Below are 72,089 nucleotides of genomic sequence, written 5' to 3'. Positions count from 1 at the left end.
ACCTGCAATGGTCCCTCATAAGTCTATAGAAAAAACATAAGGCTTTTCATTATTAAAAACCTTATGTCTACAAGCATTGTCAAGTTGTTCACTATGTAAAATTATAGGCCTGTTGCCTTTGTCACCACATGTACAAAAACAGAAAAGTCAAAAGTTCAGGCTGACTATGATGGTCGCGGGTTGGATACGTGGGTCGGGTTAGTTCCACTAAAAAGTTACCTTCTCAAGTCTGCACAAACAATTCCGTTTGTGTTGGTGGGAGCAGCAAGAAGGTCATTGTCAGGCGAGGAGCAGAAGGGCGTCACGGCTGGTCGCTGTTGTAGGGCAAAGAGCTGGTCTTTGCTGGAGGTTCAGGTGGGAGGTCGACGTAGAATGCCAGTGTGAAGAGCAAGTATCACTGGAGCTCCAAGTAGTAGTCATGGACAGTCGCTGTTGCCATGGACATCAGATCCTGCTAAAGTTTCACGTTGCGGTCACCGCGGGAGGTTGATCATAAACTCAAAGCGGTAACTTTGTGGTTGCAAGGAGCCCAAGGCATCAGTATCTTCACTTTTTCTTCTAGAGGTGTACGTGTGGTTGCCAGCCAAGTGTCCAGTGCCTGGGGGAGCACCTCTTGGGGATAGGGAGCAGCAGAGCTCAGGCAGGTTCAGTTGGTGCTGGTCAGCTGGGCAGTTGCAGGGAGGACTATGGAAGTTTTTGTTGTGTCCCTGTAACTCAAACAGGAGGTCAACCATTTGACTCTTGTGTAATGTCTCATGAATTAGGGATGACGGGACGGCTTTGGTCCCTGATGGACTCTGTAGAACAATAGAACAGTGATGCAAGTGATTGGGTGTGGCTAATAAAAGTGCATGACACAGAACGTTCAGATAACGGTTTACACAGTGCAGAAGAAAGACATGTATTACATAGCTACGTGTATGGTGTGATCATTTCTATGTACCCGAGATGGTGAGGACGCTACAACTGGTAATGAGTAGGGTATTCCCTAAACCCCACAACCCAAAGAACAAGAGTACTCTCCCAGAGAGTTGGCCCAGGTCCAGCAAACTGCTCGTACGTGCGGCGCACACTTCAGTCAAAGAGAACATCAACGGTCAGCATATGAGGAGTAAAAGCCACAGTGAAGCTATCGAAGGAGACAAAAACTTCTCAGAGAACTTTGCTTTTCCTTGACCCGAAACCTGCTGTTAAAGCCATGAAAAGGTACTGTGCCACAATACAACACAGAGCCATAAGTTATACAGAACATTAAAGCTAAAGGCAGCAACAGCCAGGTATAGTGAAGCAGCAGGGGCCGGTGCAGGTAAGCGTGGTGGGGTGGGGCTGAGCGGGGAGGATGTTGACAGACGACGGAATAAGTCAAATTAAATAAATCCTATTCTGTCGTCTGTCGACATCCCCCGCCCCCCACCGTGCTTACCTGCACTGGCCGTTGCTGCAGAGAAGCGCAACAAGCAGCGGCAGTCAAGTGTGAGAAATTGCTAGCAACAAAAATAGCCAAACACAGAAAAGTGCCAAAGACAGTGACACCCAGGTGCAAGGAAGTACTAACAGGAAAGTAGCCAGATACTAAGAACACTAAAGGCGGTGGAAACTAGGTACCATGCAGGAAACTGTGACTGGTGGTGACCACATGCAAAAGACAAAACAAGTACACACTGTAAAAGATGAAGCAGGTGCTGCGCTTCCAGTGATGGGGCCCTTATTGGCATAAGGTGCAGAGTCAAGCGCATGTCAAATGCTGCCTGAGCAGCATAGACCCTCTACGTCAGTAAGGGTCACCACTGGTTATGATGCTGCTGCATTCCTAAAACCACCACTTCCATTTGATACAGACAAGAAACCAAATAAGCGGGCAAGATTGACTGCCTGGATTAAAATGTTTCATATTTCATTGATGCACTTAAGAAGTAGATAACAAAAAGATAATCAAATACCCAGAGAATCTTGCAGGTGAAGGAGTAAAGGAAGTGATAAAGAAAATACCACAAGCTGAAGAAGTCTCTTACCCACAAATCAATGAGGTGCTCAATATCAAGTTCAATCCAATGCAAAATGTTGATTACCAAAGATATATTTTCAGTCAAGAAAGACTTGCTATGCTTATCAAACATGCTGATTCAATTAGTTTAACGATTAAGGAGCTATTCGGCTAAGAGTCATGTATCGTTGCCTTTCTGATTCCTTCAGACAATGACTGCTGAGAGAAACACTGAGCCTAGAGCAAGCCCTTTTGGCTGCCAGAGCTGAGGAACGTGCCGACAGGCTGTTGATATTGAGGCTGGAGGAACCCAAAGTCGGTCATGAATGTGAAAAGCAAGCAAAGACACAAAGCTGAGGGACACAAAGTGATGTCTCCAAAGAAGAAGAAATTGCGCTTCAGATGCAGATTTTCCTTTCCACATGATGGTAAATGTCCCGCCATTGGTCAAGTATGCAAAGGCTTGGGAAAGAGAACCATTTTGTGGCAGTCTATAAAGCGAAGGGATAACTAAGTGCATAATGTTGTGAAGACAAAATGGCCATAAGAACATCTACACACACCCACAAAGGCCAACAGGCAACATCACCTGAGGTAAATAGACACTAAAGGAAGTTGATCGTCATCTAAAGCTTGATCCAAAAGTTCTTCTGTATCACTGTCAAGCGACACTGATGAAGATGGATGTGCGATGTTGATGTTTACCTCAGAAAAACGTGTTTATGTCGGACAGGCTGCATGCAAAGAAAAATGCGAGTCAAAGAAAAGTTGACAAGTAAAATCCCAAAAGTTATTCAAACACTGCCTAAAATTACATTGGAGGTGAATGGGTGCTCGATATATTGTATTATCGACAGTTGTGCTTCGATAAACATTATGCCTGATAGAAATATTATGAAATGTCTCCCGAGCCATGTTTCATGCCGTTGAAGTCTAAAGTATACACATGGTCTGCATAAATGCCATTAAAAAGCCAAGATTTATTTCTAGCAACCATGAAAACGACAAGAAAACACAAGTACAAGCACCAATTTATGTACTGCAAGGTATGTTATCAAGTGCCGGTTTACTTAGTTTCAATACTGCTGCTGATACGAGACTGATATCTGTGAACTACGACATGAATACACATCACAAGATAGCGAATCAGTTTCCATCATTATTTCATGGTTTAGGAAAGCTGAGAACAATGAAAGTGCAATTGCATATAAATGAGGATGTCTGTCCTATTGCTCAGAGACACCGGTGAATTACATTTCATTTACAGGAAGCTGTTGAAAGAGACCTTGAGTTTATCCAGAAGCACAACATTCTTGAGCGGTCAACTGATCCTATGCCATGGGCTTCACCCATAGTGGTAGTGCCCAAAACGTACAGTGGAAGTGCTGTGCTCATGTGCGTTGATATGCGCCAAGCTAACAAGGCGATTGAATGAGAATGACATCCAGGTCCACACATTGCCGATATGATCGCACAGCTGAATGGTACCAACGTCTTTTCTCGACTTGATCTGAACAAAAGGTATCATCAATTAGAATTGGAAGAATATTGCAGGTACATCTCTGCCTTTTCTACACATGTTGGTTTGTTTAGATATAAAAGATTAAGTTTAGGAGTGTCATCAGCTGCGGAACTCTTTCAAGACTTCATTAGACGCATAATACAACGTGTCATGAATGCTTTCAATTACAGTGACAATATACTAGTCTTTGGGGCCACACAAAAAGAACATAATAAAGCTCTGGCACAAGTGTGCCATCTACTTACTGATGTGGGTCTCACTCTAAATGCAGAGAAGTGTGAGTTCCACAAAACTCAAATTCTTTGGCCATATTTTCTCTGATGGGGGAATGACTCTAGATCCAGCTAAAGTACAGTGTTACTGTCCCCACAATATGTAACTATGCTGTGCTCTTTTCTTGGCATGGCCAGCTACTGCTCTAGATACATATGGGATGTTGCCACTGTAAGTGTCCCATTGAGGGACCTAACAAAATGAAATTTTTTATTTTAATGGTCACGCGAATGCGAACAGAGTTTCAAGAAAATCAAGAATGCAATTGAGACACACTGAAATGGCCTACTTTTTCCAAAGCTACATACTGAAATTATTGTTGATGCCAGTCTGGTAGGTTTGGGTGCGATCTTTGCGCAGCATAGTGGACATTCAAATGATTAAAAGCATATTGTGGCTTATGCCACCATACGTTTGTCAAAAACTGAACATGCCTATTCACAACCCAAAAAAGAAATCCTAGCTGTAGTTTGGGCTTGTGAATATTTCCATGTGTTCCTGTATGAAAAACATTTTACCCTGGTCACTGACCATCAAGCGTTCATCACTGTATTTGGGAATCCTCAAGCCAAGATGCCTGCTCACATCGAGAAAAGGAGGTTATGACTGCAGGAATATGACTACACTATTGGGCACCAGCCGGGGAAAGCATAACCCTGCTAAATACTTTTCTCAAGTGCCAACACAGATTCATGGTATCACTTCCACTGCAGCTGAGACCTATGTCAATTTTGTTGCAAAGTCAAGCACATCTGCAGCTATATCAGTCACAAGCATAGATAAAGACATGCTAATACTCAAAGACATTATTATCCATCAATCCTGGAAACAACACATTTGACCTCTTAATAATGGCATGGAATATCAGAAGTTCAAGAACGTCAAAGATGAACTTTCTGTTACACAAGAAAGAATTGTCTTGCGGGGTTTGAGAATTGTTGTACTGGAATGTTTGAGACAGCAAGTCATCGAAGTGGCACATGAAGAACATTGTGGAATTGTTACCACCAAACGAGCTCTCCGGGACCAGGTGTGGTTTTCTCATCTTGATGAAAGTGTTGAAAGGGAATTGAAGACCTGTCACTTGTGCAATTGCTTAACTCCCAAAACGACTCAACATCCATTGATCATGTCTGATCTTCCAAAACAATTTGGGAGAGAATCGCTATTGATTTCTTAGGACCCCTTGACAATGGACATCATGTGTTGGTTGTCATTGATGATTCTTAACCTTGATGGAAGACCTCTCGCCGACTACTCAAGAGAAAGTTATCAAGAGGCTAGATAGAATTTTTGCAACATGAGGTGTTACTTCAAATCTGAAGTCTGACAATGGCCCACCTTTTAACAGTTGAGAATACAAAGATGTTCTTACTCATCCAAACATAAAGCATCAGAAAAGCACACCTCTCTGGCCACAAGCAAATGGTGTTGTGGAGCGTTTTATGAGTACTCTCAAGAAGACTGTTCAGCGTGCTGCGCTAGAGAAGCTTGAACTCAAGTCAGCTCTTCGTTCAGCTCTTCATACCTTCAAGTTGACTCCCCATTCAACTACAGGTGAAAATCCTGCTACATTGATGTTTGGTAGAGCTATGCAAACCAAATTGCCGCAGTTGACCATTGAGAGGGAAATTAATGACAATGAGCTTGGTCGAGCTGATTTCCGTCACAAACGCAAAATGTAGATTTATGTGGACAGACGCCTAAGTGCTTGGGACACTGCTTTCCAGAAGGGAGATCGAGTAATCATGCAGCAAAGATGCAAGTGCAAGTGTGATGCTCCATTTGATGATGACCCAATGCACATTGTGAATACTAAGGGACACATGGTGACTGCTGCCCGTCCTGGAAAGCTCATTAGTATTACACGAGATTCGTCGCATTTCAGGCATTTTGCCTACCCGCTCACCATCTCTAGATTTCAGAAGTGACACTTCTCCAACTAGGAGTTCTAAGAGTCCACAGAGTGTATCTGTGCCTGTGTCACCTGTGCCAGCAATGGACACATCTCCAGAATCTCCGCAGCCTCACATGGCATGATTTGGATGATTGGTTTGAGCGCCACAATGACTTATTGAAGAGTTGTTACGTATATATTGTATTGTTTGTGTTAGACCTGGCACCATTGGCGTGAGTCTCCCTTCCTTTTTTCGCTGTGTCTCCTCTGTTTTTTCTGGTTATAGATGCTCTGGGCGCTGTGCCGCTGCCATTCAGTGCCACAGCGCGAATGCTCCCTTTGTAAAGATGACATATGAATTGGTACATCCATGATTGGCTTATTCAGTTTACCTGTTAGTCCCTAGTAGCGTGGCCGGTGTGTGCCCAGGGCTGGTAAACCGAATGCTGCTGGTGGGCCTGCAGTACTGGTTTGTGCCACCCACAAAAGCAGCTTGTAAAGTGTGTCTCAGACCTGCCACTGCAGTGTCTGCGTGCAGTCCAGAACTGCCATCTTGGCTGTGAAGTGCACCCGCTTCCCAGCCCCTAAACCTTCCCTTGGCATCATGTAAGCCCCCCTTATGATAGGGCGCATTGTATGTGTAAGGTAGGACATGCCCTGTTGTATGTAGCATGTCCTAGTAGTGAATTACACCCAATTTCGTTTTTCACTACTGTAAGGCTACCTGTTCTCCATAGGCCAGAATGGGAGGTCTGGGCTATTACATCCTATAGTCCTAACTGACCCACAGAACACGGTAGAAAAACGAATCTAGTATGCCTGAGCTCAGAATATTAAAATACATCTTTTAGTGAAGGTTATTTTTATATTCTGGGTTTGAAACTACCACTTTTAGAGTATAGGTACTTTCTTGCCTAAGCCTTCCAGTTGCTCTGCTATTATGTGTATTGGCTGTCTGGTTTTGGAGGGACAGGGCAGGCTGAGTCAGACCTGGGTTGAATAGAGCGACCTGCCTAGGTGTGAGGGGAGGGGTAGCTCCTGCACTTGAATAGGGCTGTGCCTGGCAAGGTGAAAGCTGGCTCCACCTCCCACTGTGCGTCTGGGGCAGACCCCCTCTTTCTGAAAGGAAGGATGCAGCCTGATCAACAAAGTGCTCCAGGGCTGGGCAAAACTGGTTCTGGCTGGGTTCAGAGGCTTGGGACCCCTAAGAACAAAGACTTTGGGGGTATAAATATTTGTGCACAAACCCCTACAACTGGTATTGCTCCTGGATAACAAGAAGAACCTCTGTCCGTGTGGCTACAAGAATCTGCAGGAGAAGGACTGTCCTTGTGCTTGTGTGCTGTTTCTGGGACTGGCCTGCAGCTGTTACTACTGGACTTCAAGAAGAGGAAAGGAACTTTGATTGGACTTTTTTTTCTTTTGCTACAGCAACTACCCAAGGGCTAGGATAGAGCTAGCCTCCTGCTGGAGTCTCAGGCACATCAGACTCCACCATCAGCCTCCTGTTTCCTCCCAGCGAGGATTACTATCTGCAGGTGAGGCTCCTGTGTGTTCCAGGACCTCTATTTCTACTGTTGAGAAGAGAGCGCTGAAAATCGTCGCTAACCTCCGTTAGCGAGCCGCTGCAGCTGGGGGGCGTGAGAAAAATCGCCGCTCCGCTGTCGCCGAGCGCTCGTTAACCCCGAAGATCGTCGCAGCACCTGTCTGCGGGCCTGAAAACGCCCGCTATCCGAAGATCATCGCAGCACCTGTCTGCGGGCCTGAAACCGCCCGCTATCTGAAATCATCGCAACAGGATCATCTCAGCGCGGACGCCGAGCGTTCGCCATTTTCCCCGCATCAAATCCGGATCGTCGCTTCCTCGCGGAGCGCCATCTTTGTCAACGCAGCAAGATCGCACACGCAACAGGCTCGGTGCATCATCCTCCCTTCGCGGCAAGGATTTCATCGCATCACCGGCTTAGCGTGAGGAAGTTTGTCGCTTTGTCCTGCCCGCAACCCAGCGCATCATCCTCCCTTGCGGTAAGGATTCAACGCATCGCTGGTTAGCGTGAGGAAGTTGAACGCTACAACGCCTTAGCGACATTTTTGTTGCTTTGCCCCAGGAACCAGATACTTTGTGAGTAAAAGGGTCGCAGAGACCACTGCCGTGAACTAAATCACATTTTGTGCATCCTGAACTATTTTTCCTTGCAGCATTTCTAAAGTAATTATATTTTTATAGTATTGTGGATTTTTACAGTTATTAGTCTTGTGATTAAGTCTATATAAAAATACCTATTTTTCATAACTACTTGAGTGGTGTCCATTTGTAGTGTTCCTCATTATATTACTGTGTATGGTCTTAAATGCTTCACACACTGCCTCTGAGATAAGCCTAGCTGCTCGTGCTACGTTACCACAGGGTTGAGCAGGGGTTGTCAAAGGGTGTAGGCTGCTTACTCTGACTTAGGAAGAAGGTTCCCTACTTGGACAGTGGCCAGCCATTGCCAACTAGAGACCCCCATTTCTAACATTGGTGGTCAGCGGTGAGGATCTGGACTTGCATTTATGATTGCATACAGTAATTATAGTGTACACTACTAGTGAGTGCAGACCATAACATAACCACGTACGTTGTTGAGATTTTTTGATTCTATTTTTTCTCGATATTGCCAGTTATTATTACAATGGCCAAGCCCAGATCCAATGCCTCTGAGGATCTCTCCTGGGAAGAAGAGAAATTAGACACCTACAATGCCAAGCAGCTCAAATATTTTTGCAAACGCTTCACAGTCCCTATCACAGGTCTCACTAAAAGGGAAGAGTATTACAAGGCGCTGAAGGCCTGGTTAGAAGCCAGGGATGCCCCAAAGAATGTAGAAGAGCCCGTGGAGGGAGGAGAGGATGCAGGAGAGCGGCAGGACGAAATTGTAGATTTGGTAGGGGATAAAGCAGTTTCCAGCCCGGGCACTAGTGTGTCCTCAAGGGGCCTGACTCCAGAAGAGATGGAGGACAGGGAGAGAGATAGGCGGCATAATATGGAGATGGCTAAGCTTAAATTGGATGGTCAGAGAGACCTAGAGAATAAGAAGTTGGAAGTTGAGATAATGAAGATGAAATTTGAACATGAGAGAATTTTGAGGGAGTTGGAGATTAAGGCCAAGAGTATTGAGATCTCCCCCTCTGGTGGCAGCATACCGGTAGTGCATAATGAGATTAGAGTGTATATACCTAAAGAGGTTATTAAGGATTTTCATAAAAGTGAGGATATTGGGCAATGGTTTGCTGCTTATGAATTAGCTATGGTGTCCCACCGGGTCCCTGAGAAGGATTGGGGAGCGGGGTTGTGGGGACGCTTTGTGAGTGAGGGGAGGGATACCTTGTTGGACCTACCCCCAGAAAGTAGAATGATTTATGCCCACATGAAGGAAGCTTTGATTACCCGCTATGGTTTGACCCCTGAAATGTACAGGCAGAGATTTCGAACTTGCAAGAAGATAAAGGGTACCACGTGGGTAGAATATGTGTCTTTTTTTGGCAGAGCAATGGAGCGCTGGGTAAAAGGCAGCAAAGTAGAAACTTTTGAGCAACTGTATGACTTGATTGCATGGGAGCATTTTTCTAGTAACTGTTTTCCTGAGCTACGCCAGCATCTGATAGATTGCAAGCTGACTAACCCTATGAAGCTTGCTGAGGAGGCGGACCGCTGGGTGAGCACCCGGGTTCGCAAGGGTCCAGTGGGAGACTTCGCCAAAGGTGGGCAGGGTCCCCAGCAGAGAGGTGGGGGGGACAGGGGTAAACCAAGGGAGTTCCACCGAGGGCCCCAAGATAATTCCCAAGGGAACCAGGCAGTGGTATCCCAGCCTCCCCCAGATAAGAAGCCTGTGCCTCCAACAGGTAATCCTGTTCCAAGGAGGCCCCCTACTTGTTTTAAGTGTGGCCAGGTGGGCCACAGATACTTTGACCCCCAGTGTCCCCAAAAGGATACTCCTGCACCACCCCGTGCACCGCCCCGCCAGCTTGCTAGTGTAGCCCTGGGGGAGGAGGAGATGGGTGCCCCCGGTGGGTGGGACCCCGTAGAGTTGACCCTTGTCTCACTAGGAGACTTTGAAATGGTTCCTAAGCCTGCACTGCCTGATAACACTAAAAAATACAGGCAGTGGGTAACCATCAATGGCCATAGAGTGGAGGCTCTGAGGGACACAGGAGCCAGTGTAACTGCTGTCAGCTCCCGGTTGGTGTCCAAAGAGCAGGTTGTGCCCCATGCATTCTACCCAGTAGTGTCTGCAGACAACACAGAGAGCCACTGTGAGGTGGCTCAGGTTCCCTTTGAGTGGGGGGGGGGGGTCTCAGGAACTCTTCAGGTAGCTGTGAGGCCCGCCATGCCTGTGGACTGTCTGTTGGGCAATGATTTGCAGAACTCCCCGTGGGCTACGGTGGAGAAGAGAGCTCACTTGCAAATGTTGGGACTGCCTGAGTGGGCATGTGCTACCACTCGGTCCATGGCAGCCAAAGAGAGTATTGAGAAAGACCTGGAGCCTGAGAATATGGCCCAGGTCCCTGCCTTAGAGGGAGGGGGCAGGGGGCGCGGGAAACCGGCCCCCTTGGTTCCCACGGCCCAGGAGGGAGCAGACCCTGAGGGGGATGCCCTGGAGCCTACCGGGGAGCAGAGTACCGACCTGGGGGACCTGCCTGAGCTGACCCAGTGGCAGCAGGAAGGGGGGCCCACCAGGGAGGAGTTTTGTGAACAGCAGAGAACTTGCCCCTCTCTTGAGGGTATGCGGCAACAGGCTGCAGCCCAGGCAGCAGGTGATGTGTCCGGTTCACATCTGATTTATTGGGAGAACAGTCTCCTGTATAGCGAGCCTAAGGTTGCTGAACCGGGGTCAGCCCGTGTGCTGGTGGTACCCGAGTGCTTCAGAACCTTCCTACTGGGGTTGGCTCATGACATCCCATTGGCAGGACATCTGGGGCAGACTAAGACCTTTGAAAGGCTGGTCACCCACTTTTATTGGCCCCAGATGCGCAAGAGTTCAGATACGTATTGTAGGACCTGTGAGACTTGCCAGGCAAGTGGGAAGAGTGGGGGGAAGATCAAAGCCCCACTCCAACCCTTCCCAGTTGTTAGCACCCCATTCGAGCGAGTGGGCATCGACATTGTGGGGCCTCTGGACCCCAAGACAGCCATGGGCAACAGGTACATCCTGGTCTTGGTGGACCATGCCACCCGGTACCCTGAAGCCATCCCGCTCAGGACAGTGACGGCCCCCGTGGTGGGACGTGCACTGATGGGGATCTTCTCCCGTGTGGGGTTCCCCAGAGAGGTGGTGAGCGACAGGGGGACCAACTTCATCTCCCAGTATATGAAGTCCCTGTGGAAGGAGTGTGGGGTGACTTACAAGTTCACCACTCCTTACCACCCCCAGGGTAACGGTCTGGTTGAGAGATTCAACCGGACCTTGAAGGGCATGATCATGGGCCTAGAAGAGCCCCTGAGGCGTAAGTGGGACGTCCTCTTGCCATGCCTGTTGTTTGCATACCGTGAAGTGCCACAGAAGTCCTTAGGGTTCAGTCCCTTTGAACTGCTCTATGGCCATCCGGTAAGAGGACCTCTGAGTTTGATCAAGGAAGGCTGGGAGCAATCTCCCAGGAAACCTCCCCAGGATGTATTTAGCTACATCCTGGCCTTCAGGAACCAAACTCGGCGTTTCAGAAAAATTGCTGAGGCAAATCTGGAAGCCAGCCAGGAGGAGATGAAACGTTGGCACGACTAGAATGCCACTCTGGTCGAATTTCAACCTGGTCAGAAGGTTTGGGTACTGGCCCCAGTGGAGCCTTGTGCGCTCCAAGATAAGTGGACCGGTCCCTTTGAGGTGGTGGAGCGCAAAAGTCAAGTTACTTATTTGGTGGACTTTAAATCTCCCAGGAACCCCCTGCGGGTCCTGCATGTGAATCGCCTGAAGCCCCACTTTGAGAGGTCTGAAGTGGGCATGCTCCTTGCCACAGATGCAGGGACGGAGGAGGAAAGTGAGCCTCTTCCTGACCTCCTGTGTGCAGGAGAAAAGGATGGGTCAGTGGAGGGTGTGGTCCTCTCCACCACACTGACCCCTGAGCAACAGTTAGATTGCCGCCAGCTGTTGGGGCAATTCCCTGATTTATTTTCCCTGGTGCCTGGTGTCACTGACTGGTGCGTCCATGAGGTGGACACCGGGGACAGTCCTCCTGTCAAGCACAAGGCTTACCGAGTGACTGACCGGGTAAGGGCCTACATCAAGGAGGAGGTCTCCAAAATGTTTGCTCTAGGGGTGATTGAGTCCTCTAGCAGCCCCTGGTCCAGCCCCGTGGTCTTGGTACCAAAAGCTGCAGCGCCTGGTGACACTCCAGAACTTAGGTTCTGTGTGGACTATCGAGGTCTCAATTCGGTCACGAGGACCGACGTGCACCCCATCCCCAGAGCTGATGAGCTCATAGATCGGTTAGGGGCTGCCCGGTACCTCAGCACGTTTGATCTAACGTCTGGGTACTGGCAGATCGCCTTAACTGATGGGGCAAAGGAGAGGTCAGCATTCTCCACCCCAGATGGGCACTACCAGTTCCGTGTGATGCCCTTTGGAATGAAGAATGCCCCTGCCACCTTCCAGAGGTTGGTCAATCAGGTGTTGGCTGGGCTGGAGGATTTCAGTGCCGCCTACCTGGATGACATTGCAGTATTCAGTTCCTCGTGGGAGGACCACTTACACCACCTCTGGGAAGAGTTGATGGCGCTGCGCGGAGCAGGCCTCACAATCAAGGCCAGTAAGTGCCAGATTGGGCAGGGTTCGGTGGTGTACTTAGGACACCAGGTAGGGAGTGGCCAGGTGGCACCTCTACAGCCCAAGATTGAAACCATCCTGGCGTGGGAGCCCCCAAGGACCCAGACCCAGGTGAGGGCCTTCTTAGGACTCACGGGTTATTACAGGAGGTTTGTCAAGGGGTATGGCAGCATCGTTGCCCCCTTGACTGAGCTGACTTCCAAGAAGCAGCCCAAGATTGTGAACTGGACTGACACCTGTCAGAAAGCTTTTGATGCCCTCAAAACTGCCATGTGTACAGCGCCCGTGCTCCTGGCGCCCAACTTTGCTAAGGAATTTATTGTCCAGACAGACGCTTCAGAGCATGGGGTGGGGGCTGTTCTGTCACAGATGAATGAGGAGGGACTAGACCAACCCGTAGCCTTCATCAGTAGGAGGTTACTTCCACGGGAACAGAAGTGGAGTGCAATTGAGCGTGAGGCATTTGCTGTGGTCTGGGCACTGAAGAAGCTGAGACCATACCTTTTTGGGACTCACTTCCGGGTTCAGACAGACCACAGGCCCCTCAGATGGTTGATGCAGATGAGGGGTGAGAATCCCAAGTTGTTAAGGTGGTCCATTTCCCTACAGGGTATGGACTTTACGGTGGAACATCGCCCTGGTACAGAACACGCCAATGCTGATGGTCTGTCCAGATTTTTCCGCCTTAGTGAAGAGAACTTCCAAGGGGATGGGTAGTTGTCCCCACATTTCAGCTGGAGGGGACGCGTGTTAGACCTGGCACCATTGGCGTGAGTCTCCCTTCCTTTTTTCGCTGTGTCTCCTCTGATTTTTCTGGTTATAGATGCTCTGGGCGCTGTGCCGCTGCCATTCAGTGCCACAGCGCGAATGCTCCCTTTGTAAAGATGACATATGAATTGGTACATCCATGATTGGCTTATTCAGTTTACCTGTTAGTCCCTAGTAGCGTGGCCGGTGTGTGCCCAGGGCTGGTAAACCGAATGCTGCTGGTGGGCCTGCAGCACTGGTTTGTGCCACCCACAAAAGCAGCTTGTAAAGTGTGTCTCAGACCTGCCACTGCAGTGTCTGCGTGCAGTCCAGAACTGCCATCTTGGCTGTGAAGTGCACCCGCTTCCCAGCCCCTAAACCTTCCCTTGGCATCATGTAAGCCCCCCTTATGATAGGGCGCATTGTATGTGTAAGGTAGGACATGCCCTGTTGTATGTAGCATGTCCTAGTAGTGAATTACACCCAATTTCGTTTTTCACTACTGTAAGGCTACCTGTTCTCCATAGGCCAGAATGGGAGGTCTGGGCTATTACATCCTATAGTCCTAACTGACCCACAGAACACGGTAGAAAAACGAATCTGGTATGCCTGAGCTCAGAATATTAAAATACATCTTTTAGTGAAGGTTATTTTTATATTCTGGGTTTGAAACTACCACTTTTAGAGTATAGGTACTTTCTTGCCTAAGCCTTCCAGTTGCTCTGCTATTATGTGTATTGGCTGTCTGGTTTTGGAGGGACAGGGCAGGCTGAGTCAGACCTGGGTTGAATAGAGCGACCTGCCTAGGTGTGAGGGGAGGGGTAGCTCCCGCACTTGAATAGGGCTGTGCCTGGCAAGGTGAAAGCTGGCTCCACCTCCCACTGTGCGTCTGAGGCAGACCCCCTCTTTCTGAAAGGAAGGATGCAGCCTGATCAACAAAGTGCTCCAGGGCTGGGCAAAACTGGTTCTGGCTGGGTTCAGAGGCTTGGGACCCCTAAGAACAAAGACTTTGGGGGTATAAATATTTGTGCACAAACCCCTACAACTGGTATTGCTCCTGGATAACAAGAAGAACCTCTGTCCGTGTGGCTACAAGAATCTGCAGGAGAAGGGCTGTCCTTGTGCTTGTGTGCTGTTTCTGGGACTGGCCTGCAGCTGTTACTACTGGACTTCAAGAAGAGGAAAGGAACTTTGATTGGACTTTTATTTCTTTTGCTACAGCAACTACCCAAGGGCTAGGAGAGAGCTAGCCTCCTGCTGGAGTCTCAGGCACATCAGACTCCACCATCAGCCTCCTGTTTCCTCCCAGCGAGGATTACTATCTGCAGGTGAGGCTCCTGTGTGTTCCAGGACCTCTATTTCTACTGTTGAGAAGAGAGCGCTGAAAATCGTTGCTAACCTCCGTTAGCGAGCCGCTGCAGCTGGTGAGCGTGAGAAAAATCGCCGCTCCGCTGTCGCCGAGCGCTCGCTAACCCCGAAGATCGTCGCAGCACCTGTCTGCGGGCCTGAAAACGCCCGCTATCCGAAGATCGTCGCAGCACCTGTCTGTGGGCCTGAAACCGCCCGCTATCTGAAATCATCGCAACAGGATCATCGCAGCGCGGACGCCGAGCGTTCGCCATTTTCCCCGCATCAAATCCGGATCGTCGCTTCCTCGCGGAGCGCCATCTTTGTCAACGCAGCAAGATCGCACACGCACCAGGCTCGGTGCATCATCCTCCCTTCGCGGCAAGGATTTCATCGCATCACCGGCTTAGCGTGAGGAAGTTTGTCGCTTTGTCCTGCCCGCAAGCAAGCGCATCATCCTCCCTTGCGGTAAGGATTCAACGCATCGCTGGTTAGCGTGAGGAAGTTGAACGCTACAACGCCTTAGCGACATTTTTGTTGCTTTGCCCCAGGAACCAGATACTTTGGGCCTTATGTAGGTGGGCTGGCATTTACCACTTCATAAATACCGAATCATACCGATTCGGTATTTATGAAGTGGTAAATGCAATGTAGGTAATGAGTCGGTAAATATTACCGAATCGGAAAAATTTGGTAATTACCGAATCGGTATTTACCGATTCGGTAATGAGGCATACCTTCCCATTGATGGGAAGGTATGCCTCATTACCGAATCGGTAAATACCGATTCGGTAATGGGGGAGCACATGCAAGGGTGGCAGGGTGTCACATTGACACCCTGTTGCACCCCTGATTCGGCCATGTGTGCACATGTGGCGCACATACATGCCCTAAGGGCATGTATATCTGCCACATTGCACACTTAAACGTGCACAAAAATGCTTTTTTTCACCTAATCGTCATTTACCACCAACCTTTAGTTGGTGGTAAATAACGAATCCCCACACCCACCACACACTCCCCCTACATCTCATTTCATGATTCGGTATTTACCGAATCGGTAAATTTACCGAATCGGTAATATTACCGATTCGGTAATTTTACCGATTCGGTAAATACCGAATCATGAAATTCTCCCCCTACATCTCAAAAGCCAAAATACCGGTCGGTAACAGTATAATTACCGAAAATCGGCCGTTACCAACCGGTATTTGGCTTCCTACATGAGGCCCTTTGTGAGTAAAAGGGTCGCAGAGACCACTGCCGTGAACTAAATCACATTTTGTGCATCCTGAACTATTTTCCCTTGCAGCATTTCTAAAGTAATTATATTTTTATAGTATTGTGGATTTTTACTGTTATTGGTCTTGTGATTAAGTCTATATAAAAATACCTATTTTTCATAACTACTTGAGTGGTGTCCATTTGTAGTGTTCCTCATTATATTACTGTGTATGGTCATAAATGCTTCACACACTGCCTCTGAGATAAGCCTAGCTGCTCGTGCTACGTAACCACAGGGTTGAGCAGGGGTTGTCAAAGGGTGTAGGCTGCTTACTCTGACTTAGGAAGAAGGGTCCCTACTTGGACAGTGGCCAGCCATTGCCAACTAGAGACCCCCATTTCCAACAGTTTGTACTTTTTATTTAACAAAGGGGGAGATGTAGTGTCTTGTAAGTTAGCCATGGCGGTTCTGCTTTGGTCCTTGACAGACTCCATAGAATAATAGTACAGTGACGTAAATGATTGAGTGTGGTCATAAAAATACATGACACAGAACTTTCAGTTAATGGTTTACGCAGTGCAGAATAAAGACGTGTATTACCGAGCTCTGTGTGTGGCGTGATCATTTATATGTATATATACCCGTGATGGGGAGGACGCTACATCTTGGAGTCGCCTGCACGATTTGTGCAGCTTTGTCTAGGATTTATGTTTATGAGATTTGTAGAACTTTTGATTTTTCCCCCAGCCACTTCATGTAGATTCTCGATCATAACATATGGCTAGGAATCTGCTATTAAAGAACAAGGCTGGGGAAAAAATGAAGAAAGATGCTTTATATGCCTGAAACAATATAAGCCATGTGGCACTGCATTTTCAGATGAGCTATTGGGGTACTGAGGTTGTGTTGTATTGGGGTATGTGCCCCCATGCATTTATGCTTAGCCAGCAGCTGTAGGCTGCCTGCATACATGTTGAGAGAATCAATCCCCTTCGATAGTACAAGATGATAGATATTTCTAGGAATGCTGTGAGTCTTTCCAAATTCCAGTTTCAGTAGCACATCACAAAATGTGGAGGACAGACCAATGCTCCTTGAGCATTCAATGAAAGAAAATAGCAGAGACTTTGCAAGAGAACCAAACATCTTTACTAGCCAATCACGTATTAGTGTTTTGTGGCCAATCCGGCAGTGCCTGCTAGCTAATGATGAGCCACTTTACATCCGAGCCTCAGATGGATGGTTTGTGGCTCCAATCCTGCAGGGAAGGAAGAAGTCGCAGCGGTCTTTTAACCCCCCGTGGGCTGCGTCTCGCGGCGGCTCCTCCTTCGCCCTCTGGATCGCCTCTGACAGCAGCATGGGGCTGACGGTCCCTCGCGCGTCCCTTTCTGATGCTTAAAACACAGCCCGGGTGTGGAGGTTGCATTGCAGCACATTGGCTTCCCCTGCCTGGATTGTGCGTCTCGTCAGCCCGCGGCTCGGCTCTGTGTCTCCTCGGATAAGGGATTCACTATCTGTTTGTCGCCGCGTGCCCGTGGTGTGCTTTTTGGTCCAACCCTTCCTTGTTTGATGGATTCCGACTGAGAAGGTACACAGATTTGGACGTGGTTGCTTGTACTTGTGTTTAAGCGCCCGCTCCTTATTTCTTGCACAATCCCACGCACTTATGTGCCTACAGCAGTTCGCGCCATTCGTTGTTTTATGGCTGAGGGGCAGTTTTGCTGCAAACGTATATGGACTGTTGGTCGAGATTACTGTAATGCATGATGCATTTCGGCTGAATTTATCTATCGAGGTGCGTGTTTTCCTCGTGGTGAGTGTTTTTCCTCGTGGTGTGTGTTTTCTCAGTGTCCCTGGCTTTTACGTTCACACTAGCGCGTCTGACAGAAAACGTCCATCTGTACGAGATAAATGTACAAGAAGCTGCTTATTTTATTATTATTTTTTTCAATGAAGAGCGCAGGCGTTGCCCCGACATTGATTGGACGGGGTATGTACAATAGTGTGAAAGTGGAAAAAGAAATTGAACTAAAACTCAGGATGCATCGTTTACCATGTTGCATGGCAGTAAACGTGTTCCAATGCACTTCTCTGGTTGCGGGCGGCGTGCAGATGCAGCCGCGTTGTGTTTGTTCTTAATTCGCCCACTCACACTGTGGTTGTGCAGTTGGGCATAGGCGAGATGCTAATGACACTGCTGGGGGATTCGCCAGGACTGGCTCGGCTTGCATAATCTTTTCTGGGGGTCACATGGTATGCAGGTTACTGTCGGTCCGTTCCTTGTTGCACCGGTCGCTCACAGAGCTTGACTATTGTTGACAGGACGGTCACCGCGCATGGAGCGGGGTCGTCTCCCTGACACCTGGCGCGGTTGTGTCTGCCTGAGGGTGGTTGGTCGCAGGTCCTGCTAGCTGACGCCCCCCCCCCTTCATGGCCAGGATCTGCGCAGCGGCTGCGGGAGCGCCGGTCCCGAGCAGGGACCTGCCTTTGTGTGGTGGCCGAACGTGCCCCTGTTTATTGATTAAGCGGGAACGGGAGGGTGTATACTTATGGGAACTCAGCAGCATCTGCCTTCCCTCAGCTACAGACCAAAGGACACTGCTGAAATATATGTAGGGTCTTGTAGAGGAAACCCATAGTTGTTATGGCTGTATCTCACGTCCAAGTGTTCTTGATGTACAATGGGATATTTAAACACAACCCTGGAAAACAATTAGCAACGTAAAAATTGAAGGCTTATGTCACTTTCCACCTTAGTTTCGTCACCCCTGAAAATACTATCAATTTCAAGCCATACGCATCATCCCACAGAAGGAACCATTGTATTATTAGCCAGTAAGAGACTCACATTGCTGTGGAAGTTGGCTTTCCACACCATTAAATATATCGTTTAAAAGGAGACTAATTAGAAAATTGCTCGTTTTTTCCAAACCGCTTACAAAATAAATGTGTTTTCTGTAGATTTACCCGCAGGTAAACGGCATCTCGGGTCTTATCGGACTGAGGATTTCCAGTCGAACATAAGGGTACATACATTGAGGGGGCGTGGCTTCCTGTAGAATCCCGCCTAGAATGCGGACGATTTGCATGTTCTGGCGGTGACGAGGCAGGTGCCCACATCAAAAAACCTAGGCAAGCATATTACTAGAGAGCAGGGGTCCGTCTGAGGGGCGCAGCTGTCATGGGTGCAGTGGCACCAGGACCCAGGGCCAGATCAGTGGCATAGCAAGATCAGGTGGTACCTGGTGCGGAAAATTTCTTGTCACCCCCGGCTTGACAAAATGGCTAAAATATGGGTTTAAATACATATTTTTGCCATTTTGTCACCCCCTCAGTGATGAGACCCGGGCTGGCCCGCACCCACCGCACCTCCCCTTCCTACACCACTGGTCCAGATACCCGAGGGGCCCATTGAACTCTGATAATTGCTGCATTTTTTACTACTCCAATAAAAGTAAAAGGAGCCATTTCCCTAGCTTGTACCAGAACTCAGCTACTGCCGTGAGCACACCCTGAGACAAATGGATGCTCAAAGAAGTTTGCCAAGTCCACTCCAAAATAATCCTCTCTATTCTGAAGCTGGCTCATGTCAGGTGTTAGCTGTTCATTTAGCCCAGTTTTAGCTTTGTGTCCTGGTTTCTGTAGTTTTTCCCCATCCTTCCAGTAATATTAGAATCCACAAAAAATGTAGGATAGAATCATGTATTCTCTTGTAAAATTGTATAATTTAAAGGCGATTCCTACATGGAAATTGACAAAGTTATCATGTTTTAAATACCTGTCTGCAAAAATATTGACTCCAGATTATCAATTAGTCTACTACAATATTTGGAAGATAAAAATATATAGATGAATTTAGATTCACTGTCCTTAAATACACATCTGTGTGCCTAGAGGATATATAAAAAGAACTTTAAGTGTGGCAGAGCCTTCCAGGTCTTAGACCAAACCGTGATTAACAAGCATTGGCATAGCCAATAGGTCTCGCCTTTGGGACCTTATAAGTGTTTAGCCATGCAACAGTTGCATAACTAAACACTTATAAGGTCCCAAAAGCGAGACCTATTGGCTATGCCAATGCTTGTTTTAACTGCTGCAATCTATTGAAGCCTCTCGGAGAACATCAAAGCTGCCGTGCGGCCGCGAAAGTGAAAGTAATCGCGGTAAAGCGCGACGCGCGCGCCCGCTCACATGCACTGTAGCTCTAGGCTGGCCTGGTAGCACTTTTTGGAGCCCTCACAAAATGTCTCGCCAGACCAGCGCATGCGCTGGGTCAGGCGAGACCAAAAACTGACATTGAAGCGGGTCCCTATCTTTCTGGCCCTATATTCATGCCTGCTCTTAACTTTATAGGCAAAATACAAATAGATTTCTGAAGAACGACTGTACAAACTGTTAATGTGATCCATGTCAGCATTGCAGTCCCTGTTACATTTTACTACCTGTGATTATGGTGGCAGGATATATGAAGCTGCACCAACTACCAGTGTTTGTTATAGATGATTTAAACAATGCTTCGTATGATATCTAGCGACCAATGCCCACTTCCCGAAACCTGCCACAGACTAAGGTTTCAAATACATCAAGAAAACACACAAGATGAGAGAGGCATCGTTATTGAGAAAAAGTTCATGAGGTTCAAATCCCACAAATAATGGAGGACGGTGATGACAGAAAAGGCCAGTCTTTCAACTAGTTGATTCTGTAGATTATTTTATTCACAATTAAATACACAGCAGCCTATTGCTGTGTATTTAATTGTGAATAAAAGAATCTCTAACGATGCCTCTCTCATCTTGTGTGTTTTCCTGTTACATTTTACCTAATCTTGCTTTCCCTATGAGTGTTTGCGTTTTGTGTGCAGTATTTTACTCTTGTGTGGTGCATACTGTGAATGTAGCCGCGGTGCCTGTGAGTTGAGGTTGTGGGTGAGTGTTTATTAAGGACCATAATGGAGCGCTCTGGAGTTAAGGCTGAAGACATTGCAAGATTCGCACAGTGCCTGTCAGTGGCTCTGAGTATTGGTCAGAATACATGCTCATCCATCTGTGTCCTCTCTGCAGAGTGCACCGAGCAATGGTCAAATGTGCTAATTGTGATATTATGTGGAAGTGTGTGAGGAAAGTACACAGTTATCAAAATATTGACAGGGCAAAAGTAAAAGAAAATGCAGGGGTTGCAGGTAAGTCTGTGTGTCTGTGGGAGCGGTAAAGTGGAGGAGATGAAAGGGAAGTCCATGCAGGAGAAAGGAAAAAAAGGGTGCCTTATATAGAAGATATGTTTTGTTACGGCTATTTATATTGCACACAACTCACCCATGAAGGGGTATCTCGGCCGGTATCCTTCCAACAACAGGCAGCAGTCACAGAAACATTCTCCAAAGCTAAAACAGTTCAGTTTGAAGTAACTTCCTGAAGTTAGGATAATCCAGGAAGACACATATATGAACTGGAAGGGCATCCGAGCCGTATAAGTTGGTAGGTATGCATTTGGAGGATTTCAGATAGATCTGGTGCAAAAAAGGGCATAAATGTTTAATATAGAGACTGCAGGGGAAAGCGGCAAGAATGGATAAACCAACGTGACTGAGATTTCAACAACCACTATCCCTTCACAGAACTTAGGGCCCCATTACGATGGCGGGCACCGTAACGGAAAAAAGGACCAACCGCCAGAGGTGCGGCGGTCCCGCCAGGCCAATTAGGATGCGCCCGCCACACTAGCGGGTGCATCCTCGACTTTAACATTGCGGTGGGCGGTGCTGTAAGCAGCACCCGCCTCAATGTTAAAGTCCATGTTGTGGATTGCCATGCACAACGTGACAGGCACCACGCGGATGAAGGGGGGTACACCCCCCAGTGCAGCCACCCACCCCCACCCCCCCGGGCCCACAATGAGCCCCCAAAGTAATTTCCGCATGCCTTTCCATGGCGGGGAGTCTTCGCCATGGAAAGGTATCCCCACCGCAGGCATCATAATATGGATGGCGGTGCCTGCAAGGCACCGCCACCATATTATGGCCTTTTTCCCCCGGCCGGCAATCGTAACGATTGCCAACCGGCGGAAAAGCGGGGGACAGTCTTTCCGTCTGCCGCGGTACCTCTCGCCATACTAATATGGAGGGGGGTAAAACAGGAACAGATGGTGGGTGGATCACCACCACCGGGCCGGCGGTGGCAAACCACCCACCATACTAATAGGTTCCTTAGTAACGTTTATGTCACAGTCTCATAGTTTCAGATTTGAGATATTTTCAACTCAATTCACAACAAAATTCATTGTTGCTTATTTATCGTATGCAGCTAACAATCATTTGCACTGCCAATAGTTTGGGCTTATTTTATTCAGATCTCCATTGTTCCATACTTATGTGGGTGCAATAATAGAATGCTCATAGAGAGGCACCAAAATACTGGTTGAGTGACAGCATGGGAAGCACAGAAATGTAGTTTACGTGTTTTGTGCCGCAGCCTTAATTACATAGGCCACACTTCTTGGAATGGTTCTTAGTTAGTCTTCCTACACTACGCCCCTTAGAGAGACCCCATTTTCTTCATCCTACCTAAATCAATCTATCTATCTATCTATCTATCTATCTATCTATCTATCTATCTATCTATCTATCTATCTATCTATCTATCTATCTATCTATCTATCTATCTATCTATCTATCTATCTATCTATCTATCTATCTATCTATCTATCTATCTATCTTAAAGTATGATGTAGATCTGGCTTAAGAATAGTAATTCTGAACTGACTTATATACATATACAGAAATATACAAATGTTATATTTTTGCAATTGGCACAGTGGTAAATTATTTGAAAGGTGAAGCAGAGCCCTTTGCAGACAGCAGTTGTGTAGCACCAAGGACATTTCAAATAGTGGGTGGCTGTACATAATAAAATATGGTGTATTTGTTTGTAAGGGAGGCAGCCGGGTTATAGAATCCAGGATATAATGGGAAAATATAATCGGAACAGCATGAAGTAATGCTATTTTTCACTCTAAAATTTGAGACACAGAGACATTTAGCCATTTGGGCAGAATCACACAATGTTGGGTCATGTGCCACAAGAAAGTTTGGAGCCAGAGTCACAGATTTGCTATGATTTTGCATTGGCAATGTACCACCTTTGTGGTGCAGCTCCGTTGCAAAATCCATTTTGGCATTTACTAAGCCACGCAAACCCAATTTGAATGGCTTTACATCGTTAAGTAAATACAAAGTAACACATGGGTGTTCCTGTGCATTCACCCATGTATTTTGGCGTAAACTAAATGTACAAAGACTTGTAAACTGGGGTTTGCACTGAAATGGTGTGTCTACCAGACAGAGGTGCGACGAGGAGAAATATCCTAATGTCTCCTTGTTGATTCCACATTCCATGTGTGAAGCATTCTGCAGCGCACATGGAAAGAGGATACATTCTGCAGCACACATGAGAACACATGGAAAGAGGATACATTCTGCAGCACACATGGAAAGAGGATACATTCTGCAGCACACATGGAAAGAGGATACATTCTACAGCACACATGAGAACACATGGAAAGAGGATACATTCTGCAGCACACATGGAAAGAGGATACATTCTGCAGCACACATGAGAACACATGGAAAGAGGATACATTCTGCAGCACACATGGAAAGAGGATACATTCTGCAGCACACATGAGAACACATGGAAAGAGGATACATTCTGCAGCACACATGGATAGAGGAGTCTTTTTGTGCAGGATAGAATCCCTTCCTGCACAAAAACAATCCTGTCTGTATTGCAGGCACCCCGTAGCATGGCACAAGGGTGCCTGCTTGGCACCAGGAAGCACACAGTACACCTGCACTAGGAGAGAGAAGAGGTGCACCATATCCTAGTAGATAGGGCGAATTTCTGCTCTCTCTAATGCGACTGAAGTGAACTCAAGTGAAATATTAGTAAATTTGCCCCAAGTTTCTGGATTCCAAGTTCAGCAGAGTAGCCATCAGACCACACTGATTCTCGCGGAATGTCTTTCTCTTTCAAAAGCTGTTTCGCGTGATATCAGAAGACAATAGGCAATGGTACACAATGGCTCTAATTCTCAAAAGTATACACAAAAAAGGGTAAACTAATAAATGCGGAGCATACACATCTGTGTACAACGTACCACTTTTGGGTATCCATTCCAGGTACCTTTTTATGGCATCCATGCAAACACTTTTTTCTCAAAGTACACGTTTTTGTATGGTTTTCCAAAACAATTTCAATTAAATCTTCGTTTCATCAACGATGCCCATGTTAAAGGTGGGAAAAGTGTGGCTTGCTGTTTTTCATAACTGCACTTTTCTTTCATTTAAATAATTTTTATGTGTATCTGGCTCTTTCTGCACATTCCCTTGGTACAGTTTTCTACAGTTTCTGCTTTACCTGTGCCTCATTGATTTGGGTGTAAGCCAGGCCCTCACATACGTGATGGAAATGCATTGATACATATTTCCGAATGTCCCTGAGTAGACCGTCTTTCTCATATTGTATTTCCTTGACCACTCCTCAGAATTTCCCCAGGGAATACTTGCTTTTAACCCCTGCTAAACAGCGCTTATGTCTTTGTAGGAAGCGTTGCATAGGTCCCTCGCGTCTCACACCCACAGATACCTTATAAAGATAATGACTTTTGTAAATCATGCACAATATAGAGATACTTTTTCCAACCATAAAGCAAAACATCTTCTGTCCGCCTCTTAGCTGTTAACAAATTACAGTAGCACGTGATATCTGTACATTTACTTCAGGACGCTCTTCTAGGGAATTGAGAATAATCTCCATGTAAGTCTATGGATCATTAAAACATATGTTCATATTATCAATTCATGGGAAGATTTTCAAAGATTTTTAAAATTTTGTTCTGGTTTTGAAATTCTTTGGCATGGGAAAAGTGCATATTTTGTTCATGTGCCATTTCACAAATTTAATTTCTGAAACTGTAAAATGCACTGCAGGTGCACAAGTTGTCTTCTACAACCCCATCTGTCCGTGAAAATAATGTATGCTCAGTGGTTGGGCTACTCTTGTAGCAGCCACAGATCTCAGCGGATCCTTCATGAGCAGAAGGGATGCTCTGACAAGTGGACTAGTGCACCTCCTGCTCCCCCTACAGCAAACCTAAGCTAGAGCTGGGCAGCTGCAGACGAAGACCCAATTCTGATAGTACACGGGCCCTTTCAGCCCTGTAGGCCTCATGTAATTCAATTCTCAAGTAAGCGATATGCAAAGCTTCCAACTGCATTTTGACCTTTATCACAGAGGAAGACGTATACAAATGCATTTAAATTCGATCATAGGTATGGATCGTTTAAGGATATCAAAAGGTCCCATCTCACCACACACGTGGCTTATAGCAGCATTAGCATATTACAGAAGGGAGTTCGCCTACTGCTCTCACATGCCCTAAAGGCAGGGCCACAATAATCAAGTCATTAGATACTGCTATTGATGACAAGATTACTAGATCCTTTAACCCCTCAATGGAGCACTTTGTCCAAGTTCTGACTTATTTTTGCAGGGCTCCTTCTTACCCTTACATTTGCTTAATGATCCCCCCAACATGTTATAGACAATTATCCTGATGAAGACCGCTTTAAGTGCCCACTTGGGACTGAAACTTTGACAGTGTTGTTTTTTGCACTGTCCTTCCTAATTAGTATGGATTTTGGGATACACAGATGTGATGTAAGCCTATTTTCTATCATGGTATGAACAGAGAGCCATAAACTGTTTTTGGATTTGCTGTGCTATACATTTTTGTCATTTTATTTGCACGTTTGACACACAGGATCACTGCACTATTACCCCATCTTATTATGCAGCACCTTGGACAGTGGTCTGGAAACCCCAAATATTGTATCTGAAGTTGTAAATGGAGTATATTGCTCAAACTATATTTTGGTCTCTTTGTGTTATGTTCATCTACATTGATTTTAAGCTATCCAACTCTAATACTTTCCCAGGCATCCACAGTATAGGTAGTCTCATGGACCACTCCCTACCAAGTATAGATCACTTTCAGAACTACCCCATAAGGAACTACTGCCTGTTTTTTTACAGATATGGCATGCAGCAACTGCGCTTGCAGATGGCCCATCATCTGTCCGTAAGTAGCATATACAGGAGGCCATGGGCTCTGGGGCAAGCAAAGAAAAAGGCCCCTTTGACTGATGTTGGTATAGCAAATACAGAAATTATTATGATGCAATCTGACCTGGTGCCACTGCACCTACTGCATCAATGGTAGCTACGCCCCTGCATAGGTCCTGTTTATAATGCAGGACCAATGGCGAAAAATACAGGTGATCGTGCTGTTTCAAAGGGTAGTTTGGCTGTTGCAAATTTTCAGACTATAATCCTGAGCCAGGCCCAAAATGTTATCATTTACAGGAACCTACTGAGATGGAATAGTATAACACACTCATAAAATCAACATCAAAGGGAAGAGAGAGAGACAGAGAGAGAGAGACAGAGAGAGAGAGAGAAGCAATCAAATGCTTAAAGTAAATAGCTGTGTGTCATTGTAGCTTCGCGTTTCATGGGTGTAATACCTTACTGCTGGACACACGTTTCAAGTTTCAAGTTTATTTTATTTAGCATAGTTACTTAAAACCATTGCTTCAAACACATTGATAGAAAAAATTCTTTAAAGGTTATATAATAGTAGTAAATAAATAAAGAAATTTAATTGGGATAAGTAATTGGTCGTTTTCATTTCAGCTTGTGATTTGAAGTTCATTCACTGGGCATCTGTTGAGAGCTTATCTGTTAAGGCTGATGTTATTGCCATGTAGTCACAGTATACACAGTATAGAGGATGGTACAGTTTGAGGATCAGGGCTTCCTTCAGGAGTGCTGGCATATTTTCCCCACCAGTCTCAGGAACTTCACCAAGCGGCAATTCAGTGGCGGGTCATTAGGTGCGAAACAGGCCATCACAGCTTGTCTCCGAGTGCGAATACCTCGTTGGTTAAAATGTGGTTTTAAAAGTTGCTTTCGTTTGTTCAAGAGTTCCTTACAAGTGCAAAGTATGTGCAACATATCCTCCGGTGATGTGCCACATAAGCGACAGGTGGAGTCTGTTTGGACCTTTACCAAATGTGGAAAGTTCTGTGTGCAGGGTAGCAGGCCTAATCGATATTTCAAAAATTGGGTTTTGATAGTTTTAGTGTACCCCAAGGCTAGATATTGTTAAGCAACAGGGGTCGAGTAAGTATTCAGAGTCATCCAGCCATGAGGTTTTTTTTTATAGGGAAGCTTTATCCTCGATCCATGATAGGAGTTTGCCTGCTTTCCATACTAGCTTTTTAAATGTGCAGTTATCAGTGGGTATTTCCCAGAGCTGAGTTAGCCCCGTGTTGATCAGACTGGTTTGAAGGTAATTTGCGGCAGGTGATGTAGCCTGCTGTTGTATTTCTAACCACAAGTGACGGTTTAGAGTTCCTGATGCAGATGTCCGGACTTTGTCTTATACACTCCTTGCTTTGCCAGGGTCTGTTTTTGTATTCTGAACTCTAGCCTGATCTGTGCAGGCTAGGTGTGATTTGGCAGGCCAAAAATAATTTTATACGCTGTTGTGACGATGCTGTCCAGTAATTTGGAGTCCCTAACCCTCTGTGGTTCGCTGCCCTCGGCTATTGGCGGTAGGAGTTTTGCCCGTATGACTTGAGATAAAGGTGGTAGTGATGGGTCACTCAGTTTAGTGTTGAGGTTCCTAAATGAAACTGCCAGGGCAATGCCCTTCCTTCTGATTGAGTTCTTCTGGGCAGTAAATTGGCCACCCTGGTCAATAATCACTCCTAGGTATCTGTATTCAGGTGCACATTCAATGTGTGTGTTCCCCCAGAACCAGGCCGGTGATTTCTTTGAATTCTTTTTGATTGTCATAGTCCTAGTTTTCTACAAGTTAATACTTAGGCCGTTGGCTTCAGAGTATTCCTGTGCAGTGGTGAGAAGATTCTGTAGACCCACCTGCGTCTGACTGATTAGGACTAAGTTGTCTGCGTAAAGGAGGCATGGTAGTGCTAAGCCCCCTAATTTTGGGGCCTGTGAGTTGCTGGCATTTAATATCGGGGCAGGGTCTGCTAGGAACAAGTTAACAGGGTCAGAGGCAATACACAACCTTGTTTGAGCCCCTTCGTGGTTGGTATGGGTATTGACAGAGATGATCCATCACCCAGCTTTATTTGGATCCATGTATCTGTGTGCAAATTGATTGTCAAATTCAGCAGTGGCTGTTGTATGACCCATTTTGCCAGATTTGCCAAAAGCCTGTTATGATTTACATGGTCAAAGGTGGCCCTGTAGTTGATGAAGCATAGATGTACTGGCATTTTAGTTGTTCCGCCGTATTGATCAGCAATGTCATAATCGTGCTGTTTGTTATTGTTCCAACAGATTTAGAAAAGCCAGTGTGATTTAGGGGAATAATTGATTTTTCTTTGGCCCTGGATTGGAGCTCTTCTATTATTCCTGAAAAACATGTTGCCTCACTGTTGAAGAGAGCTATTAAGCAGTAATTGTTTGGCAGGGATTTGTGTCCTGACTTAAAAATTGGGGAAATTATCGAGGCCCTCCAGGAGGTGGGCAGTAGGCCAGACTGCCTTATTTCAATGAAGAGAGGGTTGAGTGCTTTAGCCCAGTAATCTGCAACTTGCTTGTATAGGATCAGCAGGATTTTGTTGGGGCCCAGGGACCCCGTTTCTCCTTCCCTTTTCTAATTGCCGTGTAATTTCTTCGGTGTAGTCCCTTGTGTATAGGGCACCTGGCGTATTACCTTCTGTTGCTTGGGGTACTAAAGCAATCCCTTCTTCCTGTTGGATCTCAGGGGAGGCTCCTCCCGGGCTTGCTATGGTCCTTGATCCTGTAGCCGATGAGTTAAAATCTTGATGGAAATGGTCTCCGAGGTAAGTTGCTCAATCTTCTTCTGATATGTTAGATGATAATCTCTCGTGTGCGGGGCGAGTAAGTCAAGTTATTGCACCCCAGAATCTTGCACTGTCATTCTGTTTGATATTGGTGTGCAGTTTTGCCCAGACCGCTTCCTCCGGGGCTCTCTTGGCCGCCCATATTACTCCCTTTAGCTGGGATTTCTGCTCTCGTAATAGGACTGAGTGCGTAATGTCGCTTGGATTGCGTCGAAGGTATCTCAGCGTGCAGTAGATTGTATTTTGTATGAGCCTCATCTTGATTTTATGCGCTTTTGAGATATTATTCATACTGCTGTGGCTGAGGTGTGCCCTTGGTTTCATCGGGGCGGCAAAGGACTCTGCTAGTGTGGTTGTGAAGTTCACCCATTTCTCCATTCTGTTCCTCCCTACTCGTGCTTCCAAAAGGTGTGTCGAAGTTTGCAAAAAGCTCCCCCGTGATGCTTGCACAAAGTTGATTTTTCTGTAGTTCATTGTGAAGTTTACTCCTTGTACGGTCTGAGATTGCTCGAACTTGGGCATGTTCGTTCGGAGTGTGGTTTCCTGTGGGCGATGATCACTGTCCGCTTTGTTGCCCATGTAAAATGAATCAGTTTGATTCAACAAAGCAAGCGAAACAAAAGTGTAATCTAATATCGAATTTTTGGTTGGAGAGTAGTGAGTAATTGCAGGAGGGTTGTCGCCCATAGTTCTACCATTGACTGCTCTAAAGTTGAGGTGCTCACGGTCATTTAAAAGACACTGGCCAGTTTTTGTTGACTGACCCAATGGACCCTTCCCCTGCAATGGAATGCTCCAGATCGAATTTTGAGAGGACACTTCGTCAGCAGCCGAGGAACCTATTACATATAAATTGAGATGCCCGGTGAGGATCATGCCTGTTGTGCTTACATCACTCATGCACGAATCCAAGAAGTCTGTCAGTTGTTTTGTAGCCTTGGTATTTCTTTTTGGATGTATATAAGCATTTATTATTACAATGTCCTTACTTCTATTTCCCAATGACACCCTTGGTGCAGATATTTCTGCTGCAATAGTTTCTGATGATGTCGGGCCGACAGTGCATGCTGAGGTTATACTTGAGTTGGTGACATAGATTACAAGGCCTCCTTGCAAATGCAGTATCTTGTCCCCCTAACAGCTGGTGTGAAGAAGCACAGGTATCCTTGGAAGTGTGATGGATCAATCAGTCAAGTTTCCTGCAGTGCGATGATGTGAAATGACCTTTGATAGTAGATAAAGTCAGAATCTGACATCTTACTGGACTGTCCGTTGATGTTCCATGAGCATATCAACAATAGACCTGTTGCTCCTGTTATGGGGGTTAATGGATGCCTTGTCAATTTTTCCTTGCTTGGTTGTTGATTGTCCTTGAGAACCACCTCAGGTTCTCATGCGGGTACGCTGGGTGTACAGATTCCTGACACGTTCTGCTTGTTTCCTGGAAGTGCTCCTTTGTGATTGGAGAGGGCCCTCTTGCTCCTTTAAATACAGATCTTACAGTGTGTTTTTGGACTGCCGATGCGTTATCCGCGTGCTCCAAAGTCAGCGGGACAGGATAGCCAGGTTTGATAACGGGGATGATGTTTATCCCCCAGCTTTTGAATACAGGGCTTCTGAGAGTACATTTTGTGCGGCAGACAACTGTCTCCATGTGGTCTTTGTGTCCTCTGCCCTCCTGGGTGCTCTTTATGGTTGATAAATTCTAGTCCAAATCTGTAGTAGTTAGATCCGTCAGAGTTGGTATGTCGCACATCAGGCAAAGTATATTTCCTCAGTTCAGTGTATCATGTGGGTCTCTTGAGAATGTTTCCACCCCTATTTAGGTTGCCCGCCGGGGGGGCATGTACATGTTGGAAGTCGAGTGGTGGTTGTTGTTGCCTTGTATGTCCAGTGTTGTCAGTCACCCGATGTCAGCCCTGCACCCTCCACTGTAGTTTTTGTTTGCATTAGGTTCGATGTTAATCGATTGGTCCTTTTTTACCATTGAGAGAGTCCTAAGGCTGGGCTGACCATGCTCAGGTTGGATCGAGGCTTCTGGCCTCTCATTCATGCTTGATGATGTAAGAATGTCAATTGAGAGTTTCGTTGCCATTATGGCGTGAAGGACCCTAGGGTCTGAGTGGAGGGTAGACTGGCTGGTAGAAGTAGCCGTGGTGGCCTGGGGCACCCTGACCGCTTGATGGTTTGGTGGTGCTATTGTTGAAGTAATTGGTAGACAGTCCAATAAGTTTGTTGCAGCCGATGTTCTGCTGGCGGTTTGGCCTGAAGCTTCTGCATCTTGTTGGAAGTTGTTGTAATTAGATGGATTTTTTTCTTCGTCCCCAGCCTGCCTTAATTGCCACAGCGTCCCTAAAGTGGTGGTTTGTTCCTTACAGTTCTGGTTTACCTTCTTTTCGATGGGCATGGGGTATTTGTTCCTCACGTCTGCTGCAGTTGTCATTTGTTGATTTATGTGCCCTGGCGTCTCAGATGGTCTCAGCCTAAACAGGCGTGAGAAGTCTTTCTGGGTTAGGCTGGACTTTTGATTTCAGCCTTTCCTCCTTTGAGCTCGTCTTTGTTTTGCATTTGTTTTTGTTCCCTGAGAGTCTGGATCTGTCCCGGGTCTTAACGAGGGCCCGATGGCCAGTTCCTGTGTCGTTGCTTCATTGCATGCGTCGTTAGTGAGTTCAAGTTTTGATGCTATTTTAGGTGGGGGAAGCTTTTGAACCAGTGTCTTTGCATGATATGTTCTCATGTTTTCCTGTATTTCTGTAGGGGTTGCTCCTTTAGCTGAGGTGTAGTTGGTCTCTGGGCTGCATTTTTGAATTTCATGCACAGGTTGCTCAGCATTAAGGGGAGGGAGGCTAATTTGTCAACGATTAGGCCTCACTCGCAGCTTGATTTGCTGTCTTGAGTATTTCCCTGTGTGTTTTGGAGGAATGTGTTTAGGGCTCCTAGTTTCCCATCAATTGATACCACAAAGACCGCCAGGGTGTTCAATAAAGTTAACTGAGTGTCTATTTTGGGGAACAACCTTTACAACGCAACTTTTACAACGCACTACACTTACAACGCATTTTTTACAACGCAACATCCACTACAACGCATTCCATTACATCGCATGACACTACAACGCATTTTTAAAAACTACCTTTACAACGCATTCCATTACATCGCATACTACCTTTACAACGCATACCATTACAACGCATAATATTAAATTGCATTTAAGGTAAGTATGCACCCCCTGGAGTTAGAATAGTAAATTTTACCCCTACACTATCCAACACTTACCCTACTGTTGCACCCCCTGGAGTTAGAATAGTAAATTTTACCCCTACACTATCCAACACTTACCCTACTGTTGCACCCCCTGGAGTTAGAATAGTAATTTTTACCCCTATACTATCCAACACTTACCCTACTGTTGCACCCCCTGGAGTTAGAATAGTAATTTTTACCCCTACACTATCCAACACTTACCCTACTGTTGCACCCCCTGGAGTTAGTATAGTAATTTTTACCCCTATACTATCCAACACTTACCCTACTGTTGCACCCCCTGGAGTTAGAATAGTAATTTTTACCCCTACACTATCCAACACTTACCCTACTGTTGCACCCCCTGGAGTTAGAATAGTAATTTTTACCCCTATACTATCCAACACTTACCCTACTGTTGCACCCCCTGGAGTTAGAATAGTAATTTTTACCCCTACACTATCCAACACTTACCCTACTGTTGCACCCCCTGGAGTTAGAATAGTAATTTTTACCCATATACTATCCAACACTTACCCTACTGTTGCACCCCCTGGAGTTAGAATAGTATTTTTTACCCCTATACTATCCAACACTTACCCTACTGTTGCACCCCCTGGAGTTAGAATAGTAATTTTTACCCCTATACTATCCAACACTTACCCTACTGTTGCACCCCCTGGAGTGAGAATAGTAATTTTTACCCCTATACTATCCAACACTTACCTTAAATGCAATGTAATATAATGCGTTGTAATGGTATGCGTTGTAAAGGTAGTATGCGATGTAATGGAATGCGTTGTAAAGGTAGTTTTTAAAAATGCGTTGTAGTGTCATGCGATGTAATGGAATGCGTTGTAGTGGATGTTGCGTTGTAAAAATTGCGTTGTAAGTGCATGCGTTGTAAAAGTATGCGTTGTAACGTCATACATCCGTCTATTTTGTCTGATTGGTACTGGAGGGCTTCCACCAGGAGTTGCACTGTTTTGAGCAAACTTGCCCATGCGCTTTCATAGTTTAATTTTTGCGCCACCTCGGTAAGACGTCTGGGCCTTGTCCATAATGTTGGCTCTTCCATCGCCTGGTTGCCTCTTGCCTCCTGGTGCTCCTGTACTTTGGAAACTCGCAGAGAGTTGCTTGTGGGCTTTGCTGGCGAGTCATGTGTAAGTTGCCAGCATTTCCTCCCATTCCTTTGTGTCAAGGTTTGAGAGCTGTTCAGACTCACCGGTCCCATGTCTTGATGTTCATTCTGATCTGATCGATGTTGTTGGTGTTTGGAGTTCTATGCTGAGTCCATTTGGCGTTAAGACGGGTTTGAGCTTTACTTCATTAGAGAAAGACCAAGTTGGCTTGTGTGTCTGTGAGCTTCCCAGCTCTGTTATCGTTAATTCCTCGTTTGTGATACAATTACTCCTCATTTTGCTGCTATGGGGTCCTTTTCAAGGCGGCTCTATTTCTCTACTGCTGACCCCCTCAGGGGGAGATGACCTCGCTGTTCCCGATCCTTGTTCGTGACTTGCTATTACTTCTGCCATGACCAGATTGACAGGATGCTGTGGGTTCTGCAACGAGGGTGTAGCTTGATACTGTGAGCCTGATCCAGAAACTGCTGCATTAAATTGATTAGCCTCAAGCCCAAGTTGGATTTCTGGGTCGAGTCTGTTGCTTGACCAGGGATCTAATCCATACCTAGTGCTGCCGTTGCCCTGCAGTTGAAGTGGTTCAGGCAGTGTTTAAAGACCCTGGACTGCAGTTGTACTGGAGAGGAGAGTGTCTCCTGAATTTTTCAGAAACGTGAATTTGGTGTAGATCATTGGCTGTGTGAATGTAGGACGGCTCTTAGAGGCTTTTTCCCCTTTTTGTTGATCGCCTGTGGTGGAGCCTATTTCTATTATAGAGCAGTCCGATTCAGGGTCCGGTCTGATTTTTGGCCGAGGTCCTGCCATAATGCCCTGAGGTGACTGGGATTTCCTTTTGCGCTTGTTTGTTTTTGTTCTAAGCAGGGGCCTCCTCTTACCCTGCCAGATCTCATTCTTTTCTGCTTCCCTGTATTCCCTGGTTCCTTGGTTTCCCTGGCCCGCGCTTCTCCTGTGCCGATCTCTGGTTGTGAAGCAGGTAGGTTTCCGGCCTAATGTGGTGCATAAAAGCTAGCTGGCGAGGTAGCGAGCAGTGAGTGACTAGCTCTTGTCCCTCTGTGTGCCTTCTCTGTCTCTCCTTACTCCCCTGGGCTCCTCTTTCACTCTTTTACCCGGTCTACCAGTCGCCCCTGGTCCCAGTCCTCAGGCTGCCTCAAGCCCCCTCTCCCCATTAGGTGCTGACTGGCCACTGCTGGTAGCTGCTGGATTGGAGGCCAATGCGTCGGTCTGGTCTTTCAAATGGAATTTGGGTCAGCAGCTGTTGAAACGGGTTATAGTGGGTTGTGGCCACTTAAGAAGGCAGACCGGGGCTTGTAATCTGGCATATTTTTCAGCTTGAGGTTAGCTCTGGCTCTTCTGGTTCATGCTCACCGAGCACCAGCACTAAAATAACTCTCTTGGCACGGATGCTAATATTGCGTCTGAACATGCTGGGGCTGTAATTCCGCCCCTCTGGCTCCTCCGGCCCCTCTGGCTCCTCCGGCTTCCCATGCTAATCTTTGCCTTTGTCAGCCATTATTGCCCACAGGAGTTTGGGAGGGCTCAGCTGTCTGCGGAACTGCTGGTTGCCCATTAGTCTGTTCGATGATGAGGGCAGGTGTGGCAAGTGGGATGGGCGGGGAGGGTGGCTGGAAGGGTGGCGCTGCCCTGGGGCAGGAAGGTAGAGGGGTGTAAGAGGGTGTAGGAAGGTGAAGGAGCCCAGACTTCCTATCACTCTGCAGCTCCCACTGCCTACACTGCACCCACTGCTGAACACATGATAATTTGAAAACAACCTCAATCAATCTTTATAAATTATAAAGCGCGGCTAATCACCCTCTAGCATATCCAGGTGCTTGCTGACCCCGGAGGCTTATTGGAACAGCCAGGTCATGAGGCCAGTCGGAATTCCGGAAGTGAGGTGATGGTCCGGAGTTGCGTGGGGACTCCGTTCCAGATCTTTGCTGCGATGTAGGAGAAGGAGAATCCTCCACTTCTGCTTTGGTAGATACGGGGAGTATGGACAAGTGAAAGGGAGGCGACCTTTCATCTTCAGCAACCTTTTCATCGTATTTTTTTTAAGAGTATTCCAGGTCTGGTGGCTTAGTGGACTAATGCTTGTACTGGCAGGACCTGTGTTTGACCTCGTGGTCACAGGTTCAAATCCCAGAGAGTCCACTCAGCCTTTCATTCTTTTGAGGTTGATAAAATGAGTACCATGGAGTTGGGGAACAATAAGCATTTTTTATGCAGCGCTAAGACACAAGTCTGGGTGAACATGCTTTACAAATAGATCTTATGTTTTGATTCCTACAAGGCATGCTGAGCTGTAAAAAAAACAGATTTTGGATTTCAATGGATAACAAAGTCTAAACCTGAACCATTAAATGAAGCTTGGTGTTGAATTATGCAGGGTCGCAGAGAACTGCATTGTCTTAGAATTATTACATGTCTTCCTTTAAGTTAGAAACTACTTCAAATGTTAAAAGGAAATACTTGAGCTATACTAATGGATGGTTGTATGATGGTACAACGCTAGTAAAAACTTTGCATGCCTTTAAAATGCATTTGTTACACTGCATTTGTTTAGCACTCATATGCTTTTACCTCGCATGCCATTACCATGCATTACTAAGGTAAGCTTAAATATATATATGTGTATATACATATTTTCTTAAAATCTTTTTGGGGGGACACCTCCCAACCCCCCATACCTACCATAAAAACGTGGTAAAGGCATGCGTGGTAAAGGCCTGTATGTGCTAAACAAATGCGGGGTAACAAATGCATGGTAAAGGCACTGAGATGTAAAACTTGCGTTCCAAAGACTGTTTCCCCTAATGGTTTAAGCAGTACATGTAGAAGGCTTTTACAATTAATTCCCATTTAAACAAATATATTTTGTTGCTTTATCCAACAATAATAAATATATTCCTCTTAAAAAAGAAACACACACCCAATCAAACGTGCCCTTTCCGTGACATGAAAGCTGGGATAGAGAAACCCATTTGAAGGTGATTGCTTAAAAATATCAGTTTAAACCCCTTTATACTGGTTTTCCTGTAAGCCTGAAAGAAAACTACATGCCCCTTGACTGACCCTGCACCTGAAACATAAGATATTGCAATGTAGTGGTGAGGTGATGATAATTCCTTAGACATAGTGCTCCTTACCTGTGACAAGGGTGCTGCTTTTAGAGGGGATGTGATTAACACCTGCCTATCAGAGATTTTCTCCTGGCTGAAACTGAACCAATTGAAGTGTAACTCTGAGAAATCAGAGATCATTTTCTTTGGCCTTCCCCCCTGCGACGTGTGGTGGCACAAATGGTGGCCTGCGGGCACATGTCCCCTCCTACAACCTCAGTAAAGACAGTTAAGAACTTAGGGGCCGATTTACAAGCCCCTTGCGAGACATTTACGCCGCCGTTGTGTCACTTCTGTGACGCAGCGGCGGCGTAAACCATGCGGCATGTTGCGCCTTATTTACAACGTGATGCATCTAGGGAGATGCGTCACTTTGTAAAGCCCTGCGCTACATTAAACCTGCGTCAGGTTTAATGTATGCAGGGTGGGCGTTCCGTCGGAAAAAGCCTCGGAAAAGTGACGCAGTGAAATCTACAAGATTTCACTGTGTCACTTTTCCGACGCTGCTGCGTCAAAACCCTGCGCCTGCTTGAAGCAGGCATGACGCAGCATGTTCGTTATGGGCAGCCTCTGAGCATTGCTGGAGTTGCGTCGTGCTTGCGACACGACTCCAGCAATGCGCCGCCCTTATGCCATCAGATGCGTCACGCATCTGTTTATCCTTGCGCCATGATGCGCTGCATTGTAAATGCGGCGCATCTGTGGTGGCGCAAGGGTAAACTTGCGTGACGCATCTTTCCTGGCGCATCCCTGCTGATTTGCAGGGATGCGCCAGGAAACATAAATCTGCCCCTTAGGGGTTAAGCTAGAGGATAATCTATCTATGACAGCCCAGATTCAAACAGTCGCTGGGTCCTGCTTCGTTCTGCTAAAAATGCTGAAGCAGTTTCTGCTCCTACTTCTTGTTGCACACAGGAAAACGTTTTTATAGTATCAAGGCTGGACTACATGAACGTCCTGTACCTGGGTCTACCGGAATATTTATTGACACGCCTTCAGGTGGTCCAGAACGCGGAGGTCAGGGCGATACTCATGCTAGGTCCTAGAACACGATGTCTTCCCATTGGAGATCCCTCTATTGGCTGCCTATCCGTAAGGGGATCCGGTTCAAAGCTTTGGTTCTGGCTTCAAAGCTCTCAATGGCACGGGTGCCTTCTATATCAGGAAAAGAGTCCAGTGCTATTTTCCTCACCGAACTTTGAGGTCTTCATCGCAGCAACAGGCGTCCATTCCCAAGTTCTCTCGTGTCCGCATTGGCGATCGCTCCTTTCAGGTGCAGGCCTCCTGTCTTTGGAACTGCTTGCCATTGGCACTTAGACAGGTGAAGGATTTAATCACCTTCAGGAATCAACTGAAAACAATGTTTTTCCAGCAATAGTTTACGAGCTGCGTCTAGGATAGTTACCCTGTCAGTGCCTGTCTTGAGGTCTTACAGCGCCGGCACACTCTGTTCAGTAGATGAGCGCTCTATAAGTACCAATTTACAATTACTATTACAATTACAATAGTACCATAGACGTCCAGAACTTACTCAGCAGTTCTAACAGCTGATTCAGGTACCACATCAACACAATATTAGTGTGGTACAGGAAGTACCTAACCAGCACTTTTTTCTTTCTACTTTGCTGTTTGAAGTGCGTAGTAGATTACAATCAGTTTTTGTCCCCCTTGCCTTATTTTGGTTTTGGAAACATTTTAAGTTTCCTGTGGTGGAGCCACAGCCTACGGTGATGTTGTAAACACTGACATGTGACCCAACCAGCACTTTTTTCTTTCTACTTTGCTGTTTGAAGTGCGTAGTGGATTACGATCAGTTTTTGTTGGGCCGGTGACAGCTATAGCAAGATGTAACTGCATAAGGCTGCAGGCTTCATTTTCTGATACAGGCAGAAAAACCATAGAGGAGTTAGCCACCGGGTTAGGTTCTCTATCGTCTTTCTACCCACTCACCAGCACACATTGTAGGGACACCACCACTGAGAGTCCAAATTCATGGTTGTTTTTGCCTGTGAATGTTGTTTGCTTTCATGAGGTGTCTCACTTGTGTGTGGGGCACCCACTGCAAATTGGTGGTCCCCCTTGCTTTATTTTGGTTTTCGAAACATTTTAAGTTTCCTGTGGTGGAGCCACAGCCCACGGTGATGTTGTAAACACTGACATGTGACCCAAACAGAGCAGGACCACTGGTCAATGTACATTGAAAGTTTAGTCCTAATTTCCCTAAACCTAGGGTGGGACTTCTGATGTAAATTGACCAGTGATAACAAATAGGAAAGCCCCTTAATGACATCCACAAATCTGAGAAGAGATCATTGATATTCTCTAGAAGGTTAGGAATACATTTTGTTGGACAAAGCATTTTACTGACCTTGATGGCAGACATTTCTTTTGCCCCTTTCCCCCTTTGTGAAATGAAATGTAATGAAGTATTTATTTTTTTTAATTATATTTTATTTTCCGTTTTGCACATATAGTATTTCATATCACCATACATTTTATAAAGTTCATTAAATCCATAGCAGTATCCATTCAGTACTTATTCATTGCAATTATATTTCATTACATTAGTACTTCACAATATGACTTCTAATCATAAATAAAGAAACATAGTTAATTGATAATGAGAATACACCAAACACACACCCTAGAATTTACATATGATTTTTATTTAAAACATATAATATTCCCTACCCTTTATCCCATTACCTAGGAATAAGTCAAACCTTCCTTCCACCTGGTGATAGGCTCCCATATTCTTAACCCAAGTTGTCTTCTTCTCGTGCCTTTTCTTTCATAAATGGGCTTTTCGAGGTTGTGTGCTGCCAATAGGTTAGCCAGCCATATTTGCCAACCCGGCGGATTCTTATCCAGCCAGGCTCTAGCTATAGTTAATCTGTAGACTGCCATGGCTATAAACATAAATTCCCTCTGTGGAATATCAGTCTCTGGGCTAATCCCTAAAAGGATCCATAATGGCGTGAGTGTAGTTTGTATGCCTAGGGATCTGTTTATAAATGTCTCTATATCTCTTATTAAAGTGTACAACTGGGGGCAGGATGCAAAAATATGCACGATATCTGCTCCAAACAAGTTACAGCGAGGGCAAGAAGTCCCTGTAGTACCTCCCCATTTTGAGATTCCAGCAGGGGTGAAGTATAGTGAGTATAGGGTCTTATAATGTTGTGACTGTAAAGGAGCAGAGCAGAGAATTGTATAACCCAGATCCAGTGACTCCTGAAACCATTGTTCCTCCCCGCTCAGTTTCTCGACCCACTTTTTACTATATTTATCCAGGTCATCTGGTTTCCCTTTTATCAAGCTTGCATAAAAACTTCTAATTGTGCAGTCCCCCAACATCTTTATCTTCTCTAGAATTTCGTTCGTCCCAAACCCTACTGACCCCCCCTTTTTGTTGCTCAAAAAGCTTCTCACCTGGAAGTATTTAAAAAGCCCTCGTCTATCTATTCCAAATTTATTTATTAAATCAGTAAACTGGAACACCCCCTCAGAATCCATAACATCGCCAATCTGAACTATACCCTTATCAGCCCATCCCACCATTGTCAAGTCTGCGAAGATTGCAGCCGGGAAAGACTTGTTCCTATATAGTTTAATATATCTATTGAGTCTTCCCAGACCAGCGTTCTTCAGGAAGGCTTTCCATACTTTGATAGCCGCACTAACCGTCTTGAACCTCGTTCTCTTGTAGTACCCAAATTCAATACAATTTAAAAAGCAGTTTTCCGCCTCACCCCCTAGCACGGTTGCGTAAACCTTGGTGGAATTTGTGGTGACTCTTGGATCTATTCCACCCCCTCCTATCAGCCCCTGCATATACTGCAGCGCTGCTGCCCAGTAATATAATCTAAAGTCCGGTGCACCCCACCCGCCCCTCTCTCTAGGGAGGGAAATAAACCTATAGGCCCTTCGCGTCTTTCCTTGGGCCCAGATAAATCTATTTAGCGTTACCTCCAGCACATTAAACCATATGGCTTCAAAAAACAAAGGGATAGTCCTAAAAAAGTAAAGGAATCTATGTAAAATTAACATCTTTATTACGTTAGTGCATCCCACAAGGGATAAGTGTAGATTATTCAGCCTCTCCAGGTCTGCTTTTACCTTACTTAGTAATGGGACCATATTTTCCTCTACCAACTTATCTAAGTCTGCCGTGATCGGGACTCCCAGGTATACTGCTGATCCAACCACCCTTGTGTCATTACAATTAGAATACATGTTCTCAACTATCTGTGTCTTGGACCTGTTCAAATTATAACCAGATATTTGTCCAAATACCTGTGGCGCTGCTTCCACCTCCGTGATAGCCAGTGCTGGATTAGGTGTCAGAATGGCCACGTCGTCGGCATATGCCAGCGTTTTAACCTCACTGGTGTTGAACTTCATAGGAGGAATGTCATGGTTGCCTTCTAACCTTCTTAGTAAAGGGTTCAAATACAGAGCAAAAAGAAGGGGGGACGAGGGGCAGCCTTGCCTAGTCCCCCTATTGATCTTAACTGGTAATGAACATCCCCTATTAACTCTAATTCTGGCTGTTGGTTCTTTATATAGAGTTTGGATAGCTTTTATATATCCCTCTCCTATGCCACACCACCTCATAGCCGACCACAGGTAGTCCCAGGAGACCCTGTCGAACGCCTTCTCTGCGTCTAAAAATAGCGCTGCCATAGGGTCTCCTGAGGTGCCTGCCGCATCAAACATTGTGATTACCTGTCTAACATGTTGCGTAGTGCCCTTTCCTGGAATAAAACCATGTTGTGCAGGGCTTGCCAGGCACTCGATGATGCCAGCCAGCCTCCTTGCCAGTATTTTTTAATACACTTTAGCATCTGCATTCATTAATGTAATTGGCCTATATGAGCCTGGTGCTGTCGAGGACTTCCCTTTTTTTAAAATGACAATAATGTCCGCTCCACCCCATGACTCAGGTATGAATTCCCCTTTTTGTGCCTGCAACATAATATTATACATATCCATTTCCAACACTCCTTGAAATGCTTTATAAAACTCCACCGGAATCTGGTCCGGACCAGCTGCCTTACCCGAGGGTAGATTACACAAAGCTGCGCTAACTTCCTCCAACTGGAATGGGGCGTCTAACACCTCTCTTGCTTCCTCTAGTATCAGTGGGGAAGGGGTGTCCTCAAGATATCTCTCTATTTCTTTTGACCAATCTTCAGGATCGGAAGTATATAAATCCGTATAAAATCGTCTAAAGACTTCCCTCACTTTATCAGGTTCCGTGACAGCGTTGCCTTGATCATTTATGATCTCCTCTATATCCGTAAAAGCTAACTTCTGTCTGGTCCGTACAGCTAGAATGTGGCCCACCCTCTCACTTAGTTCGTATGCGTTTTCCTTTCTGATAAGATAGTTCTCTGCAGCTTTCTTAGTGTTGCATTCCATGATTTCTGCTCTAAGTGCTGCAATTTTAAGCAGACGCTGCTCCAGTGGGCGATGCTGCTGAATATCCAGGGTCAGTGCATCTTCCACCTTAAGTAGATTCCTAGAAGCTTCTTCAACCCTAAGTTTCTCTTTCTTTTGTCTCGCTAATACAAAGCTTAGTGTCTCTCCCCTAATCCCAGCCTTAAAGGCATCCCATACCACCCCCGGAGGTGCTGTCCCTCTATTTATATCCCAATAATTCTTAATCCAGGCCTCCATAAACTCCCGATATACCTCACCTTTCAATAGTATTCTTTCAAATGTCCATTGAGTATCCCTTTTTTGAGGCTTACCTATTGTAACTGTTAACACCAGTGGGTTGTGATCGGAAACAGCTCGGGGATGTCTTTCAATCTGTGATCCCTGAATCAGGGACCTAGTGATTAAAAAATAGTCCAACCTAACCATAACCTTGTGGGGAGCTGAATAGAATGTACTGCCATCTATATTCGGATACAACTTGATCCATGGATCGTCCAAGGAGTTATGCAAAACCATATCTGACAAGGCCCTATTTGTTTTCTTCTTCCTCCCCAAATAGTGCCCTCCTGGCTGTACAAATGAACTATTAAGATCATGAATGTTAAGGTCGCCACAGCATATAATTGGCTCTGGCCACTGAGCTAGCTCTGTGTCCAGATATTGAAAAACGTCGGGGTCATCCTCTGTTGAGCCGTAAATGTTTACTAGCGTAAGCCTCTCTCCTTTAAAAACTATCTCCATTAGCACCCAGCGACCTCACTGATCTTCCCGCTTCCTTCTAACAATCACGTCTCCGCTTCTCCCCAGTACTGCTACCCCTCTCGTTCTTGTCCCTTGTTTGGAGTGTGCCAATAACGAGAAGCCAAGCTGTTCCAATAAGTACCCCCTTGAACCTTCTACATGTGTCTCCTGTAGGCAAACCAAATCTAACCGAAGTGTTTTAAGTAGAGCAGCAACTCTGATTCTTTTATTAGGGTCATTAAGTCCACTGACGTTAATTGTGGCAATTCTACAAGCCATTACTCTGAATCAGATATCTTCCCTGTAAATGCATCCATATCCTTGAGTATATGTATGGCCACAAAAAGACATCATTGTACTGCTTATAATACTCAAAATGTACTTTGCTGTATACTATACTGTGCCGCACTAGATAATGTATGCCATATGATTGAAGTCCATTTACCCCCCCTCACCCCCCTAGCCCACCCCAGCCTCCCAACCCTAACCTCCCCCCCCCTTTTACAGGCAAATAGGTCAATCGTGACCTATGTGTGGCTGCTTATGAGTCATAGTTGTCGCCTCCCTCTCCCCTTGAACCCAATCTCTACCCGTAGTAGTAGTGCTCCCTCTTGGAAGTTTTTTTGTTTCTCATCTACCCCCCTTTCTGACCTTTCAATTCTTCTAGAAACTGGTTTGCTTTGATCTCCGAGAAGAACATTCTTACATGACCCCTTGTGACTACTTTTAGTCTAGCAGGGAACAGAAGGTATACTTCTGAACCTAAATTTTGAAATGGAGTAATTAGTTGCCTTAATTTCCATCTCCTCTCCACCGTCACATGGCAAAAGTCGGGTCTCGCAAAAAATGTGGAGCCGTTAAAAGATCTTTTCGAATCCGGTCTGGCCTTATCAATAATCTCCTGTCTCAGCAAGTAGTTCCCCACGTACACCAACATTGCCCTGGGTAGACTCTCTTGACCGGTGGGCCCTTTTTTCCTTAATGTGAGTGGGAATCTATGTGCGCTTTGGACTTCCGACTCCCATTGCCAGTGCGCCTCTGGAAAAGCCCCCTTTAGCAGATTTATTACAAACCCTCTCGGATCCTGCCCTTCCACCCCTTCAGCCAGTCCCAAAAGTCTAACATTGTTCCGTTGTTGGCGATTCTCAAAGTCCCCCATCTTCCACTGCATATCTTCTACCACCTTCTCTTGAGTAGATTTAAATGATCGCCAATCTGCCATATCATCTTCTAACCTTCCAGTCCTTTCCTCCACCTGTACTACTCTGTCCGCCACCTCTTCGTACAGTTTGTTCATTTTTTTAAGAGAGGACTGAATTTTTGTATTATCTTGTCTGGCCCTCCGGCTCACCGCTCTTGCCTCCCCTTGCATCTGTTTCAAGGTATTAAATAATTAGTCAAATGGCGTTTGCTGGGGTGTTTCTCCTGTTGGAACCTGATTATCTTCTTGATATATGCTTGGTGTGGCTGAGTAGTCCCATAGGAGTTTTTTGCTCATGCTCATAGGGGAGTTCTGTCGTCCCGGCTTAAAGATCTTTTTCTGAGTACTTTTCCCTCCTGATGAGGTAGACTCAGTGTCAGAACCCCCTAGGCTGCCTTTACTGGAAACTACTGATTCGGAGTCTTCATTCAGAGAGAAAAATCGGTCACCCTCTGGGGAGCCTGCTCCTCGGTTAACTGTATTTTTAGAGCTAACATCTGTAGATATAAAGGGCCCGATTCACAGAACTAACTTAAGACAAAATCCTAAACTTACTACCATTTTGGTATTCACAGAAGGCACTTACTCATTTTGGTATTCACAGAAGGCACTTACTCATTTCGGTATTCACAGAAGTTAGGAGTCCTAAGTTTAGGACTCCTAAATGCCTTCTGTGAATACCGAAAGTCTTAAAATTAGGATTTTTCTCAATTTAGTAGTCCTAAATTTAGGACTCCTAACTTTAGGACTCCTAAATGCCTTCTGTGAATACCGAAAGCCTTAAAATTAGGATTTTTCTCAGTTTAGGAGTCCTAAGGTTAGGACTCCTAACTTTACAACTACTAAACTGAGAAAAATCCTAATTTTAAGGCTTTCGGTATTCACAGAAGGCATTTAGGAGTCCTAAAGTTAGGAGTCCTAAATTTAGGACTACTAAATTGAGAAAAATCCTAATTTTAAGACTTTCGGTATTCACAGAAGGCATTTAGGAGTCCTAAAGTTAGGAGTCCTAACTATACTACTACTAAACTGAGAAAAATCCTAATTTTAAGACTTTCGGTATTCACAGAAGGCATTTAGGAGTCCTAAACTTAGGACTCCTAACTTCTGTGAATACCGAAATGAGTAAGTGCCTTCTGTGAATACCAAAATGAGTAAGTGCCTTCTGTGAATACCAAAATGGTAGTAAGTTTAGGATTTTGTCTTAAGTTAGTTCTGTGAATCGGGCCCATAGTGTGGCGGGGTTCTCTCCTTTCCCCCCCAATGGTCTGTTGTTGAATAAGGGTTATTCATCCCTGCCTCCACCTGCAATAAACCGTCTAGCATGTCTGTATTTCCTGTGTTTCCTGCGTTTCCCAGCTTCTCTGGTCGCCCCTCGGGTTGCTCTGGCACATCCCCAGTCCTCACCTGCTTCCTTTTGTTGCTATCTCCGATGCACTGCTCGGATATCCGCTCGCCTGTCTGCTCGACCGTCTCCTCCGTTGAGTCTATCAGAAAGGCTGGGGGTTGCTTGGCGACCACGTTACCGGCGTTATCGGCGTCCTCGCGGGTCTGGGAAGTGTCCGCTTGCCAGCTTTGCTCTGGCTTCTCTGAAGATGTGCGATGGGCTGCTGTGCTGCTGGAAAACATCTCTGCCAAGGTAGACTGCCGAAGTACTGTGTCTTTTGCGTTAGCGTCCTTTGCCTCGCTCGGCATCCGCAGATCGTCTTGCCGGTGCGCTCCTCCTTCTGCGGTCTCGGCGGTTAGTTTGTTTTGCGATTCTGTTCTCCTCTCTGTCGTCCTTTCTTTAGTTGTTGGGGGGATCGACTTCTTATTGACAGGGTGGGGCTTTTGATTACATCCTGGGGGTACCGCCGCCTTGCTGTTCCCTTTAACCCCTCGGTTTGATTCCTTCGGTATAGCGCCGGATTCCACTGTAGATTTTTCTTTCTCGTGCCGCTGCAAACGTACGGGCATCTTGGGCAGTGTCGTAGAGCCAGCAATGAGCTGATAGAGGGCTCTCAATTTTAAACTTAACAAGTGCAGACCTGTGAGATTAGCCCAGCGATCAGGTAATATGTGCAACCACCTTTCTGCCTCTTTGCCATATGCAGCCCAGCTTTCCAAACTTTTCGGGGGCCACTTCATCCCAATTCAGGGCGTCATTCGGAGCTCTTTCGAGAGAGGGATTATGGCGACTGCTCTCTACGACCCAGCTGCGGCCATCTTGCCTCCCTCCTCCTTGACAATAATGTACTGATGAACAACCTCTCAATGCGAGGCCCGGTGAGTAAATAGAAGAGCCTGTAATGAAGTATTTATAAAGCACTGCATATGCCCTAAGGTGTCTAGGTGCTGTCTTCAGATTGATAGGACTTTTTAGGGTAACCTAGCACTCAGCCTCTAAACAGGCAAGTTTTTAGACCCTTTCTGAATGTTAGCAGATTAGTTTATTTTTTAAGTATTGTTGACATGAAGTTCCAGAGTCTAGTAATGGTATTGGTGAAACTACTGCCACCCCATCTGACCTTACACAACCTGGAAATGACGACGTTGCCATTTTCAGTTGATCTGAGGGGTCTTGCAGGGTGTATGGTTTCAGATATCGTGACATGCAAAGATTTATATGCTATTCACAAAGCTTTGTACTGGATACGCTTAGCAACTTGTAGCCAGTGCAGTTGCATCAGGACCTTAGAGGCGGAGTCAAATCTAGTAATCCCCAAAAGTACTTGAGCGGCTGCATTTTGTGCCATCTGGAGCTTGTAGATGCTTCGCTTTTGTGAACTGGTAAACAAGGCATTACAGTAGTCTCGTCTGGATGAGATAAGTTTGGTGACCACTGTTTTATTTTAATCAAAAGGAATAAAGAGTAGTATTTTTTTCAAAGTTTTGAGGATGAGGAAGCAAGCGGATGTGGTGTGGTTAATTTGGGCTTCAAATGGTAATTTAGAGTCAAATAATACACCTACATTTTTTTGCGATATTGGTTGGGGTTCTCAAAGGGCCAAGCTAAGGGGGCCACCAGCTGTCTGCCCAGATTGATGAGCTATTGCCGAAGTGAAGTACTTCGGTTTTGGATGAGTTTAGCTTTAGACAATTGTCTAACATCCAGTTGCCTGTATGACACATGCAGTCATGAAATCTAACTGCTGTTGAATTTGATGGGCTGTTCGTTGAGACAATTATCAGGGTGTCGTCGGCATAAAACCCCAATGCATAGCCATCACTTTTGATTAATTTAGCTAGGATATAAGTTAAATAGAGTCGGGCTCAGGGAGGATCCCAGAGGAACGCCACAAGGAAGCGAAAAAGAGAGGGAAACGTAGCCTTCGAGAGCCACCAATTGGGAGTGTTCTGATAGAAAGGAGCCCAGCGGGGAGAGTGATTTAACCAGTAGCTCATGGTTGACAGTATCAAAAGCCACTGATAGGATTAAAAGTATCAGGGCAGCACTCCCCTACCATCCATGGTTTGTCTGAGCTCTTCAGTGGCAGTAATCAGAGGTAGCTCTGTGCTATGATGGGCGCAAAATCCATATTGGGATGAGTCAAGAATAGCATTATTGGTAATAAAGGTGGATAGTCCTGTGTTGATGGATTTTTCTTTTACCATAACGGGAAAGGAAGTCTCGAAGTTAGTCTATAGTTAAGGGTATCATTTGCGTCTAGATCAGGCTTTTTCAATAGCGGTAGTATGGATGACTTTTTCCATTCAGTTGGAAAGGGCCCATTTGTGTAAATGTAAGCAAAACAGTTCCAGATTGCATGCAGCCACGGCATTCTCTCTCTTATCTCTGGGAGGGGCAGGGTGTAGTCTCTTTTTATGGTCCTGTTTGTACACATCATTAAAATATGAAATAGTTAGTAGACGTTTCATATCCTCATTTGAGAAGCACCATTATTTTAAACATGTTTATGCTTTCAAGGTACGTGTATAATACCATAGAAGGAATTGATTTCACAAAAATATTAAAGGTTGATAGGTGTAGTAGTTTAGCTGCAGCATTAAAACCAGCAATGCCCAGCTTAAGTCCACGAGAGCTGGAGCCACAATGGGGGCCTCATTTATAAGCCTCTGTATGCCACCAGAACGACACTTTTATTGATGTTCCAGTGGAGTACAGTGCAGTGCTATATCTGCAAGGCCATGTAAAGCCACCGTGCATGCCTTTTCATGGCCTTGTAGATATGTTGAGAGGCAAGTCGCTGCGTTGCCTCACACTGTGATGGGAAGGCATGCCATGAGCATGTAACACCCATGGCATTTGACACATTTCCAGATTTACAATGTTCTACACCAAAAGCTTGAAAATGAGGATCTAGGTTTTCAGACTATGAGACAAACCATTTTCCTTATGGAAACATTTAATAAACACACAGTTCATGATTCAAACTAATTTTGTCATTGTGCAAATACACCTGCAGTTGATTAGAAAGACAATTGTTTAAAGTGTAAGATCAAAACTAGGCAGGTCTGAGGGTGATGTGAGCAGGGTGATCCATTATCCTTTAGTATATACTACTTAAGGGCCCACCCCTTCACCACACCAAGTTTGCCACATTTTTAGTAACTGTTGATCAGTTTCAAGTACCAACAGTTTTTTGTGAGGAAATATACATTATGTAGCAGATGGTGAATTATGTGGCAAGTGCAGTAAATAATCATGAGTGAAACACAGTAACCGCAGAATAAAATTATTCTAGTGTCTAACGATCAAACAAATAAAGTACTTCCGGAATTTGAGAAAGCCAGAGCAAGTTAAACACTATCACCGAGGCTGTTCAGCCTCTGCCATAAACAACAAGAACATTCCTCACAAATTGGGCATCAATGAACAATCTAAACGAATCAGGTTGGTCTGAAAAAAGGTCCTGGACTGACAGAAGTTAAAAATAATTATCAGGGGGAAAAGCCTTTCCATACTTGCATAGATTTGAACACGCCACATAACTGGCCAGACATGATCTCATTGCATTATAGTGCAATGCATCTAGAGAAAGAAAATTAAGATGACCTTGGGGTCAGATGGGAAACACATACACAGAAGCCCTAATATCACACAAACTAACCAAAGTAGAAGATTAAAAAAGTGGCAGTCTGCAAACATAAACAGTAATAGTGGAATGATAAAAATAATTTAGAAAACCATTTGGAAAACTAAAAATATAACCTGGAAACAGACTCATTGATCATAGAGAAAATAGTGTTGTCACAATTTCCGGTACCACTAGAGATGCAGGGGAAGTTTAAATGCCAGTTAATGTTTGCCTCAGTAAAAGAAAGAGAATAAACCCACACATTTGCAACATTATTATTATGTACTATTCACCATTGCTTGGTGTACAATGAACTCAGCAAACAGTCCTGTAATTTAGCAAAAAAACAACATATTGCAGCAAGGCAGTTGGTGAATATTATAAAATCCAGTATATGTTTATCATTTAAAATAAAAAAGTTTCTAGATGTTACAGAATCAAAAATAGAAATAATGATCTTAGTTGAGAGAGGTGGTGTGTACATGACAGGAATTATTGTGTTCCCATAATTTGTTTTTTTAAAGTCCAGCGTGTAGATTTACAAATCTCATACATTACAAATATGTCTAGATGTCACAGAATAGGAAATATGTGGTGGTAATCAATACATTAAATGGGAGTAGTGTAGGATACACAAAAAATGAATGATCCGGTCACGATGGCCTGAGTTTGCCACTCTATGAATTAATTGAGTCCTTTGCAGACAGCATTAGGATAGCAAATTCACTGAACTTCTTTTTATATCAACTTGGCAACTATTTACTCAACTCTGGCCAGTGTGGTCACATCTTCAGTCACTGATTAGGACAAGATGGCTCCGATCGTACTGTTTGAAATGTTCAGCCATATGGGTAATCTCTACTTTAATTCTACACCCGTTTTGACTAATTCTTTGCTTGACTTTTTGTGTGGTCTGAATCACTTATATGTTACCTGAACATGAGATGCTGTATATGAAATTGAATACAAATGGCAATAGTTATTTTTTGGTTGCCAAATTGTCAAGTTTAAATATTTTGGTTTTGTTGTTCTGTTGTTAAATGCAAGTGTAAAGTATCCAATTACTGCTGGGATACCCCATGCATCAGAGATGGTGTTTGCATGTAAGTGTGACCTGACCAAAATGCTCCAAGTGTTTTTATCATGCCTAATAGGAAAATGGTTGCATGGTTGCCACAGAGCCTGAGTAACAGTAGGGAATTTCCTGGACAAAACCTTAATTTCTTTCTAGACCCATCAAACACATGGGAAACTCCTTTCATGAGGCCTTAGCAAAGTGTGTCAGACTCACTGAAGAAGTCATTATTTTTCCAGCTGTATCTTTGTCAAAGAAATTGCCAAAACAAGAGATTGTCCCTTAATACATGTGGGTGGTGATTGAGTATTGGAGAAGAGTATCGCTCTTTCCATGCTTTCTAGCACCAATTGTACTTCTTATTGCTTAGACATAATGGGCTTGATTCACAGAACTAACTTAAGACAAAATTCTAAACTTACTACCAGTTTGGTATTCACAGAAGGTACTTACTCATTTTGGTATTCACAGAAGTTAGGAGTTCTAACTTTACTACCACTAAATTGAGAAAAATCCTAATTTTAAGACTTTCGGTATTCACAGAAGGCATTTAGAGTCCTAAAGTTAGGAGTTCTAACCTTACTACTACTAACCTGAGAAAAATCCTAATTTTAAGACTTTCGGTATTCACAGAAGGCATTTAGGAGTCCTAAAGTTAGGAGTCCTAACATTACTACTACTAAACTGAGAAAATCCTTATTTTAAGACTTTTGGTATTCACAGAAGGCATTTAGGAGTCCTAAAGTTTGGAGTCCTAACTTTTCTACTCCTAAACTGAGAAAAATCCTAATTTTAAGACTTTCGGTATTCACAGAAGGCATTTAGGAGTCCTAAAGTTAGGACTCCTAACTTCTGTGAATACCGAAATGAGTAAGTGCCTTCTGTGAATACCAAAATGAGTAAGTGCCTTCTGTGAATACCAAAATGGTAGTAAGATTAGGATTTTGTCTTAAATTAGTTCTGTGAATCGGGCCCATGATATGCTATATGTGTAATGTTTTTTAAACGGAGCTTTCTATTAAAGAACGTTTGGAACAGCTTAGTGTGAATCTGCGTGATCTGGGGAAAAGGCCTTTCTTAGAGGTCAGTGTTGCTTAAACAACAGGCTTAAGTAACTTTAAGAGCTTTCGGGATGCTTATACAAAGGGACTGTATGGAAGTCCAGAGTAATCATAAGTTCCATGTGTGTGTTGAAGCCTTTAAAGGGATTTAGAAAAAAAACACATATTTACATATTGGTTTCAAGGGAGACACACACCCTGCCACTCTGGGTCTACTAATGATTTGTGAAAATCCTTGACTGTCTTGGGCAGGGTATAGATAGTGGCTATTTGTTAGTAGGTTTGGTTGAAATAGTTATGTTATTTCCAGAAGTAAAAACACACAGAAGTGCGTCTGCTATATATAGGGGGAAAAGAAAAATCTTTCAGAAAAACCTTGTCTTTTGGAGAATGCCTTTTTTTAGACTGGAACCGTCACTCACCCTTAGGTGACATGCTTCATCATAGAGTTCCCTCCTCACACCTGCACCGCACTACAATGTGACTGGTGTGGGCTACACTCAAAAAGAGAGGAGCAGAGGTGTTTTTGGGGGAATGGATGAGCAAAAGATGTTTAGGTGAGGTGCAGAGTGCTGAGAGCTATCTCGTTATTAACATTCAAGAATGAAATCAAAAGGATACTGATGAACAAATCTAGGCCAGTGAATGCATGAACTATACTCAAGAACATGATTAATCCCAAACTATGTTCCTACTCTGTTTTACTGGTTGCTCTCTGCCTGGAACCTGTGGTTTCTCTCTTGGAGATTCTCCCATACCTTGTCCCTCCTCGATGATGTTGTTATTATTATGCATGTCGCCTTGATAATTGTAAAGCGCTCTGATACCCGCCAGGGTCATGTTCGTGCTATATAATACTTTATAAATAAATAAATAGTGTAAGTAGGGAGAGAGTGATTAGGATAAAACTGTCTCCTGGTAGGCGGAAACTCAATCTTATTCTGGTGCCACCAGTAGACAGGATTAAAAAGACAAAATAAACGTGAGTTTGGAAAAAATACTCCCTATAGCATTACGGTCAAAATGTTTCTACCTTTTAAGGACCCCAGCCAGGGTTCAGAAGCATTCGTCAGGACTAAAAAAACTTTAATGTCACTCTGTAAATAATTATGTGTAACAACCATTGTTAAAAATTTAGTTTCTGGTTGGCAAGGGTATGCACCTAAGCCAGGCAGAACCCCACACTCTAGCCAGGGTAAAGAAGTGACACACAAGATAGCCATGCTCCTCCCCTTGGTAGCTTGGTAGAGCAGTTAGGCCTTTGCCAAAGGCAATGTGTAAAGCATTAGTGCAACACACACACCACAGTGATACACTAGGCACACCACAAAAAGAGACTCCACACAGATATATAAAAATATCACTTTTATTGTATATAAAACATATTAGACCACAATCACATAAATCACTTTAGCAACTAGGCAATTGTCATAACACATTTAGTGCAATAAAGTAATTACTCATAAGTTGCACATGTATTAAGACCATCATGAAAAACACAATCACTATGCACATTATGCAGTTTCTAAACATAACACTTATTATTGGGTCGATGCAAGACATGAATCTGCAGCATAGATCCCACATAAATCCCCACATATCACTATCCATGAGCCCAAATGTCACCATGGAAGTACTGGGTGCCCATAAAACACTCTTTAGAGTTTTCTTCATGCCCTTGGGCCAGGGAGACACAGAGGACCCCCTACCGGGATGTTGAGAGGGTAGGTGGAGGGCACACACACTTAAGGGAGGGTGGGAGACCTCACTCAGTCCCCTCTTGCATATGCAGATGTAGGGAAGGGCAGCTGCCAGCAAACTCGCAGTGCAGCTGCTGCTGGCCCAGAGGATGTGGTAAACTCTTCCCGGGGATCGGGGCCTCCAGCGAGGTCTTCCCCTATAACGCCACGAGAACAAAATTCCCTCAAAGGTCCGCAATGGAACCACTGTCCACATGTGAGGGTCTCGCCATACCCTCAGCAAGGCGGCGAGCTGCCTTAGACGCCCAGCTGGGTCAGACAGCCAGACAATACTGGATGCGCTGCCCCCGACCATGCCGTGCAGGTGCCGAAGACAAAGGTGACTTTCCCAAGACAGAAGCAAAAAGTGGGGCATGCTCTACCCTCCACCGGTAGTGCAGTGCTCACCAGGCTCAACCATCGGGTCCGGCAGGAAGCGTGGCTTCATCCAGGTGACCCTCTGGGCTCCATGGTCGTCTGTCTCAATGAAGTGGGGTGGCCGCGTCAGCCCCGGGCTAGCTTGCGGTTGTTACGGCAAGTGTCCTGGGTGTCGTCAATGCTTTCCTGGAAATGGGGCCCCACTGACGGCGTTCCAACAGGGTGGCCGGCCCTTCTTGTGTTTTCAGACTCTGTCTGCACGCCCTAGCTGGAGAGGAGGGGACACGAGGAATTCTTGCTCCAAGGAAGCGCAAGGGAGATTCAAGACCATAAAGCACACATTGTTTCCAGTAAAGCACCTGGAATTTGCATAAAGTAAAAGCACCAGGAAATTCTCTTCAAAAATACAGCTCTCACCACGTGCTGGAGTTTGCAGAGGCAAGGGACATAACAGCACTCCTTGGAGAGCACTGGGGGCACCAAAGCAGGAGTGCAGGCAGTAGTCCAGACGCAGGGTTCTTTTGGGTAGGTCAGCACAGTAAGCAAAGTCCCAGGGTGGTTCCACCTGGCAGAATAACAGTTCCTCCTGGCAATATGCAGTTTGTAGAGCCAGCAGAGCCTGTGTACAAGTCCACACAGTGTCTAAAATCATGGGGTCACAGCCCCTGTACTTATTCACACAAAGTCTTTGTTCTGGGGGCACTTCAAACAATTTTAGAAGTGCACATAAACACCATTCAATCCCCAGCACTGGCTCCAGATACACTACAGCGGGCAGAGACAGCATTGTGAAAGGCAGACACAGGCCTATTCAGGTGCAGGTGACAACTTCTCCCAACACTCTAAATGGAGACCAGGTCTATTTGGCCAGGTTATGAGTCAACCGGGAAAGGCAGGGCACATCTGAACCGCACTTGTGACTGTCTAGAGTGAATGTACATTCCCAGCTCCTGTCAGTCTAAACCTGAGGGTGAATACACAACCAGGCAGGGCACAAAGAGTCATAAGCACACAGAAATGCCCACTCCTAAAAGTGGTATTTCTAAAATATTATTAATAAATACGCTTTCACCAATAAGCTGAATTTATTACCACCATTCCAAACATATCAAACATGACCACGCTACCTCTTTCATATCAGAAATTACCACTGAAACATATATCAGCAAATTCCCAAACAAACCTATGAGAGGAGCAGCCTCTCAGCAGTGAGAAACCAAATAGGCTGTTTGTCACTACCAGGACATGCCACACAACAAAGATACATGTCCTACCTTTTACCTACACAGCACCCTGGCCATAGGGCTACTTGGGGCCCACCTTAGGGGTAACCTATATTTAGTAAAAGGGGAGTTTCAGACTTCGCAAACACTTTAAATGCCATGTCACTGTGGCAGTAAACTGGACACGCAGGCCCTGCGGCGGCAGAGGCCTGAGACAGGTTTGAAAGGACACTTCTGTGGGCGGTGGAAGCAGTGCATCAGGTCCACTAGTAGCATTTAATTTGCAGGTCATGGGAATATAGGATACAACTTTGCAAGGGGCTTACAGGTAAGTTAAATATGCCAAACAGATGTAGACCAATCTTACCAAGTTACAGGAGAGAGCACATGCACTTTAGCACTGATCAGCAGTGGTAAAGTGCCCAGAGTCATAAAACCAAGAGAAAAAGGTCCGATAAAATATAGGAGGAAGGCAAAAGGTTATGGGATAACCCTGCAAAAAGGGCCAGGTCCAACAACTATATATTGGCTTCATCATAGTGAGCCAGAAGATACAGAACAAATGGCCCACAGTGTCGCAAATCGTGGAGGTCCACTTCTGAATTAAGTAGGTTAAAAGCATTCAAACATTAAGAGGTTAAAAGCATTCAAACATCTGACAACGGGGTGAGTATCTGAAGCAGTGACTGGATGCAACGACTGAAACAACCAACCACCACCACAATCCACACTAGGGTTTAAATTGAATGAGGGTATTTCTTACCCATAGTCAATAATGTATTACTCACTCCCAAGCCAAATTTACAGTTTTCTATGTTTTTGTAGTGATTCATGTACAAGATATTTAGGGCAAAATTTATCAAGGTTTTGCGTCTCCCTTGTGAGATGTACCAAGCCACGCAACGCTACCTAGCATGGCCCTGCATTGCTTTATAAATCTGGAGTAACGCAAGGTAGCGCAAATCGCTGTCTCGCTTTACTCTGCCCCAGGGTGGCATTCCATGCGTGGAACGTGGGTTTTCCCACATATTCGCCCGTGGATTTTGGTGCATTCCCAGATTTACCATTAGTGGTAGAACTAGGAATGTGTCCAAATACTATGCCTGAGCCATAACAAGGAGAAATTCTTGCTTTCTCCTTGCTTTTTCCTCTTGCTATGTGTGCTGCATCCTGCAGCACAAGTAGAAAGAGGAAAATGCCTCTGAAGATTGTTTTTGTGCAGGAAGGTGTTTCTTCTGCCACAAAAACAATCCTGCCTATAATGCAGGTGGCCTTGCACAATGGTGCAAGGGTACCTGCATTGGTGCTAGGCAGCCAAAAGTGAGCCAGCGCTAGGAGAGGATAGGAATCCACATATAATGTTAAATACTGTGCAACTCTGCCCTTTACTTTTGGCTTGCTGCATTGTGCTGCATGAAAAATGATAAATATGGGCCTTAATTTCATAGGGAATCAATACAAAGCTAGTATTACTAGGACAAAAACATTTAATGGTGAAACTTCATTTTATTGAAGTTAAGCTTATAACCTGAAACCTTTGAATATGAATTAACCTTGTCTAAAAAGGGGATGAATGGGGAAGAAGGGTTGAAAATATATATTAATACATCATTTGTGTAGGCATAAATCTTATTTTCCATAGAATTGTATTTAATTCCCAAAATTAAAGTATTGCATTATGTTCTAAGAATGGGTCAAGAAAAAGAACGAATATTAATGAAGATAAAGAGCAATCTTATCTGATATCCTGCTATAAATAAAAATAAGGAGAAAAAGTACTGTTGACACAAATACTAGTTCTAGGACATGAATATAATAATTTATTTAAATAAATAAACCAAATAATAAATCGATACCACTGAATGGATTTAAACATAATCTGCCACTTGATGTGATCAAAAGCCTTCTTAGCATCCAGTGAGAGGTCAGCAGCAGTGACTTTTAGTTTAGATGCTAATCACAAAATGTAAACTCATTTGCAGAAACTCTTGCATAATCTGACTAAATCTGTTTTTAATAAAGCCTGACTGATCACCTTTAACTAAAGAAGGGATTAAAGATTCAAGTTGTGTTGCTAAAAGTTGTGCATATATTGTACAGTCATAATTTGTCAAGGAGACAACATGATAATTATTTGGTATAGGGATTATTTGTAATGATTGCTCGAATGAAAGAGGAATGAGGATTAAGATTATGCAAAAGGGAATTATATGATTCTAACAATTTGGGTACAAACATTTAAAAAAAGTTATAAATTAATTCGATTGATATCTATTCAGGGTCCAGAGCGTCAGTCCTTTTCAAGGTCTTAATTTCCTGTAAGATTTCCTGAACCATAATGTTTTCCTCCAGAGTATTACATATAATCAGATTTTTGCAACTCAGGTTCGGGTATATTAAAAAAGAAATCATCAAAATTCCGATCAGAGAATTAGTGTTCTCTGTAAAAATCAATCATTAAATCATTTCATTAAAATACCCCCTTAAGTAGGATGAGCACCATGTTGATATATTCATGAGCTCTATTATCCCTCCTAATTCTACATTGATTAGTTGTTATCAACAAATGTATGTACGTATGATGTGGCATTTACCTCACGAATGCTTTTGTGAACATTTTTTAAATTGGAATTTAAGTTATGTAAGTGAGAAAAGCAAGGTATAGATCAATGATCCAAGAAGTTTGAATGGTTCAAGTATAAAATAATGTGAAATCTGTGTGAAATGAGATTTCTTTATTTAGCTGTGGAATACAAAATGGAATGCGCTTGTGCCTGCGGATGACAAGATGAACGCCACCCTCATAGGTAACCAACCTCTCTTACTTTTGAAAGGTGCTTTCATGCGAGGATCAACCCAGCAAGACACACAGTGTGACATTTTCACATCGGAGGGCGATAAATGACACTATCAATTATAAAAAAAGATGACAGGAAACAGTTGAAGGCCATTATGAAGATGTCTGTCAATCACTACACTAATTTGTTGGGCACTGTGCCAGAGTCAGGTTTCTAGAAAAAAAAAATCTGAATTCTTTTTCAATGTTACATTATAAAGAAGCTGCTGATGTTTTGAATTGCATTCTTCGCGGTTTGGGAAACTCCAGCATTATGATTTGAGATCATTATATCATATTATAATACATTTAGAGCAAATCCAGTAAACATTATTGATTTTGATTAATTCTTTAACATCTGTGAAGATGAAGCAGGAGTTAGGCAGGGAGCGGTGAAATCTTGTAGAGTAGGAGCTTGTGAAGCTCCAGGTATTAATAACCCATAAAACCTAGAAATTACGCCTCTGTGGACGGGGAAGCCTGCTGATCACTTGGCTTTCTACACTTCAGTTATTTCAATTGCAGGTGGAGTTTAGCCGGGCAGAGTAAAGCAGCGTTGGCTGTGTGCAGTGCAGTAAGCCATAGCTGTGTCACGGTCGAGCCCAAGGAAAAGAGGGTTGTGGTTTTAGTATTGATCTGGGATATAATCATTAAGGGCTTGATTACGAATCTGGTGGTCCATGGAACGCCAGACTCACGGGGGTGAGGCAGTCTCCCGACTGCCCTATTACAATAAGGGCGGTCATACTGCCATTGCCCTCCGGCAGCCGCCAGGGAACCGCAATTCCCTGGCAGTCAGGGCTGGACTGGCCGTAGCGGGCACCGGGCAATCCCCCGGTGCGCCGCACGGGTGGGGGTCGGTTTTGGGCCCCTGGGGGCCGTTTTTGTCACAGGGCCGTTTTTGCAGCATAGCTGCAAAATCGGCCCTGTAACAAAATCGGCCAAAAACCGGCCCTGGCAAAGAGCTTGGCGGCACCCCCAACCCCGAGCACTTTGCCAGGGCCGGTTTTGGTTCCCAGTCCGGCCCTGCTGCCAGTGGTGCGGCCGTAATGTGCTTGGCTGGACTGCTGCTGTCCACTGGAGCCTCACACCATGTGGATGCAGACAGGGGGGATAACATGTGCCCCCCTGTGTACATGCACACCTGTTCCTGCACAGCATGGACTTTACAGTCCATGCATTGCAGGATCTGTTTTTGGCATTCCCATTGCGGTGCCCACTTTCTGAGGCACCGCTGTAGGAACGTAAAAAAAAAAGCCTGGCAGATGCACTCATAACCTGGCAGGTGGCCCGACAATGGGTTTGGTGGTGCGGGGGCAGGGCAGACCCAGCGTCACACCACCAAACTTGTACGTAATCAGGCCCTTAGTGTAAACAGTTCAGAATGGGGTACATAGTTTTTTTTAATTACCTCCTATTTTTTTTTTAGAGTTTTATACAGCGCGAACTAGAACCCATGATATCAGAGCGCTTTACATGAGCACCAGAGGGCATATTTACAAGCAGGCGATAAAAAATTATCGCCGATTTTGCGGCTGTTTTCGGCCAAAAAGCGGCGATGATTTTATCGCCTAATTAGCAAGCTCACGCTAACGCGTGAAACCTTGCTTTAGCGTGGGGATTCTTTACGCCCAGCTTTGCATCTCTAATGAGATGCAAAGTGGGCGTTTCTGACCTAACATGACAGGAGAAATGTCGCTAAGCGACATTTCTCCTATCATCAAGCCCCACGCTATGAAGCATAGCGTCAGGAAAAGTAGCGATAACCCCTGTTATCGCTACTTTCCTTACGCCTGCTTCAGGACTGACTTAGCCATGATATCCTATGGAGGGTGGATATCATGGCTACGTTTGTGAGTCCCTATCAGCAAGCTAACGCCGCATTGCGTGAGATTATCGCTGGGTTTCCAGCGATAATCTCACGTTAGGACGTTAGCGTGAGGATTTTTATCGCTGAGAAGATAAGCGTTGCTAATAGCACGCTATCTCAGCGATAAAAATCCACGTTACCCGGCGATAATTATCCTCACGCTAAGAGCGCTGAGCGATAATTATCGCCGGGTGTTGCTGATATGCCCCCTGATTCGTTACAGATGGACACATTCATTTTTTGTTAGGCACAGGAATATGAAGTGATTTGCCCAGAATCACAGGATGTTGAGCGTTGTTGTCACGACTCGAAACAGGTTCCCCAGCTTCCAGGTGGGCTGCTCTAGCAGTAAGGCTACATCCTCCCCCTTGGCCTGTGCTTATTTTTATTTTATGTGAGCATAAAGATTAGACTTCACTATTCCTCCTACATTTTATTTTTCTTCAGTGCATGTTGTCTAATATAACTTTCACCCACAGAGATTAGTTTGAGAAAAAAATGTATTGCAGGAACAGTAACATGGCACATTTGCTGTGGTGCCATATGCTAAGAACCCTTATCCATGACTTTAGACTACCTGTGCACAATTTCACGCAGACCACCTTCCAAGCGTACTCTGCCTAATAAAAACAATTTACGGGAAATTACTACATATTTTGCATGGAAAAAAATTAAATTTTTCTGCCACTTTCATTGCACAAGATGGCGAGAAGATGATCTTCTTATCACTGTATCCAGAAAAAGAATAGAGAATTTTAGTGACAAAGTGCTGTTAAATTTCTAGCCCATTTACGTGTATTTAAAATACATAAGCTATGTTGAATAACAACCTAGCACTTAGGGAACTAGAGCTGTTCTACTTGAAAAATATGGGTGCTTGGTAAGGAACAAGTGATTGGAATTAAATGTAAAATTTACACCAATTTTCAGGATTGAGTGGTTGGTGCATACCAGTCAGGCCTAGGCACGTGGATTGATGTTTTATGTTTCAAATAGGATGGGCGGGTTGCTAAAAGCTATCATAAGATAATTATTTTATATCTGGTTTTGATAATTTTCCCTTTAATGCAGACTGGTTACCAAAATCACTTTTTGAGGATCCAGGCCCTCCCCTGTCCGAGATGCAGTAATGGTCCAGAATGGGGGGCCGCTCCCCGCACAGACGCAGCCAGCAGTGATTGTCAAAGCCCGCAGTTGCTGCACCCTCAAGACCGCAATAAATATATAACCATAATAAAATGACGTGTACCAAACACATTGACTGTGCACTTTTGATTAAAATAATTTTTGAATGTACATATCAATCGGACTGACTTGAATGTGGTCTCACTGATTTTACAAGTGTAGTCGATGCACAAGGCAAATTTCAATCCACTTAATAAAAGCACAAACTTGCTAAATGAGGCAGGTATACTGGACTCACTGAAGGTCAGAATCATGCTGCACAAACAGCAGATGCTTAAAGATGTCAACAAAGGAAGATGATATCCTTAAAGTATTTAATATAAAACCAAATTTTCATGGCTGGAAAAGTTACTAATAATAAAACGTCTGCATGCTGAAACGTCAGTTTCAACTTGATATGAAGCCACAGGAGAGTTAACCTCATCCGTTAGGACATACAGAGGTGTCTGTCAAGGATGTGCTATGGTACCCTTCCTCTTTTTGTTACATTAAAACAATGTTAACAAATGCTTACTTGACAAGGGTATTGATATGCCGAGGATTGGAAATCATTTAAACTCAATACTACAACATGCAGGTGATGCAGTGCACATCTCAAGAAGAGCGAATGACCTTCAAATTTTAATAAATTCTTTTTTATCTTGCATGAAAAGTTTGGATTTAAAATTGACTTTTACCAAATCTTTTGTAATGACCTGTGGCTAGCAAAAAAACAAAAATTAAGAACTATTGGTTGGACGGGGCGAGGTTGAAGGGATATTATTTAATCACTCCCTGATTTGGTCACCCATGATAACATTAAGAAATCAATATTTGAATAAAACGAATGATGCAGTGTTCATATTTGCACACAAAAACCAATTAAAGAATTAATCACTACTTATAAGAGCAAGTGCTTACCTGTGGGGACAAAAGGGGCTGGCGTCTGGGGCTACTCGAACCTAGATGTCCTCCAACACACAGAAAATGGCTTTATTTGCAGTCTGTAGCAAGAAGCACTGCATCCATTATTGGCCATTATTGGCCATGAGGAAATAGCCCTAACCTATATGGAGGATGTGCTTAGTTTGCCGCACTGATTTTATGGAGAAACAGTTGGGACAAGCAGGAAGCAGGCTTGGTTAGAGCCTTTCTTGCAGATTGTTTATCATTTGATATACATTCCATGGTTTGGATATGTTAAGAGAATGTTGTATCAACTGGGAGTGCCAAAAATGTATAATAACCCTGGGGCAATTGTTATGAGTTGCAAAAAAAGAATCAACCAGTGCTTTGGAGAATATCGCATGGAGTTAAGGAGAAAATCATGGAGAAATGTATCAAGTATCCTTGAATATTCTGTTATTTGACCAACCACACAGCTAGAACCTCACGTATCACTTATAGGCTAAGCACAGTGCACTTATTTCCACATTTTTGCACACTATATTCAACCCCTCGCTGCTCATTTCTGATTCCTCTTCTCCACCATACTAATATTAGATTACATAAATTAGCACTGATATGCCTCCAGAAATTAGATACACCAGCCATCTGTTTTTGTGTTTTAAATTGTTTAAAGAGGGCTATTAGTATTAGGAAAATATATAAATCAGGATTGTGTATCTCATAAGGTTTTTATTGGAGATTTTGAATTTACTGTATCATTCATAGGCTGTCTTGTATACAGTCCACTTTTTATTGTATATTTATTGCAATCTGTTCTTGTTGTGGTTACGTTCTTTTATGGCTGTTTTAAACATTAATTTACTGATTGATTGATGGAATCAAGACCCAGGCTTTACAGTTTCTATTAAAAAGATGAAAAGCACAAGTAGTCATCAAGGTGATTGGAAATGAACTCTAGGCATTGAAAGCAGTTCAGTGGAAATCATATCTCGAATGGTAGATAGGATGGATTATCAGCAAGAACAGTCTTGTGATGCAAAGTACTACAAAACCTTATATTCTCCTGAAATTTCTCCTTCAAGGGAATTCCTTAATAACTACTTTTCCAAGCCTAAGGCTAAATCTTCACCCGTGCATGATCTGTCTATCCTGGAGCAACCCCTACTTCTCGATAAACTCCATTCAAACGTCAAACATCTTCCAATGGGGAAGGCACCAGGCCATAGGGGTTTCACTATTGAAAATGGACTTCAAATTTCAAACCTTCTCTTTCCCCAAGTTGGTTAAGCAAATCAATAATTTCTCTTCTCTGAATGATTCAATTAGTTCTGTTACAGAAGCCATAATCTACCTAATTGCTAGGAAAGATAGTGATTTAACCCAATCCAATACTACAGACCCATGCCTTTAATATATACCAATTGTAAGATTTTTGCCAAAGCCTTAGCTTCTTGACTAATTCCCCTGATGCCAGACTTAATTTGTCCTGAGCAATAAGGTTTTGTTCCCAATAGGAATGTCGCTCACAATTTTCTCACCTTCTTGAATGTCATTCATAAAGCCCACACACTGAAGGATTGTTTAGCAGTGCTTACTTTAGACGAGGAAAAATCATTTGATAGAGTTAATTGACAATTACTTATAAAAGCAATGCAATGGCATGGCTTGGGTCCCAATTTTTTAAAGGTTTTATCACTACTATCTTCGCCTCACTCCTCTGTTATTGTTAATGGCACCCAATCCCCATACTTCTCAAATCAACTCAGAATTTGTAGAGCACGGCTAATCACCTGTGAGATATCCAGGCACTGGGATCCTGTTGCTGTAAGTCGAAGAGCCATGTCTTGAATCTGTTTCTGGATTCCGTGAGCGATGATGCTGTTCGGAGGTGGAGCAGGAGGTGGTTTCAAGATTTGGCGGTGAGGTAGGAGAAGGAGCAGCTTAGCTGTGGCTTTGACGGGTGCAAGAGGGTGTGCGAGGGCGGCTGAGCACAGGTGTCTGGAGGATTGTTGGTAGTTCAGTTGGGGGCAGATATATGCTGGTCCTTGATCATGGTGAGCTTCTCTCTTAGCAAGGAAACTAGACAGTGTTGTCCCTTGTCTCCTTTGCTTTCTGGACTTGTACTGGAACCATTCTTTCACCAATTAAAACTTTCATATGATTTATCAATGGCAAAGTTTTGGTCGCAGGTGATCTGAACTATTGGACTAATGAAGCAGATGAGGGAACTTTATCAAAGGAACTTACGGAGTCGCTTACCAGCCTTAATTTGATACAACATGTTTACACCCCCACGTATAAAGGAGGCCACACCCTTGATCAAGTGTAGTCTACCAATGTTACGGTACACAAGTTGGCAATCGAACCTTGTGTTTGGTCAGATCATTATATTATCAGTTTTAAATTAAACAATTTGCTACTATCAGAACAGTCATCCTCCTCGAAAAGTATGTTTAGAAACTGGAACCGGGTTGATTTGAAAGCGCTCTTGGATACTCTTTCCTCTGAGCAACCGTCTCTTGATGGAGACCTAAATAGTAGGGAAAGAGAGATTACTGAATTGCAGAAGAAGGCGTTTAACACCCATGCTCCCACTCAGATTAAATACTCTCGCCTTAGGCAACATGAAGCGTCCAAATGGTTTACTAAAGAGTTGGGAGTCCTAAAACTTCAAGTACGCCAGGCTGAACGTAAATGGCGGAAAACATATTGCATAGACGTTAAAACTAAATATTTAGCAAAACTAAAAGAGTACAAAATAGCGATTTTGGAAGCTAAAAGAGCTTTCTTCACTACTGAGTACTTGAATCTGAGAACAGCTCTAAGGAAATCTTTAGGATTGTGAAAGAACTTTCCAATCCAAGTCGCGTGGCTCCATCTATCAAAGCCACCCAGGAACTCTGTAATGATCTGAACTCTTTTTTCGTTGGAAAAAATAAAAAAAATTCAAACCTCCATTGTCTGTAGTAAGCACGGCATAGAAGACAGTATGGTTCCTCCCAATCTCTCCTCACTTGATATTTTTCCCACGTTAAATAGGAAAAACTTTTTAGAATTGGTTGCAAAGGTTAAATCTGGCTCTCCTAAGGAGGAATGCCCTATTAATATAAAGAATGCTATGTTTCAGGCTTTTCCTGACCTCTTTCTTGAGTTACTCAATCTCTCACTGTCGCAGGGAATCGTACCATCAGCCTTTAAGGAAGCGGTAGTTATTCCACTTAAAAAAAAACCAAGGCTTAGATGTTAATAAGCTGGAAAACTACCGACCCATTTCATTGCTTCAGTTTCCATCAAAACTGCTGGAAACTCACGTGGCATCCTGTCTCAGTTCCTTTCTGGAAGATTCAAAGTTTCTGAACATTTATCAGGCAGGTTTCCGCCCGCTCATTCTACAGAATCTGTGATCATATCTGTCCTGGATGATCTTAAAGGACAGGCTGACACGGATCATAATCAGGCTTTGATCCTCCTCGACCTGCCCGCGGCATTTGACACCGTGAACCACAAAATCTTGTTGGATCGTATTGCCGCGGCAGGTCTTGGAGGGTCGGTACTGGACTGGTTTGGGTCCTTTTAGGAAACCGCAAACAAATGGTGTGGCTGTCGCCCTATAAATCCAATATTGTTGAAATGAGTTGCGGGGTCCCACAGGGCTCCTCCCTGTCTCCGATTCTTTTCAATATTTACATACGTCCTCTTATCCTGAGTCTTCGGCAGAGGGGGGTAAAAATCTTTAATTATGCTGACGATATGCAGCTGATTTTACCTTGGAGAACTCCCCCGAATGCAAAGATTTCACCTGGAATTCTATGATTTACATAAAAACTTGGATGGATAAGAATCAACTAAAATTGGAAAAAACTGAAATAATCATCCCGTGTAATAAAATCACCTATTGGGCACCTTCATATTGGCCATCTGAGTTAGGTGCGGCCCCTACCCCTACCCCTAAATCATTGGTTAAGAGTCTGGGTCTCTATATAGACTCCAACCTATGCATGAGCACCCAAATCAATGCAGTAACCTCTGCTTGTTTTGTTCAACTCCGTAAATTGCGCAAGATTAGATGTTTTTTCAGTAGAGAGGCCTGTATTCAAATTGTGATTGCTCTTATCCTTTCCAAGTTAGACTATGGAAATGTCCTTTATCTTGGCATTCCTTTATATCTTAGACATAAGCTCCAGATGATTCAAAATCAGGCAGCTAGAATCATCTGTCTTAAGGATAGGAAATGTCACATCACCCTGCTTCTTAAAGATCTCCATTGGCTCCCAGTTGAGCAGCGTGTGCTGTTTAAAACTTTATGTATACTTTTCAAAGCCTTTCTAGAAACTGGTCCTAGGTTTATTACCTCGTGCATTAGAAAGCACCGGCCTGAGCGCAATTTGAGATCAAGGTATCTGAATCTTTTGGAGGTGCCCAGAATCAAACGGAAACTAATGGGTGGGACCCGGCTTTCTTATCTGGGTCCGCAGTTTTGGAATTCACTGCCCAACTCTATCAGGCTGGAGACGGACTATATGCGGTTCAGGAAGGCTTTGAAAACCTGGCTGTTCTCCTTAGCTTATAATTAGGTTTTCTTCTTTCTATGTTCTTTTCTTCCCTGCTTAGTCTCACTAGCGCCAAGAGACCTGTTGGTGTACGTGCGCTCATATAAGCTCCCAAATAACATAACATAACATCACATCTGGGTTCAGAGCTTAGGACATTCACATTAAATTTACTGCACATGTGGATGACATACATTTGTTTATGTTAAGCTGAGATCAGTCTATTCCTGCATTTCTTAATTACCTTAAACATTATTGCAATGTTTCGAGCTATAGATAAATATAGATAAGTCTGAAGTAATGCCATATGTACAGTATCAAAGTACCTTTTGTGAAGGCAGGCTTATCTTGGAACTCGACTAAAATGAAATGCTTGGGAATATGGTAGTGCAACACTATTAGAGATACCCTCTAAAGAACTTTGGAAGACCTGCTTATTAAGCTCTGCCATTTGACCCAGAACTGACCCCCATTATACCTCTCATGGTGGGCCGTTAAGACACGATTAAAATGATGCTTCTCCCTATCATCATTTTATTTCTCATGATGATGGCTATAAAAATCTCTAAGGGTTTTTGGGGATTTATTGACAGGATCCTTTTATGGAATGGTAAAATGCCTAGGATCTCTTTACAGAAAGTAAAACTTTCCAAGGTCTCTGTTGCTGTCAATTTTCCTGATTTCAATACTCATCATGGTGCTTTTTTAATTCAGCAGATACAATTCTTTCTGTCACATCTTACAAATACCACTTTCAAACTATGCCTCATTCTGCAGTGTGCTATGATATCCCCTTTTTTTGCATAAACCATTCTTTTTATGCCTAGTGTCCCAAAATCCTGGCTGCCAGTAAATGTATCACATTCTTTTTCCGTACTAAAGCAATACTTAGATGTTCACATATCGTCCATTAGTCATCTCCTCAATACCCCTATTTGGCATAATAAATGGATTATGAAAAACTGGAAGATTATACAATGGTAGGCATGTATGGATAAAGGTATTCTCCATTTCTCATAACTTTTACACTTCTCCTTTATTTCATTCGAAACGCTATCTACCTTATATAAGTTTCCTTGTACAATGCTAGCCCAATATAATGAGTTGACAACAATACTCCAAAATACTCTTTTGTAACTCTGCCCTCTGCTGTTTCCTCCAATGGTTCACTTTTTCGCCCAATTTAATCTAACATACATTTCAAAGCTGCAGATATCCATCAGTCTGATCAGATTGCCCAATCCTGATAGAGCAAAAACGAATACTGAGGTTTTGTGGAAACTGATTTACAATCTGTGTGGCCTATCTCATTGTGGGATAACATTTGGGAGAAAAAAAGTTTGCTGTCCACACTGCTAGTTTAACACACACCTTATATTTCTTCTACATTAGATTATTTTACACTCTAGTACATTTCTTCAAAGCTAAGCTTACTAAAGAAGATACTTGTTGGCGATGTTATTCACATCCCTAGAACATGTGTACATATGTTATTTTCTTGTCTAGTTATCACTAATTTCTGGTCTCATGTTTGGGACAAGATACATTTTATTATCACTCAAGTACCTATAACTTTTTCATTTGTAGGATTTTTTCTAGGTAGCACGCATAATGCATTTTCTACTGATAAGTTACTTGAAAATGTAGTTTTATTTATTTTACAGAGGTTTATATAGCGCGAACTTGACCTGAATCGGGTATCATAGCGCTTTACATGAGGACACACTCATTTTTAGGTCTCGGTTCGAAGGCTGCGCTTGCGCAGTCTCGCTCCGAGATTTAATGTTTCGGAGTGGGGCTTTAACCCGCCCCTTTTTTTTACCTTTTCTCCATTGGCTGGCCTCTTAAATGCTGGTCAGCCATTGGAGAAGAGGTTTGTCTCTCCAAACAAGCCCCGTCCTTTTCGGATTCCGGGGCGTGTTTTTTTTATTCTTTCTCTCCTCTGGAATGTAAACATTCCAGTCAATGGCAAGAGGAGAGAAAGAAAAACACGCCCCCGATTCCGAAAACGCCGCTGCGTTTCTCCAAGGCATTTCTGCTTGACCTCGGAGAAAGGCGGTGGTGTCCCCATATGTTTCTATGTCTTCGGTAGTTTAGTGTGGTTTATAAACATTTGTAGCCTATTTTCTGGTGCAGTTTAAAGGCCTTTGTGAGGGCTGCACGCACGCTAGGGGCTGCCTTTGTTTTCTGTAGTCAGTTTGCACGTGAGAGCTGCAGAGCCACAGTCAGCACAGCTGGTTGTGAGAATCCAAGATCGTCTCGTGAGGACTGGGTGGAGGCTTTTCAGCACTGAATGGATGGGGGCTTCAAACTAGTTTGGGGGCATACGGAGTGGGGCCAGTGTGCAGGTTACGACTCGGGGTGCGCAGAGTGGATGTTGTTGTGAAAGTGGGACGTGCACAGTGTGGGACTGCGGGTTGTACAAGTGTGTGCTGCTGGGCTGGCTCTGTGGGCGTCATGTGAGGGCTGCAAGGCCACTACAGAGATTAGGAGCCGCACACCCCGTGCGCGGGCTGCAGTTTGGGAGTAAGGACTGGAGGGTACAGACTAGGACGATACACATCTGCCTGGGAGGCAGCACAGGCTGAGGGCTGCAGAGCAGGCTGTAGGGGCGGCTGAGAGTAGTGTTGGGGGGTGCGGTGCCTCTGTAAATGGCCAGGGGTGGCTCCGTCTTCTGAGCGGGCCGCACAGAGTGAAAGTTGCACAGCTGGCCGCGAGGGCTGCCACCCGGCTGGATCGGCCTCTCTGGCTCAACTTGTAGCGCTCGGGGGCTCTGACAGGCAGCAGGATTTCCTCTGAGGTGTGCATAGAGGAGGGCAGGGCTCGGGGAGGAGAAGGCGGATCCCGGCCCCGCACACACCTTTCGGGAGAGAAAGTCAAGGTGCAGCTGGGGAGGAGAGTTGCAGAGCTCTGGGGCGCACGGCAGCGGGCAGTCACGGCGAAGGCGCTCCGAGAAGACCCCATTCTCTCAGGCTGAAGGAACAGATCACCTCCATGTCTGTGACAGCCTGACCGGGAGACCGCACCGGAGCAGAGGAGGGCGGCATCACCGGAGGACAGCCCGCTGCAGGGGATCCCCTGCACCGCCTGGAGATTGGAGAAGGAGTGCCCCCCGCTGGGTCAGCAGCCTCTGCACACCGAAGGCGCACCCACCGGAGCCCGCCATGGAGAACGCGCACGCCAAGACGGTGTACAAGGTGCTGAGGCACTTCAAGGTGAACGAGAGCTGCGGCCTGCGTCCCGACACAGACCCCGAGGCTGGGGGGAGGGGCACCTCCCAGCTGCTGTCAGTTAAACACCCGCTGACACGAGCAGTGCACGCCCCCGAGGCCCTACTTAATGCACAGCAATGCCCATCTCCCCAACCCCTTGCCCCCTACATCAGGTGCCCCTACCTCCTCGCCCCTTTCTCACCAGCTGAATATCTTACTCTCGGTCCTGGGTTTCTCCCATGACGCGCCCCCCTCTCTGCTGTGTCACTCGTGGGGTGTCCACTAAACCTCAGCATTGTCCTGATAGTAATGAGTCTCGGCGTATAGCGCCTACTCCCTGTGTGCCATTCTACAGCGCTGTTAAGAATAGGTGTAACTAGCACCCTATTTAATGACACTCGGTGTAGCGACCTAGTTGGCACGATCAAGATTCAAATCCGTGGCTACTGATGTTAGCAGTCAAAGCGCCAAGAAACAGCCAGAATGTGCTATGTTAGTGTTAGGAGTTACATTCGAGCACAATGACCCTGAAATGACCTGCTCGCCCCTGAGTAATGCGCCCGGATCTCTTCTGCTACTCCCAGAGGAGGCGGAAAGGCAGGGTACACACGAGTCTATGGCGGCGGAGGCGCACAACCCACTGAGCTGCTTTACAATCTTGCCCCTGAGCAGCACAAATCTGTAAGGATGTGGTCCGTCTGCTAGACTGCCGACTTTGGTGCTGGAAACCAGGGTTCGAGCCTCGGGGTCGCGTCCACATCCTGTGATTCTGGGCAAATCACTTAATCTCCCCGTGCCTGAATGTGTAATGTAGATACGGTGCTCATATAAAGCGCTCCAATACCTTCGGGTCGAGTTTGCGCTATATAAATATGCAACAAAAAAATAAATAAATAAGCACGCTTTGAGTGGGCACTAGTGCCCTCTTGGGTCAAGGGAGGCATGCCCCGACACAGCACCCCCTGCTGCACCCCCTGATTAACACCACATTTTTATGGAGATGGTTGAGGGAAGCTCCGCTCCTATTTCAAAGGTGGGGGCATGAAACGCCCATCCTGCCCCCTCCCACCAAGGCCTCTGGGCTGGGGGAGTGGATTGAGTTAGGTTTAGCGCTTTATGCTCCTTAAATGTTTGTCTGGGGGTGGGGGGCGATGGTAGTTGGTCTTTTCGGGGTGCAAATGTACTGCTGGCCCAGCCGTGGGGGGTGTTCTGCCCGCTTCCTGCCCCGAGGACAAAAAGCAGAATATATTGGGGTGGGTCTACAGTAAGCAGCCTGTGACCTCACAGGGCCTGGACATATCATGCAACGCACGTGTGACCTTGGGCTCCCGGAAGCGGGGGGGGGTGGCGACAAATATTCAAGATTTTTCGGCGACTGGAAACTGGGACGATTACAATCCTCATCATTTGGCTTGGAAAACGCCTGGTCAGCTTAGTTCAAGGGAGTGTCCATACTAATTTGAGAGTGATTAAGCTATTGACATTGTAAATAGCAATGCCGTTTCTTTAAATGTTTTAAAAACAAAAACATAAACAAAAATAATCACATGAGCAATGCCAATAGCTCTAACTTTAACAATGCCGAGACCGTTGCATTGTAAATGCTTGTTTTCGTTTTTTTGTTAGGCACAGGGAGATTAAGTGATTTGCCCAGAATCACAGGATGTTCGCCATTGCCGAGACTCAAACCTAGTTCTCCAGATTTAAGGTCGACCGCCCTAGCTGTTAGGCCAACTCCTCTCCCCAAGTTAATCTTTTACTTTCAATTGCCATACAAGTTATTACATCCAATTGGAAGTCTAAAGACAATATTACCAATCAATGCTAGTGGAATCTAGTGTGTAATCTTCATCATAGGCTGCAGCAAGAAATGTAGGCAACTTACTATCTGCCTCATACTGCTATGACTAATGCCTCTTCACATTGCGGCTAGTAGTTATCTTATTCATCTTTAATTTTCGTATGTAACACCAAGTAGTTTTCAATGTATTTGAACTATTTATGCATAAGCCTTTACTATCATGTTATTTCTATTTTATGTTTCATTATAGTAATGACTCACTATTTCTCTTTTTTCTCTTTTTCTCCCTTTATTCTTTCTTTTCACTGTCTCTTTCTATTATCTTATATTAACAAAATTATAATATTTATTGCCTTCAACAATGCTTGTTTTCCTTGATTAACATTTATCCAATATGAGATTGATTTAACTATTTTCTCACTTTATTTTTCAAAGTCTTTCACTTATATTGGGCAAGGTTGTATTTGCTTTTCTTTTTTTTTCTCTTCAATAAAACTCTTTAACTGAAAAAAGAAGAGTTTTGTGAATAAGGCATATGATTTAGAGTAGAAAGCATATTGGTCAAAGCAGCTAATTGAGTTGTATTAAAATCTGAGTAATGGCATCAAAGATTTGTAACCCCCCCTACTAAACATCAGCCAACACTGAAGTCTGTTGTTTGGGGTCTAATTGACTCCATACTGCACAGACTGGCTGTTGATTTTCTTCTTGGTGGGTGATTGTACTTGTAGTTGAGGGGTGCTGCATGTTGCTATTAGTCCTTGTATGGCTGTTCTTCAGCTGGACCTAGAACTGGAATAGCAGCAGAATGCCCATCTTTTCTGGTGGGCATCAGAGAAAGAATATGCAAGCACTTTTTTATTTCATAGAACTAACCTTTATTCATTTACAATGTAGACGATAATGCACATTAATTTAGTTGGTACCCATGAATGTTGTATAAACTGTCCTCTATTGGTAGGCTGTTGAAGTATCTTCTTTTCTATAAAATAGCTCCCACATTCATGATTGCTACAACGGGGTGGAGTATCCATTTGTGCATCCCTATGTCAATTAAACTAAATTCAAACTTCCTATGCCTTTCTCTTTTGCTCTATCTTCCCTGCCTCCCCAAAATGTAGCAATGACCTTCTCTTTAATGGTTATGTTTTCACAAGTGTGGGTAGTGCCTTGACTTAGGGACTCCCAAAAAGACCTGCCTAATGGCGAGCCAAGTGAGGTGGAGGCAGGCTGGTCTCCTGCGGTTCACGTGTCAGCTAAGACTTCAAACCTGTGTGGATGAGTGGGGTGTAGGAGTGGGCACTGTGGTGGATGGGGCACCAGGGCAAGGGTTTATGACTTTAGAGCCAGCTGAGGCTCTGGCATTGAAAACCCAATGGTTCCTCTAAACCTAGCACAGGAACTGCACGTTTCATGGTGTGGGTAAGCCGCCAATTTAAGTCAGCGCATCCGCCCCACTAAACTCTAAATAATGTCCTGAAACACATATTTTTTCAAATATTTTTACATCCCACTTCCTCTCCCTCACACTTCTCTCGACCCCACAGTGTACCCTGGACACCTGATCAATCTCTGTATACCCTCATTTCTTCAGGTCGGGACACCACGCCCA

The sequence above is a fragment of the Triturus cristatus genome, chromosome 5_1 (genome assembly GCF_964204655.1).
Source record: "Triturus cristatus chromosome 5_1, aTriCri1.1, whole genome shotgun sequence".
NCBI classification, from domain to species: Eukaryota; Metazoa; Chordata; class Amphibia; order Caudata; family Salamandridae; genus Triturus; species Triturus cristatus.
The sequence above is the reverse complement of the archived record's forward strand: the minus strand, read 5'-3'. Positions refer to the sequence as shown.